Here is a 72089-nt window from a genome sequence, read left to right on the forward strand (position 1 = left end):
AGTGTTGTAGAAGCACCATACATAACTCTAGGTGAGAGCTGGTTTACAAAGTTCTCTTTTGATAGATCACTTATAATATAACTGGTGCATGTACGTATTAACTCTAACAGCCTTGTCACTCTGGTTAGGAGTGATCCTTTACCTAAACAGAAGCCAGGAGCACAAGTTTCCCTAATGAGGGCTAAAAAAGCCAGATGTGTGTTTACTTTTCCATCAAGTGAAAAGGAAATTAGTATCAGTTCTCCAGAATTCCAAAATGTAATAAAAAGAAACTGCAGTAACAAAGAATGCCACAATAATCTGGTAATACAGTAGTGTTCAGTCCAAAGGATGTGGGGGAGAATGAGAGCTTAGTTCAACAGCTACTTGGGAGCTACAGTATTGACAAGTCATAGCTTTGAAAATGGCCATCTATGTAAATGCGGAATTAGAAGTCCACCTACCCTATGCCTTTCCCCAAGAAGGCCACAGAAGCTGCGGGATCTGCTGTGCACTCACTTTATATTCTGAAGCACCTTTGTCCTTTTCTTATGCACTGCCCACCACTGCCTTTCACGGAAGATTGAAGATACAGGGCATATATTTTCTATTTGTAGATGGCCAGTGGGTACAAACAGGGGCAATATATGTACAGGTATTGGATTCGATTATCTGGATTGTATGGGACCTGAAGTTTTCCGGGTAAGGGAACTTTCCTTAATTTGGATAGCCATACCTTAAGTCTGCTAAAAAACGTTGAAACATTAAATAAACCCAGTTGGACTATTTTGCCACCAGTATTGATATATGCAGATTAATTACCATCAAGTACAAGGTACTGTTTTATTTTTACAGAGAAAAGGGAAATAATTAAAATAATTTAGAATTATTTGCTTAATGGGAGATGGCATTCTTGTAATCCGGAGATTTCTGGATAAGTAATGCATCTCATACTTGTATCTGTAGTTCTTCACAGTGAGGACAGGGAGGTTGTGGAATGCACTGCTGGGTGATGTTGTGATCACTTATTCAGTTGTAAATGATGCTTGATGCCAATGTTATTAATTGGAAAAAACAGCAAGAATATAGGAAGGCCAGTATTTTTTTCCAGAAAAGGTGGCAACCCATCATACCTGTACTCCCTGTACCTGTGCTCTATTAATGGAACCTCGGAAAAGCCACCAAATGACATCTGTGCAATACATTGCATTGGTTTTTATGCTGAACTAAACTAATTATGAACCATCACTACAAAATGTGCACTTACTGTATAAAAATCTGAAAAGATTAAATGCCACCCTGAGAAACGTCATTTTGTTAAATGAGAAGGTTGCACCACCTCAATATAGAAATGTCAGTTTTTTACTACTTTTTAGAAGACTTAAACACCAAGTTGTTTGTCTTCCACCCTCATAACTCCTTATGGGCTAATTTATCCCAGAGCTGCAAATACAATACAGGAGGCTAACATTTAGCACTCTCTCTCCCCCCAAAGCACTGCCCAAGTCTCATTGTAGTTTATTTTACACACTTAATCTTCAGCTTTCTTTAAAAAGAGGAGGGGGTGAGAAAGAGTGAGAGAGAGGGAGAAGGGGGAGGTTAGATCAGTGACATCGGCATTAGCAGGAGTCTGATGACAGGAGCAGGCAGTCTTATGAGTGCAGCAGAGAGAGTGAGAGGCAGTCAGTATTGAGGGGGAGTCCGCTGATTTACAGTCATTTAGAGCACACAGCTCCACTCCTGGAATGTCTCTTGGGTTCTGAGTCTGATAGCTCTTAGCAGACCACCCCTCAGTGCTTTAGGAACTCTGCCTTTTCTTGGATTCCTTCATGGTCTGTATAGTTGTGTGTGGATAGAATGCTGGATGTGAGGTCTTCTCCTGCCCAAGTAACCAGCTTCAGCTGAGATCCTCTACCCCGGCTGCCCATACCCCGTGCCACTCTGTACTGCTTTATGCACTTAGCAGGTCTACATACATATATGGAGATTGAAGAATCTGGATCTCAGATGGATGTCTCCTCCACCTTGTAATTTAAAGAAAGAAGGTGTGCTTTGGCTTGCCTGTGACTGATGATCTCGGGATCTCCAGTGCCACATGTGTACTGCAACTGGACTGCCCGTGGCTTTCCTGGTCAGTTCTTACTTTTACAGGATCCTTCCAGCACTAACATCTCCATCAATGTAACATGCTACCTGCATCCCATCCAAACTTTAATGGGACCCTGCTTGCTAACTGTGCCACATATCTTACAAGGTCCCCTGTTTACCTGAAAATGCAGTAATACCCCTTCTGTTATTTGGATCCACAGTTGTTCCTACCAGGTTCTCTCTCTTGAAATCCTTGTGGATTGTGTAACTTTTGGAATCACTGAATTAAAAAAAAAAGACTTTGGAGGACGATATACTCCAGGCTAAAGGACATAGGGGGGAAGCATCACAAGGTTACTATGCAATTGCGACTGCTTTCTCTGTGTTTTATCATTTTGAACTTCTTGGAATACATTGACAGCCAGCAGATCCCCAGAGGGAGGCGACACCGGAGAAGTAAGTGTCACTGCCAGTTGTAGTCACCTGCAAGGCACTGTCTAGTCTGTAGCAGCCCTACAAACCTACTTAGAATTGTTAGTTGATTAGCATTATTTATAAATTAGTAAGAGTAAACTTTTTATACATTTTATTTATCTGTTTGTAACTTTTTGTGTAACTTGACCCACTATGTTCTAATCTATAGCATAGGGCATAACAATACATCCTAGTCAAACCTTTAAGTAATGGAACATAAATACTAGATAATTTTTCTAACCTAATACCATTGTATACTTTTACATTCCTTTACCAGATATAGAGCACTAAACTTATTTTGACTTAACCACGTGGTTCTGAATGTGACACATGCTAATCCTTTATACGTCTGCCTATGGTCTGTTATCTAGCTACCTAGTAACAGTGTGTGTATTTCTATTTATTTTATGAATTGTCCAGAAGTCTCCACTAAATGTATGTGCATATATAATATATATTACAGTTGCACTTTATAAGCTTACAGTTTCAGTTTTAACAATAAGTATTCTTGCTGCTTTTATTCTTAAATAACTGTTATTAGTAAATAGATTGTATAAAAGCACATTACCAATATACTACCTGGAGGTTTTATTCCAATCACAAAGGAAAGCCAAAATGAAATGTTATTGTGGTGTTAATAAATGTTGGCTACATGTCCTGTAGATCTAGGTATTCCACCATTCAGGAGTATTTAGTCAGATGTTTGGGAACACAGGCGAGCAGATAGTGGTACCATAGTTCAGAGGTTTGGGCTGTCTGTGAGAAGTCTGTTTGATTAGAAACCCTGCACTTCTCTCATCAGATACAGATGGGATTTTTCTTTGTCTTGTTTTGACTGGACTAGTTAATACGGGAAACATATACAGTTTCACCTTCTGACCGATGGATCTACGCAATTTAAACTCAGATTAAGTATAGACCACACCAGTAGCAGACAGAGCCAGGGAAAGGCTGGGTGTTATTTAGACACCTAGATAGTTGCTGCTTTCTAGAGCAAGCCTGTGATGGCTCTGCATCCCACCCAGTAATCCTACAAATACATTAATTACCACCCCAAAAACAGCAGGGGAAAACCTATTTAATTAAGACTCATTCATCACGTTGGTGCTTTCTAGACATGCCTAAGGCTCAGATTAAGCATGCTAATGTCCGAAATCCTGATTCCCATTAAAACCCTTATTGTAATGTTCCTGCCTTGGTTAATAGATCTGTTTGTGTCTATACAGCACTAAATTCCATTTTCGAACCCTTTACGGTGGCCATAGATGTAGACACTGAAGTGGGGGATTTTTTTAACCTGCCCAATCGAGATCTGCCCGACTTTCGGCCACATAGGGAGGCCCACCAGATGGCCAATAAGCTGTCGACTCGGTCTGTCTGCAGCTTTCATTGACCCATGTATGGTGGCCTTTAAAGAGAAAACTAAATAGATTTACAAAAATACAATGCTGAGTCTTGGCACTCTACCGTTTATTGTTTATTTGCTCTGCACACCTTGGTGATCACTTGTAATTACTTAGTAATTGTAATGTCTCTCTCCTGCTTGCAAATCCTATTACAAACTAAATCATTGCATGAACGCTTCTGAAGTTCTCCTGACTGTAAGCAGAATCCTATACATACAAGATGTTTGCACTTATCCCACCACATATTCAGTTTCTAGATATCTGATTTAGTTCTTGAGTACATTGTGACACACCCCTTGCCTGTTGCAGGAGATCTGGAGATTATTACTTGTCCAGGAGATTAGTTTCCTGCTCTGGGATCTTTTAAAATCCTAATTATAAAGTCTTACATCACAGATACCATTCAGAACGATACCTGGTTTCAATGCAGGAATGTCCACCCTGTTGTTTAATTATTGTACAAACTTGGGCAAATTCTGTTCAGGAATTCTGGGAACTGTAGTTCAAAGGCAACTGGAAGATCACAGGGTGGACACACTAGTAAACCCCCCAGCTGTAGATTTTGGATGTTAGAAGATGCTGGGAGTATTACAGGTAATCAGATCCAGTCCAGAGCAATACTGGCAAATTCCAGAAAACTACAAGCTGTGGCAATGGCTATTGTCAAGGTAAATGTCATGTTGCCCAGATGGAAATAAAATGTACCAAGTTGCATGGCTCTGAGATACCTTCAATGGGGGTGGGGGGGTAAATGGAGGTTATAGTAAAAAAACAACCGGAGGAACACATTTTAGACATTCATAATCGCTAAACTCCCCAAAACATAGTTAGCTGATGCTGGTAGATGTAGCTCAATGACAAAAGTGTTTCTTTTCTTCAGTGTATGCTGGAGGAAGATGGGTTGATGCAGTTGGCATCCCTGTTGAAGAGCTTGCAGTCAGTGTTCTGTCTATCTAAGAAGGTCACTGTTCTGTCTGTCCCCCATTCTGGGATATCATGTCCCCATTCTGTTAGCTGCTATTTAGGCTCATATTTTATTTAAAAAAAATCCTGTTGTCCCAAATGGTAAATCAATGTACCCAATTTAGATTTACGTCTCTGTGAAGTGTTTGGCAATTGCAGCATCCTGGGAATTGTAGTTCAACAACAAGGTCATCGACTGGACAACCAAGATGGTTTTAGTACTCATATCATTCATACATATGTTCCATTTCTTGTCACTCCTCAAAATGTCTGCACATTAGCCTTTGTACATATTCCCCCTTTGTAGTGACATGTAACTGCAAATTATCTGCATGGTTTACCATGTGTGCATTTGTGTGGAGGACCATGTGTTATTCCGACTTTGTTTCCAAACTACCAGCAGCAGCAGCTCAGCAAGAGACCTCAGCATGTTCCACTAAAACTACTTACAGATGGTACATGGAGGGTGGAGAGTGTCTGCATGAAGAAAGGCGTGCCCTCCAGCAGGCAAAACCAACGTGTTGCTTTAGCTAGCTCCATCTCATCAACTGAGTTCTATTTATTAGATATCTGTTCTGGCTGCAGTGTCTTGTAAATGATACAAATGGGTGTGTTAAGGAGATAAGTGTGCCCAGACTGTATACCCTGTTCTGCAAATCAGTGTTAATCCTGGATGTATGGCTATGATATAATGATGTAACAAAATGCAGTTGTCTTCTAACACAATAAGCATGATATAACTCAGCATCGTCTACACTGTTTGAAAAATTGGGCTGGTTCCTGATATATTTATAAGAGTGCCTGTACCAGAGGATGAGAAACTAGGCTATAACTGTAACCTACAGAGGCACCTCTGTGCAACAGTGCAACAAATAATGGCAGGCCAGACCATTATACTTCCATTATTCTTACTGAAATGGCTTAATACAAGCTAACCATTTGTGATGAGAAATAGATTCTTGGAAATCAGGATTCATAATAAATTATGTTGATTTGGCCTTTTATATTTGTTGCAAATGATTCATATGTTGTAACATTTTAGCATATATCAGTCATTAGCTTTGAAATAAAGCAGATGTTCTGCCAATATGCCAAGGGAAATCACAGGTCACTTTGTTTGGCAATTCAACTTCTGAGCTGCTATTAAATCTTAAATGTATATGTGTGAGGGGGATGTCTCTGTATCTGTTTATCTTGAACACTTTGGACTCCCAAACCTTGCAAAACCTGCAAGTTCACTTTATTCCCCTGTAACCCATTCACAGCCAAATCTACTGTGGGCTTGCCGACATACTAAAAAGGGTTAAGACTAATCTTTTGTCTATGGGATATAAACATCTGAGAGTGGGTGAGGAAAGTTCCACTCTTCCACCAGAGATACAATAAACAATTTTATGATCTATCAAGATTAGTGGAAAAGAAAGTTATGTTGCGAGGTGTCATGTTACCAAGGAAAATGTTTTTAAAATTCTGAGTTTTGGTTTGAGAGGCACCAAGTAAAGAGCTACCTGGGGTGGTAAGGTTCTTTGTGCAGAAACAATTCTTTGCATGAATAGGTTTATTAGTGTAAATGCAGAAAGGTTGTGGGAATTCACAGATGCCTTATCTGTTTAAGTGTGGGAAAGAACCCTTACATTCAAATGTATAAAGTTTGTATACAAAAATAAATATATTGCAGAATACTAAGGCGAAAATGTAAATTTAAATTTACCAAATGCTTCAGCATGTAGAATAAGGGCTTTCTGTGATCAGACAGGTTTCACTAAGACGGAGCGCAATATGCAAAAGTTAGTATCACACTAGTTAGTGAACAGAATGTTAACCCCTCAATAGTCCTGAGTTCAAAAGCTACTTTCTAATTATTAGTAGTAGTAGTAAGCGTGAAAGCTGCTTATTGCTTGTTCCTCATAGGCTCTATAGGCAACATTAACTTAGACACCGTCTTTATGACCACCAGAGGTGCTGCTGATTTTGTGGATTGTACAGTCTAATAAAATGTAAGGAAAGTCTTCAGTATTCGTTCCCATTTACAGAAATAAAGATATGCAGCTAAAGAATATCTTACCATAACATTTTATCTGCTTGAAAGAGGGAACCCAACTTGGAAGAATTGTCTTTTCAAAAATATGTTTCATTCCACAACAGGGTCATAAATGATGAACTAGGTCTGCTCGCTTTTGGATGCTGTAACACAAGGATTTTTTTTTATTCAATTTTTAACACAAGAGAATAAAACATCTGATACAATCTGAAATTAAAGATAAAAAAATACTTAGAGACCCCTTCACCTTTTGAAATTTGTACTTGCCTTAATACTTGTCAATCAAAATAATACACAGCAGCGTGAGATTCCTGAGATTCATAGGAGTGAGAAAACTGTAATGCTAAACAGCAACCAAAGTGTGTTAAAAATAACTAAAGTGTACAACAGCCCTCTGTCATAATAGTTTGGCTTTTATATACCGGTAAGTGTATTCAAACATATATCCATTAACATTTGTATTTTGTAGTGTAGTTCAATCTCTAACTAGTCTGCTACCTCTAATTAAAGAACTTCCTGCCCCATGAAGGATGTACTGTCTGCTTAATAAAAATTCTATAAAGTGTTTGTGGAAGTCAATGCAGGCAAAGGTTAATATTGTAAAATGTGGTACAGCATTACTTGTCACTTTCCTTAGGCATTAGAAAACCACAAAGGTTGTGCAAACATGCTTTATTTTGTGGGTTTGACTACCCTCTAGTGGCAGTTCCTGGAGCAGACAATGGAGTTATTTGAAGAGTACCAAGGAATCCTTATTGAAATGTGGCAGATGTGTTTTGAGAATCTTCCACTGAAACATATAAACCATTATTAATTCATAATTACTAATAAAAAATAATTTTCTCTTCTTAGTAAAACACAGTATCACTAACATTATGTTCTCAAATAGAAATTTTATAGCCATATTTTGCAATAAAAGTGGTGTGTATCCATTGTTTTATAATTTAGCTTCAGGACACTTTGATGGGACTCACTAAAAATTCTTTGTAAATAAATATTTAAGAGCAATTACTTTTTCTAAGAAGCATTCCAGTTTTTGGTGAGAGCAACTTTTACGGTGACACGTTGGGTCAATGTAATGCTTGATAGTCAGGCTTTTACAAAGTGTTATACTCATCTTTCTCCTACATAACATAGTTGTGGTTAATTTTACAGTAAATAAGACAATGGTCAACTTAATCCTTGACAGTCATGTTTTGTATGATCTGTTAGTCTGATGCATTCTGTTGTGGGATAACCATGGTTGCTTTCACAGTAAGAGGATAGGGCAACAATCAGCATAATTCTTGACAGTCAAGGTTTTACAATGTGCTCTGCTCATCTTTACCTCTTGCTTGATGACTGTGGTTCGTTTTTGATTAAGACAAGACATCGGTCAACATGGTCATTGACATTCAGGCTAACATGCTGGGTAACATGCTGGGTTTTGTAAAAGACAGGACAATATCATTGGAATCCACCTCAGAGGGTCCAACGTAGTATGGGAATAGCCTTGGTAAATGTTTTATATTGTGTAATAAATTTCATAGTCACTTATATGCTACATTTCCTCAATTGATAAAGAACTAATAAAATAAGGTTAGCAGGAATCTGTAATTTTTCCTGATACATAACACTTTACAGTCTTTTACATGAGTTTGAGTTTTTTTCTATTATTTCCCATTAGCAGAAATAGCTAGTAACGGATAGTAATTAAATCCTGCACTGAACTTTAGCTCATCATTTTTATCTTCATAATTACATTCCATCCATACAGTACTCTGGTCAGTCTACTCTGGTGTTTATTGTGGAGCTGATGCTGCAGCTAACGTACTGTAGCAGTTAGGAAAGCAATTGCCATTGTTCATTTCTCAATCTGTTTAATAATGTACATAAGTGTGTGTGTTCAGATAAAATAGCTTTCTCAGTGCTGCCTAAAAACAAAGCAGCTAAGATCTTGCTTCTAAACTATACTTCAACTACAAGGGTATCATTCCATTGTTCTATTCACATGTGCACTGTACTTAAGTGCAAAAGAAGCTAAGTAAATGTTACACTAAAATAAAATTCAAGTGGGCAGTTTTGCTTTAATCACATTCCCATAAACTATTGTAGCTTTTTGTGAACTCCTAATGCCATGACCTGTTTAAAAAACTTGTCACCGAATCAGTCAACAAAATATTGCTGCTCTTGTTAGGAGTGTCATTTCAGAAAGTGTTCCGTCAGCAAAGTCTGCATCCATTAAAACCCCACCGGAGGACATACTTCAGATTGCTATGACTCTGTGGAATAGAAGCAGTGTGTAAATTATAATGCTGTTATATACAGAGGTATTCTTTGAGTGTACTCAGTACAACCTTGTGAGCTGCTCTATATACATATGATACATTGAATTGTAGAAATAGTTACCAAGTACTTGGCAAACTGCACAGTGAAGCTTTACAGTACTACAGAAAAGGCCCGTGCCAAAAGAAAAATAAAATGTAATTCATGTAAAATGTAATTAACTACATTTTACCCATAAGACTAAGCGGCCACTGGATAAAGGCAACGTCACATCGTTAAAGTTGCTACAAACTGTAAGAGCTTTGACATTACATGATGAATTTTGAGAGACCAGACTTGTGTTTTAGGCAATTTGGCAATTTTCATCTAAATTATAAGGAAGAAAATGGAGAAGAAAATGTTAATCCTCACAGACAATAATTTCAAGTTAACTTTGTCCACAAATTTTTGCATTTATTATAAATAAATGCAAATATTCAGAGAAAAAACATACACATAGGGGGTTATTTGTCAAAGTCGGAGTTTATTTCAATATTTTCTGCTACAAACTTCAATCAAATCCGCTCGGGTTTTTTATGCTTATTTATTATTACATTTTCACGAAAATATGCTTTATGGGAAAAAATCCAATTTTCAAGATTTTTTCACCCCGAAAACTTTGGGGTATTGCACGAAACCCAGAGCACATCAAAAAATCATTGGGACTTCTCCCATTAACTTATATGCAACCTCGACAGGTCTGAGATGCCGGATTTTCAGATTCCGACTTTTCCATCCTCGGGTTTAATACATTTTTAAAGTCTGATTTTATAAAATAACATTTTTTTGTGATATTTTGCATTTGGAGTTTAGTAAATAACCCCCATAGTCTTAGTTCTGTCCTTAGGCTTTAATGATGTGTTATGGAGTATTACCTACAATGTATTCTAATAAATGGTCTGTATTTTCCATTTAAAAGCCAAGACAGTTTTTAGTTTTGTTCCTTTATTTCTAGCTAACAACCAAGCTTTTTCTTGTTTTATTAGCCCAGTGTAAACATTAAACCAACCCAGTGGGAAATAGCTGTTACTCCATTTCATAGGGTCCCAAGAAAAAAAGGTTAAATTGTCTCAGGGTCCAATATTTAAGTATCATTATGCAATATACCAGAACTACTTTAATTTTGGACGGTCGTAAAAATTCCATTCTATCTCCATGACCATCTGAGACATTCAGTTTATCTTTATGAGCTCAACCACAGTGGGTATAGTGCTGAAATACATTCCACAATTAGTATATCAGTTCCACACAGACCTTTTTTATTTACAAAGCACAAATCACGTAATCCCTTAACACACATTAGTGGCAGTACTAACATTTCATTCATGTATTAAGATCAGATTATGCTACTGCTTCTAGATTTACTTTATAACAAAAATGTTACTCAATGGCTTCTTGCTTATTGTTTACATCATTTTGCACATGTAATTATATGGCATAGAACCAACGGGGACTCAAACAATAAACTTAAACCTATGATTAATAATGTAAAAAGGAAATGATACACTGGCATTTTATGTTTTTGATTTTCATGTAGTTCCACAAAATATATTTCAGACTACCAATTAAAAACAAATAAGGCTCAGATTATTTTTATACTGGGCTTAATGCACCAGTATCAACAACTCTATAACAGTAATGATCCAGGCTTTTAAAGTTGAAACAGGAGCTCACCATATTGTTTTTTTAAGGAGTGTCAGTAACACACACATGCTCAGTGTGCTCTGGATACCTGTTAAGAAGCTAAGCTTAGGGGTCGTCACAAATAGTCAAGCAGAAAATAAGGTTTGTCTGGCATAATAATAAATTAAAAAACTGATGACATAACATTGATATTATACAACAAGCCAGCACTTTACTTGCTTAAACACAGCAACCTTTCAGAAAATCTTCAAGCCATCCATACATGCTAAAATAAACCTAGACATAATTGACAAAAGTTAAAGCAGCAGTATACACCTCTTTGTCAACATGAGCCCAATAAATAGGGCGTGTGTTGAACATATTTTATGTATATTGTTTTACTTAATAAACATGTTATTTTTTTAAACTACTTTTAATTTCAGACTTTCCAACATCCTGGCTAATGAGTCAGTTGAGAATGAGTAGGTAGGAGTAGTAGGTCTACAGGTAAGCTTTCAGTACAATAAATGTGATCCCAAAAACATCAACTTAGAAAAGGGAAGGGTTTGTTTATACAGAGCAAAAATAAACACCATTTGGATTTTTCAACACATGTATTGCTTACTGTGAACATGTTGAGCATATTGATGTATATTGATCCTTTAACCACAGAGGAACTTAATTTTATCATTTCTATCAAGACACTGGTAGCTGTCAATCAAATCAGCATTCATAATCAACCATTTTGAACACATATACTGGAAAATACATACAGAAACAAGATTAAAATCTTATATACTGTATTATGACACTCTGCACACCAATACTAGATAGATAAGTGGTCCATGCAATGTCCAAGCATTGTGCATCTATATGGAAGATCCTTTGTGCACAACCTCTATGCTTAAATTGGACTCTATTAAATATTTTATATTTTCCCACATTGTGTGTAGATTATAACAATATCTACTCCTTGGTTCATTTAATTGCACATATCAGGTTGAAATATACATTTAAGGCATATTTATTGTTCCAGAATATCTCCTTTTATATTCTGAATAGTGCCTTTTAATGACTTGAGTGCTAATGTCCAGAAAATGTGGCTTCTTCTTGGCAACCTGATGCCTTAAAATACCATAACCTCTTCAACACAGATTATTTTAGTAGACACATTCTATCTTACTTCATATCATATCTGAGAAAATGGTAAATGTTCAGATGAAAGTGCAGAAGAAAGTGTAGTAGATTCGCATATTTTAGCTGCAAGTCCTGGAAACGTGCAATAAGTTTTCGTGCTTTCTAACAAACTTCTCTTCAACACTTAAATCTAATCCATGTGACTAGATCCTTTAATACGACTGGATTTTCAAATCCTACAATTAAAAATAATAAATACATCAGCCAAATTTACTGCTCTAACAAAGGGATAACAAACAGTACAAATTTCAGTAAAACATAAGTATGTTTATGCAGGAACATTCAATGCTAAACATGATGATTTACAAATGTGTGCCTCACACTTTGGACATAAGTGACTAATTTATAATACACGATTTATAATAAAGTGTCAACACCAATGTCCTTAAATGGTTATACTGCCTGCAAGTGGTCTATTGCTCGCTTAACCTCTTCTCTGCTCTCTATCGAGAAATACACATCTTCCAACTCACTAAACTTTTGCCTTGATTAAGATTCACCAACTTATTTCAGTGTTACAAGAGTTCCTACAGATTTTTGCAGCAGATTACTATGAACCTTTCCTGCCAAGCCACAATATGCGAGTGTTATATTTTTTTACATATATTATTGCTTATATGTTTTATATGTTGCAAGTTTACACAATAGAGGTTTGGGATCCATTATCTGATGACCCATTATCCAGAAAGCTCCAAATTACAGATAGACTCCATTTTATCCAAATTTTTAAAAATGTTTTCCCTTTAATAATAAAACAGTACTTTGTATTTGATCCAAACTAACAAACATATAGGTAATCCTTACTAAGCAAAACCAGCCTTTTGGGTTTATTTAATGTTTACATGATTTTCTAGTAGACTTAAGGTATGAAGATACATTATTCGGAAAACCCCAATCCCGAGCATTCTGGATAACAGGTCCCATACCTGTATATAATTGTCAAATACTCTCTTAATTAATTTTTGAGTAATCATCTTTCCACTGCCTACGTAGGTATCTCCATCTGCAAAGTTATAACTTGCACCCAGTTGTACATTATAGATCTTCCAAATATGGCTAGTATGCCATTTTTTCAAATAATATTAGGTCCTGGGTTCAGTTCTGACCAGTTTGTTCCCTGTATTTCCTCCTGGTAAGCTGCCCTGTAAAAATAACAACTAAATAAAACATATAATTAGAACACTTCAACAAAAGAAAAACCGTCTTTCTTTGCATTTTTAATTGCTCCTTTTCTTCCTTCTGTCATTGGAGCACATTGTATGTATTTATGGTTTTAACAGCAGCAGGCAGCAGTTTCATATACAGTATGTCTACAATAAAAAAGGGCTATTCATTTGCATATTTTTTTTTAATATTTTAAAGACATATATAAACATAACTAAAATGACTGAAATTAAAAAAAAGGGATAACACCACAAAAACTACATTCTAAATAGTTGTATTATATTCTGTTAATCTAAAAAAGCCTACAGTTTTTAAAAGTGCAGAATAAAAGCACCTTGTGTTGAAACTTATGTGAATTTTTTTTTTTTTATGTGATGTTATTAGCCCTTTAATGTGTAAGAACTAGAAGACATTGCAGTACAGCAGGGCAATTGTTTGTTTATATAAACTCAAGTGTTTAAGAAGAGATACTGTAATATCAGTACAGATAAGGATAAAACACTTCCTGCGTCTGGTAGATAGAAAAAAGGAAAGTCAGTCATGTTAACAATTATCAGTATTTGAAATTGCCACTCATAAGCAGCTTAAGTAAACAGAAGGAACAGGGACATGCTTGTCTACACTGTCATCAGAATTGTTTGGCTTGTAGAAACGATTGCTGTGGCTGGAAGTTACTTTTACCAATACTAACTAAAGTGACCTCACATTAAAAGCACATGAAATATCAGTTGAATCATGAATTTTATAGTCAGTTTCAAGTTGAGTAGACAGTCTTGCCATTTGGAAAGAGCGTGGAGTGGTTATTCTAGTGCAATATCACTGGTAGGAATAATTTTATAATGAAAGCACCCCATTGATTCCTATGGTTCTGCTCCGGCTTTCTACATCCTGTAGAACTCAGGCCCATTTATAAACATTGAGAAAATTATTATGTGTTCATTAACTCACTGCAAGTAATCAGTTTGTAGCTGCATTATTTGCAGATTTAACAAGACTTTATTTATTGCACTGTGTATTTCAACCCATTTCAATCTATCCCCTCTAATGGCATCACAGATGATAGGAATGGGCTTTCCTTAGTTTGACCAACAACTTGTCCCTGTAGTTAGAACCGCACACAGACCTACTCCCTTCTGTCACAGAAAAACACCCTGTCTATATTATATACAAACATCTATCTAAACTGTGCTTGCCTTAATATTTATGCATTTCCATTTATTACAATTCTACCTTTAACAGAGCAGGCATGAAAATTCCTTTAGACATGAAGCCCCTGTTTTTCCTCAGTTACTTCAGGCCCTATCACTATAAAAATTTAAGTATGACAGTTTCCTGCAGCTGACAGCAGGGGAACAGCAGCTTTAAACTCATCCATTGTTTATATAACAAGCCCAACATTTCCTTTCCAGGGTAACAGAGACATAAAATGGATTGGCATAAAGATGGGCCATGCTTTTCCTTGCACAACTGGATACATTTGTGTACACAAAAAGTGTACACAAAGAATTCCCTGTTTTACTCATCCATGTTATGACAAATATTACTGGGACAAAATATGTATTGTACTATTTTTGGTTGTCATTTTTATGTGTTTAGGGTATGTTTAAATAATGCCATTCACAGAGCACTTGCATCTCTTTGAGAACATATACTAAGCCTAGAGCCTTTTACCCAGCACATCCCTCGACCATGCAGTAAGGGGTTTAATTATTATTATTATTATAAATAGGCCACCCCATATCTATGTGTGTGTTGCACTCACAGGAACTTGATGTTATACTGGAATAGTAACTAGATGAACTGCAAGTAATTGAAGGGTGTTAAAGTGCACATCCATGTTTTGCCTTCGTGGCTACCCTTACCTTGCAGGATAATTCTCATTTACATTCAATAACTAATTCAATTCGTCATGCCTCCTGTGTCTGCTGCCAAATGCTGTGCCTAATTATAGCATATGAAATTACATCTGAATTCTCGGAATGAAGCACATGTTTAGTATGGGGGTCCTTATATAGAGTTTCACTCTAAATATACTGTAAATATAAATCCCCTAAACATAATGGGACACATATATGAGCACTGGGCTTCCTATTTAGCTTAGAGCAGAACTCTGCTTCTGCCAGTGACAATGAGGGGGTTATTTACTAAAACTCAATTTTTTCTGGTCAGGCTTTTTGGGGCATAAATTCAAATTTTTCATAAACAAAAAACCTCAAATCCGAATACGAAAATCACTAGATTTCATCAAATTTTTTTGCAATTTGATTTGAGTTGTTTTAATGATTAATAAGGCAAAATCATGAATGGAAGTTTGATCGGCTTTGTATAATAAAAAAAATGAGAAAACAACGGATATTAGTAAATAACCACCTGAGTATATATTGCTGAGCTGAGATATTTGAGATAAGTTGGGAAATTCTTAACACCTTTTAGATGCTTGTAATCACTCACTGTCCACTGCCCAGAAACTTTCTATTCTACTTTTACTGCTTTAATACAAATTCATGATATATTCAGGGGGTTATTCACTAAACTCTGAATGCAAAAATCACGATAAATTTGTGATCTTTTTTATAAAATCGGACTTTTAAAAAAATCAGGAATTTTTTTGAATTCATTAAACGCAGAGGATGGAAAAGTCCAAATCAGATGATCCGGCATCTCAGACCTATCGAGGTTGCATATAAGTCAATGGGAGAAGTCCCAATGATTTTTTGATGTACGATGGGTTTCATGCAATACCCTGAAGTTTTCGGCAAAAAGAATAAGAATTCAGAGTTTTTGGGTAAAAAAATCATGAAAAAAATCCAAAAAATCATGAAAATCGGGTGAAACATATAAAAGAATCATGAAAATCTGATTTTTTCCTGCAAAGCAAATTATCAGGAAAATGTAATAAATAAGCATAAAAAAACAAGAGCGGATTTGATCGGAGTTTGTAGCAGAAAATATTGAGATAAATTTAGGACTTCAATAACACCCTTAAAGTTTGGGCCTAAGACCCTGGTGCACTAGAGAACATGGAAGCCATTATGACTAACACATCAGAGATCACTATGAGGGCTTCACACATGAACAGATGGTCTGCCCGTTTGGTTGAACATGACAGAATCAGACAGCCTGTTCTTTCTGTATGTAGCCATCTTTACAGACCTTACACCTGGCACCCTGTCCAATGCTATTACAAGTGAATGGGGCAAATTCCTAAAATGAAATCAAAGCAATAAATGTTGCAGTATGTAGACTCCACAGACTCTTGATTTTACAAATAAAAAAAAATCATTTTAAAAGCTTTAAAAACTATAGAGCTAGTGTTATTCTAAACACCATGAGTTGTAGCATAAGTGAACCCAGGTGAGGGTGCATTACTAAGCAACCACCTGCACCCTACCATAATAACATTTGTAAATACTTTTGCATGGATGCTTGCAAGCTTGGGAATGTGACAGAATAAATATGAAGGAGTGCAAAGCTTTAAAGTATTCTTTTTCAAGGGATACTTGCAGTCTTACAAGTATCCCAAATAGTGATGTGTGAAACTTCCCATTTCCCTTTGTTGGAAAATTAGCAAAACGGCAAAAATTCACTAAACACAGACTTTTTTTTTTGTGGTAAAATATAATGGAATTATGGGTGTTTTTTGCGGCAAAACTAATCGCAAATTATGTTTTGCTATTATTAGAATTGATCAATATAAGATTTGCTTAGGGTCAATTTAAGCTATTGTATAGATTTCCAAACAGAAACAATGGTAACTTTGGGCATAACAAATCCAGGGGATTGTTGATCTTGTTTTAGGTATTCACAGTCTGTATAACTGTATACAAGATCATTACAGAAACAACAATACATAATTTAGCCCTAAAGGTACAATATAATTGATATTTTTGGCACTAATTAGGCTATTTTATATATTAAACAGGTAACCCTGTGCAAAGCTGTAAGCAGCTTGTAATTACCTGTGACCAATACTTCTTTTTACTTAGCGTTATCATACTATGTGGCAAATGGGATTTTGCTCATAAGATGCTATTTGTTAAGACTTGGATAAGACTTCAGCAACTAATTATGTTGTATAAGCCCTATTGGTATTATAAACAATGTAATCTCTTAAAATCTCTAAAATTCTAATTTATCTAATATTTTATTAAAAATAACACCATAAAACTCCCATACCTGATTTTAAAATACATAGTGATGGCACTCACAGGATTTGTACGTAAAAAACAAAAAAGGTTAAATATTTTTTCAGCAGTGACTGAAAAATATGTCTACAAAAACCAAACAGAATTTAATAGAGAGTGTGGGAATTTCACTCTGGTAAATTTTATATGCCCCACAGAGTTCAGTTTAAGCAAGTCATTCAAATTTCAAGTGATTTTATTTATATATATATATATATATATATATATATATATATATATATATATATATATATATATATATATATATATATATATATATATATAATTAAAGTTCTCTGTAATAGGCTGCACTGGTGATACTGTGAAATCAAGAGCAAATGAAGACAGTACACTGTACTGTAATGTGAGCTCTGCAGTGTTATCATTAGAAACAATAATTGCAGATGCCGCAGACTGTTATTCTAGCCTTGCAATGCTTCACGGTCTGTATGAGAAACGTGTTGGTAAATCACAGGGAAAGAATGTGGACATTACCCTTTGAATCAGCTTTGTTTTTTTAATCAGAGGCTTTGACTAAAATCTCCCAAAAATACTTTAGGGGAAACTGTTATAATTTTCTATAAGAGGTGTAAGAAAAGCAAGCTACAAATCCATTTCAACAGTTTACCAAAAAAGTTTGGAATGCTGGATAAAAAAATAGAGCTTGCATGCTCTGGAATATATCAGATTCACTCCATTATTTGTGCGTGGCTGTGAAGTGTTTAATGTTCAGAGGGACCTCGCAGATGATAAAATGATCTGATCATGGACTGCAGAAGCAAATTATGCTTCTGCCGTTCAGTCTAATTCACCGAGAACATCAGGATACTTTTCTTCATTTACTTAAATAGCTACTTGTAATGGAATTCTAAAATTAAAATGAAAGTAGATTTATATTTCTCTTTTTTTCCCTTTATTGGACTGCGAGTCAGAGAGTTTATTCTTTGTCAAATGTATTAAAATTTACTAATGTAAAAATAAAGTTTTTTCCTCTGTTCCCTTCCCTTAAATATAGCAGACTAGTCTACCCTACAACAGTGGCATAATATTTCTATAATACTTATGCCAGCAGAAGCAATCTCCATAACTGTAGTGGAACAGTATGATATACTCTGTGCTCTCTCAGTGATCACCTGACCAACTTTAACTGTAACAGATGAAGTGTGGGAGTAAATGACAGAATTCTGTCCATTTGTTCATGTATGTGTGCCCTTGGTTTGCTTGTTTGCACGATGAATTGTGCGATCCCAGAGGGTGGCCCTTAGTACTTAAAATGCCAATTTTCTATTCATAATACGCCACATATTACTAAAAAATATATTTTTATGAAAATGGTTTATTTAGTTTTACATATGAGCTGTTTTATACAATATATTTTTACCAAGACCTACGGTACATTGTTTTGGGTTATAGTTTTCTTTTAAAATGTTATTTGGGCCAGTCAGTCAGCTTGATGTGGGGATGTGGCCTGTGTAAATTCAAGCGGAACAATGACCAACTATATGTGTTGTGTTTTTCAAATATTCTTTAAAACACCTACAGAAATTTCAAATTTTTACAGAATGGCCATAAAAATGGGAACCTGTATTTTTCATTCCTTTTGCAAGTAAAAATGACTTGAAATTACTTTGTCCCTCGGCTATTCCCAAGGCACCACGTGTTATGAATACCCTATTAACAATGGAAGAGTATTGTTCGCTCCTGATATATTTCAGATATTTAAAAGGAAAACCTTCACACTAAGCTAAATAACTTCCTTTGGATCCAAGGTTCAAACTTGTTTCAGATGCAAGTTCCAATGTTTTCCATGTATATGCTAAATACCGTGAGTTCCCATGGTGACAGTTATTCTGTTGTAAACTTAAACTGCAAGGTTCCTGTGTTTCATTCCCGTATCTAGATGAACACAGAACTATAGGTGTTAAAAATGATAAATGAGATCTATGGCAGTGAAAGGCCTGTGGGAAATGAAAGACAGAAGTATTCTATTATTAAACAAATATGGATTTGGTTGCCTATCATAGCGATCATCACTTTATTCTAAGCAGTAACACTGTGATCAATTTTTTACAGATGTGCAAAACTAAGTGCAGCTATTTTACACTTATGCCATATTGACTCAAATGTATGATAAACCTCCCCAAGGTTTTTTTCTTTTTTATTCTTACTGCACAAAAAAAACATATCCAGTTTTACAGATACAGGTTGGACAACTGAATGTATTTTTCCTGTTCTTATTAGAGTTGGCATTTTGCTCTGTTAATGTTTGCTCTGACCCAGGCCACCTAAAAGCTCGATGAAAACGTTATAATAAGTTCTCACATTCTTTGACAGCATAAAATCTAAATGCATCTCTTTATTACTTTATACAGCTAATACAGGGGGAAACCTGTGGTTTTCTGGATAAAGGATAATTCTGTTATTTGGATCTCCATACATTAGGGGGCATATTTACTAAAGGTCGAATATCGAGGGTTAATAAACCCTCGAATTCGACCCTCAAAGTAAAATCCTTCGAATTCGAATATCAAATTCGAAGGATTTAGCACAAATGCTATGATCGAACGATCAAGTAAAAATCTTTTGATGGAACGATAAAATCCTTAGAATCGAACGATTCGAAGGATTTTAATCAATCGATTGAAGGATTTTTCTTCGATCAAAAAAACCTTAGAAAAGTGCTGGGGAAGGTCCCCATAGGCTAACATTGTACCTCGGTAGGTTTAAACTGTAGTCAAATTTTTTTTAAGAGACAGTACTTCGACTATCGAATGGTCAAATAGTCGAACGATTTTTAGTTTGAATCGTTTGAATCTAAGTTGAAGTCGAAGTCGAAGGTCGTGGTAGCCTATTCGATGGTCGAAGTACCCAAAATTCTAAAATTCTAAGTTTTTTTCATTCGAATCCTTCACTCGAGCTTAGTAAATGTGCCCCTAAGTCTACTTAAAATGATTTAAACATTAATTAAATCCAATAGGCTTGTTTTGTCTCCAATAAGGGTTAATTATATCTTAGTTGGGATCAAGTGCAATGTACTGTTTTATTATTACAGAGGAAAGGGTAATCATTTTCAACCATTCAAATTTTTTGATTAAAATAGAGTCTATGGGATATGGCCTTCCCATAACTAGAGCTTTCTGTATAGGTTTTCCAGATGATGAATCCTGTACTAATAATGTTTATAGTACAGTAGTTTGTACTTTTGAGCAGTTTGAATACACCATAATTTCATAGCTTATAATAAAAGTATATGCATTGTTGGATTCTACATGTCCTCTTACTTTAAAGGAAAACTATACCCCCAAAATGAATACTTAAGCAACAGATAGTTTATATAAAATTGAATGACATATTAAAGAATCTTACATAACTGGAATATATATTTACATAAATATTGCCCTTTTACATCTCTTGCCTTGAACCACCATTTCGTGACTCTTATCTGTGCTGCTTCAGAGATCACCTGACCAGAAATACTCCAACACTAACTGAAACAGGAAGAAGTGAGGAAGCAAAAGGCAGAACTCTGTCTGTTAATTGGCTCATGTGACCTTACATGTGGTTTGTATGTGAGTACAGTGAATCGTACGATCTCAGGGGGCGGCCCTTATTTTTTAAAATGGCAATTTTCTATTTATGATTACCCAATGGCACATACTGCTAAAAAAGTATATTATTATGATAATGGTTCATTTACATGAAGCAGGGTTTTACACATGAGCTGTTTTACTCAGTATCTTTTAATAGAGACCTACATTGTTTGGGGGGTATAGTTTTCCTTTAAAGCATTTGTATTTATACTCATCTGTATACATCGAAGATACTGTATTTTTACCTGGACTGAAAGATTTTCCACAGTCTTCAGTATAACAATACCCCCCTGTGATCAGAAGAAACGTTTCGGGGGTTATATACTAAAATCGATTTTATCTAATTTTTTTTAATATAGAAAGCTTGAACAAACTCCCATCCACGATTTTAACCTGAAAACCCGAATTGCTGTTTTTCGGACTTTATTCCTGAATTGCTTGATTTTTTTCAGGGTTATTGTCTGAAAACCCAAATTCAAATTGGGATATGGACATCTGCCACTGACTTATACATGACCTCTACAGGTTTTTGGATTCGGGTTTTCAGATTCTGGCTTTTTGCTGCATCAGGGTATAATAATTCATAATAAATTCAAGTTTTCTTCTTTCTACGAGAAATTCGAGTGTTTACCCCAAAAAGCCCGACCAGAAAAAATTTGGTTTAGTAAATAACCCCCTTCTACATTTGATTGCCCTTTATCCTTTACCTTTTTGGTTACCACTTTCTGTCAAATGACTCTCAAATATTGTTTTCAAAGAAGTGTTTTATGTTATAATAAATATGTTATAATTTTGTTATATCTTTCCTCATAATTTTCCACTCCATCACTCTTGGGAGGTTGCTTACAAAAAATACTTTTTGTTTATGGCATAGTAAATTGAGAATTACCAGATGTTGTTGGTTGGCAGGTAGACTGATTAACATAAATAAAATGAAAGCAAGAATGCAAGTTCCCATGTACCACAAAGGCATATAGGAATGTATATTCAGGTTTATCAGGCTCAGGTTGTTCAGACTTGTACCTGCTATCCCCTTCTCTCCCATGAATTCAAAATCCAACCCTTGATAAATCTGGCCCTATGGGTTCACAAACAACTCTTTCCCTACACTATGTAATTTTCATTCTCATACAGTAAAGTCTTTTCTTTAAAAATGTGCAGAAGCAAAGTCATAGCGACGTCAATAAAAGAATGTTACAGAATCTGTTAGGCTGAAAATAAGCACTGTGTATAACAATCAGAAAGAAGGTTTCGTCCCATCTCTCAGTAATAGATTTCCTCCAAGTTACAGCCTACAAAATTCCTAACAGCTTCAGCTGTATAATTAGATTTGACAAAGTTTCTGGTATTATACCATAAAATAAATGAAAATGTCAGTACAAAATAAATGATACTTTATTTAACAAAACTGCAAAAAAGATGTAATCGACAATGGAAGCAACTGAGGCTAATTTGCTAAGCAAAGGCAAAATTTAGGAAGCTTTGAACAAGATGTTTTACTCTACCCTGGTTATTTAGGCAGTGCTCCTAAAGTACAGCACTTGGTGCATCTAAATGATACAAGGGCAAGTGCCATAAGAACAAAAAAACCCACTTCATGCTGCAGTAGCTTATCTAGTTCCAGTACCACCCTAAAAACGAATGATGATACCAAAAGAGTATTGAATGACGTAGCTGTGAGCTGATCTGCCTTTACCCCCAGAAGATAGAGCAGTTATCAATCAATTCATACATAAGCACAAAGGGGCCTGTTTGTAAGACTGCAATATAACAGAATGGAGAATTTATAAATGAAATCGAATTGCTGAAGGAGAAGGAAAGGTTAAAACTAAGTAAGCTTTATCAGAAAGATCTATATAAAAACACCAGTAAACCCTCTTAGTAGTGCTGCTCGGAGTTTTCTCTTCTTTGTCAAAAGAAACACCACACTTCTTTCCTTCTGTATGGGCTTCTGTGTCAGACTTCCTTCGTTCAGCTTAAACCTCCAGGGCACGGCTTGAGCATGCTCAGTTTGCTCCTCTTGCCCTCTCCCCCTGCCTTCTCCCTCCTTCCCTCCTTGCTGTAATCTGAACCCAGAGCTATGAGCTAGTAGGGAAATTCTTTAAAGAGATTTTAGAGGCTGATGGTCATATAGTTAAAATGATGTTGTAATTCATTACTTCGTGCCTGTATATATTCTGAAGTCCTTAATTCTAAAGGGCAAATATTCTGGTAGAATATACATAACTGTAAAAATCAAGGGAGACCAGACATGACATAAGGCATGTTTTCCCGAAAGTCACTTACATAGGACATTGAGTAAATACCATTGAAGTCTATTTAATATCAAATACTATTTCTTTTCCTTTAATGAATTCTCAAATTTGTTTGCATTCTACTGTTTCTATATAGAACTTACTGTATGTGTACTAATACTGAGGTCATGCATGATATTCTATAAATTGCAAACATTTGAAAGCCATTGTAACTAGACTTTAAAGTATTCCTGGATGTAGTTGCTATTAAATTGGTGTCTGCCTCAGTGGGGAATGGTCATATCAGAAGAGAGTCCTTGCTGGCACGCAGAAGTAAAACTGGCAGCAAGCCAGACTTAAACACAAAGAGAACCAAGCAGATCCCTGAATTATCTTTAGCTCTCTCCTGTAGTACAGCACCTGTTTTTTATGAGGCTGTGTTGTACAGTATGACAGGCACCACACTTGCTCATAAACAATGGCCAGCTCCTCATAAATGTGTACACAGCTGCTAAACCATTTTAGGATCATTTTAGGAGTTTATTATAAATTTAAAAAAAATAATCTTGCATTAGAAGGATGGGTTGCATCACTGGCAATAATCAAAACTGCCCCAAACACTACATATGAATTGTGTCTAGAAATATGATTTTTAGTAAAATAGATGCCTATGCTAATATTTATAAAAGACTACCCCCTGCAGTTCCACTTCCATGGTTTCAGACCTTTTTACTTTGGGCAAGTAAATCTTTCTCAGTGGGAACAGGATGGAGTTTGACAGCTCTGCAGTTTAAAAACCATTTAAGTGTCACATGCGTGGGATACTATTCAAGCACTTACCTATTCTGTTGTACAGAGCTTCAGAGGTACCAGAGAAAGATCAGTGTAAAGATAAAATGCTTATTTCCCTTCTGTGGGATCTAAGCATTCTTTTACATGCACAGCATTACCACAAACTAATACCTTATGTTTTATTTGTTTCCCCAAGTTCCTCTAAATGTTAATCTCCCATCAGCAGGATCTTCTAAATGCCTGGTTGTCAGTTTGTGTAGCCTGTATTGCGTATTTCACTTAAGAATATCAACCCAAAAAAGAAAGTTTTGCTTAATAAAATAAAACATAATTCTAAGGAACTTTGTAATTTACATTCATTAAATTTTTTAATGTGTTTTTAAGTTATTGTTATATGTTATGCTATTAAAAGCAATGTTTGTCTGCCCCTCTCTATTCTTTGCCCTGTTGGCTCAGACCGTTAATACAAATGTAAGACACAAGCCAGCTGATTAAAGGGGTGGTTCACCTTTAAGTTAACTTTTAGTATGTTATAGAATGGCCAATTCTAATCAGCTTTTCAATTGGTCTTTGCCATTTATTTTTTATAGTTATAGTAATTAGTTGCCTTCATCTTCTGACTTTTTCCAGCTTTCAAATGACCCCATCTAAAAAACAAATGCTCTGTAAGACTACACATATATAGTTGTTGCTGCTTTTTATTACTCATCTTTCTATGCAGGCCTGTCCTATTCATATCGCAGTCTCTTAATCAAATCAATGCATGGTTACTAGGGTAATTTGGGCCCTAGCAACCAGATTGCAGAAATTTCAAACTGGAGAGCTGCTGAATAAACTCAAGATAACAACTCAAAAACCACAAAACAATTAATGAAAACTAATTGCAAATTGTCTCTGAATATCCCTATCTACATCAAACTAAGGGGGTTATTTACTAAAACTCAAATTGCTCTGGTCAGTCTTTTTGGGGCAAAAAAAAAAATCTAATTTTTCATTGATAAAAAAACCTAGAATTTTTCAAGATGTATTATACCTTGATGCTGGAGAAAGCCCAAATCCAAAATCCGTCATCTCAGACCTGTTGAAGTCATGTATAAATCAATGGGAGATGTCCCTATCCCAGTTTGAAGATATTGTGGTTTGTGCTGGGTTTAGCCCAATAATCCAATAAAAATAATTAAGCAATTTGGGAAAAATATAATAAGAGGTTTTGATTGATTATTTTATTATTCTGTTTTCTTTCTTTTATTAGGCAATTTTTTGGGGGGGTCGAATTGCCCTTTAATGTACAGTGATGCAAATATATCAAGAGTATGTTTTAAACGTATATATACTAAAGATCAGGGGTCCCCATTTACATGTAAAAAGAGTTGGAGAGCAACACAAGCATGAGAAAGTCCATGGAGATGGCAAATAAGGGCTGTGATTGGCTGTTTGTTAGCCCCTATGTGGACTGGTAGCCTACAGGAGGCTCTGTTTGGCAGTACATCTGGTTTTTATACAACCGAAACTTGCCTCTAATCCAGGAATTCAGAAATAAGCTCCTGCTTCTAGGCCACTGGGAGCAACATCCAAGGGGTTGGTGAGCAACATGTTGCTCGCGAGCCACTGGTTGGGGACCACTGCTATAGATGAAAGTACAGCTAGGCCATAATCTGTGCAGAACAGTGCAGGTTAAAGGGAACACAGAAAATGAATATGCAGTATAGTCAGTCAGAAATGTTTAATTTAAAAAAGGAAAAGTATATTGTGTTACAGTAATTAACTAGACCTGATGTAGTAGACAAGTATGGTGGTACCATAAATTCTGATGTGTTCAAAAAAAAGTGCATTGCATCGTTCTGGAGAATTATACAGCAACATGATCGAAGCCCATGAGCTCGGAGCATAAACTTTTTAGCTCATAAACATAAGCTCATTATTGTGGAAATTTAATAGAAATGTTCTCATAGTAAAGCAGAATTACTGCAGACCCTTTTGCCTTAATAATCAGTATTAGTTGCCCATAGGCATTGGACATGAAAATAGCCACCACTTAAAAACACAATACTCCTAGGCAGTCCTTACTGATTATTTATAAGCATCCTGGAAAACATTTGATGCCTCTTGTTTTTTCAATGTAACAGGCTCCTAATCTGGTGACTACACACAGGGCACTACCCCCATTAACGCTTATCATTGGGCTCTAATCTGCCTAGCAATCTAGACCTCTCTCATTTGTGCCGTAAAGCACATTCACCTGCTATTACATGTACTATTTGTTACTCATATATCCCCTTCTCAACTTGCTCTGGGATCCTAATGACCCTATACTCTACAAAAACTCTCTCACTACTTTGTAGGAAGAACAGAGTCAAATCTTAACTCTTACCCAGCCTTATACATAATCTATAGCAACCAAGATGTTGTTTTTAAAACAGGTGATCAGTAAATGCTACCTGCTGATTGACTGTTGTGGGTTACAGCACCTGGGGTTATTTATGGGGTTAAATTATTACTTAACCCCAAAAAGGCACAAGATGGTGGAAGAAATAGTTTAGTACACAATTCAGTGGGTTATGACCCCATCTTTATACACTTTACATTTTTTTTAGATACATGTAAAATTCTTGGGTACATGCCCCCCTTAAGTTTATTTAAGTATTTTCAGTGTAAAGGTGGCGAGAGTTTAATTTCTGCACAAATGCAGCCTTAAAAGCTTTGAAGGACTATATCAATACTGCTGAAAAATTATATGTTTAACTACATAAACATAGCAACATATACATATGCCTTTAGCTTGCCCTTTTTGCATGAGTGCACAGCTTAGGCAGAGATTAAATGGAACAATAGGTAGATACGAGATAAATATGATAATTAGAATTAACTAGATTGCACATTCTATCATCACCAGTTTTGCTGAGCATCATTAAAGTTATGATTTGACGTAAATTAGACAGCTACTCCCCAGATCAATCCTGACACAATCACAGCAAAGTATGTAATGTTATTTTTAAACTCAGAGGAGATAGTGTAGGAGTTTATTTCTTTGAAAAATCTACATTTTTCTCTATTTTAAGCTGTAAATGTAGCTGCAGTGTTTCACTCAATTTAAATCTGTGATTTTGCAAAATTCTCAGGCAGTCCTTTTGCAAACTGTTATCTTTCCACTGTCATCAATCAATTACGCCTGGAATATGTTGAGAATTTGCATGATGCATGGCCACATATTATCAGAGTTTTCTTTTTTACTCTAATGAGCCATAAACAAACATTTTTGGAAATACCCCAGTATAATTTGCTTGGAACCACAAGCTTTCTTCAGCACATGTGAAGTCATTAGCTGTTGACATTCTTTGGCATGGGACATTCTTTTATCAAGGTGTAGCTGAATACACCATTGAATGGGAAGGTCAACGTGCAATGCAGTTGCAGAATGATAAATAAAAGTCTAGGGACTTGATGTAATAAAGAGCGGTAAATGTTACATTTTTTAAAATGATCAAACTGCTGGGAATCCTTCTGCATTTCCTAGGTCAGTCGTTTCCCTAATATCATCCATACAGGCAGTATGCAAAGTAAATAAGACCAAAAAGAAGTAGGCCAACTGCACGGCTTCTTTTGCTTCATGTACCTGCAACAGAGAAAGAAAATCTACTGGGCTAGAATTTATAGGCTGTAGCTGTAGCTGGAATACCAGGAGTGGTCATTGATCAGCAACATATGGAGACATCCTAGATGTCACAAATTCCAACAGAACAGGGAAATGAAAAATTAAAACAAACTTTCTGTGTAATGGAGCTTAATGAAACAACAACCTCAGCATACTACATTGCTTGACCAGGTTTCTTGAGAGGCCAAACCAGGTGGATACCTGTATTAAACCCTTGAGCTGTAGATCACCCTGGGAAGTGAAAAAATACATGCAAATTTGGAGCCTACCCTTGTGTATAACGCATGGAGGCCCTAGTACTTCTAATACAATAGGTAACCTGGCGCAGTCAGTTGATTATATGTATGCACTGGCCAAAATAAGATATTGGGGGTCATTTATAAAGTTGGCACAGTGCATATCTATTTGCAAATGTTGTATTGCCCATGCTTTTTTCCTGAACACTAATATATTGCACTGCTCTAACCGTATTTCTGGTTTTTGCAAATTCGCATTGTGAATACATTTTCGCAAATGGCTTGCAAATGAGACAGGTGTTTGCGTGAGTGCGAGGTGTGTGAAAATAGCGTTGACAGAAACTTTAGTTCCCAATTTGCAAAACTGTTTTGCAAATATTTTCTCCCCCACCAAAGTTGTGGCGTAATTCTAATGTAGAGTGTGCACATAAATGTTCGCAATTTAGATGCTTTATTTCAAACAGTGCACCAATAGCTGCTACTTGCTGATTGGTTGCAATGCTCTTCTAGTACCATGGAAAAACTTGTTTTTTTATTATTATAATAAACATGTTTTCAAAAAAAAGGATATGAGCTTTGTATTTATATAATACTGATATTATTTTATATGATGTAAAACAAAAGTGACTTGAACAGGGATTCTTAAATGCGTTGAAGACTCTCATAGCTCAATGCTTTTGGTCACATAAGACAACACTATTTCTAAAATATGCTATGGCTAAATAAAATGCGTATTATACAATACTTTCATGTCTATAAGTAACACAGCCATTTTCATTTTACATTTTTAAGATCAGATCAATGAAACTGTTAATCAACTGCTCACAGTTACAATACCATATTTAACCCATCTGAGCCACAAAAAGCCAAATATCCCTGAACTAACAATGTGGAATGAATTTAAATGAAGGACGTTTATTTTATTTTGGGGTTTGCCTTTACTACAACAGCCAAGAAACTGAGCATAACTTGAAAAACAACAGTGTTTCATATATTGCTGCCCTGTGTTTTATATCAAAACGTACAGAATGCCGGAGACCAGTGGGTAGTCCATTTACACATTGCTTGATGCACTGACTTCCTAATCAGCACATTTTACCACATAATCTAAAACATAAGATGTTCTATCTGAAAATGTAAATCATTAACACCCTACATATTTACTTTATTTAGCTTTCTGTATTTGGTTTTTGGTAGCAGAAATCACGCTGATTTTTCATAATATTTCTTGTGATGCATTTATAAGGTCTAACATAGTGCTATCCTAGTATAGCGCTTACAAACTGTTCAGTAATAGGGAAACACAGCTAAACCAAGGGGGTGGTGCTATCCCAACAATCACCATCAGAGTGTGATCCTCCAAACTTTTGCTGAACTGCATCTTCATAAACAATCTTTGGCCAAGAAAGACCATAGCTATAGTTACAAAGCAGCTAGGGCTTGCTACAGTTTGTTCCTCTCACTATATCTTCTCCCCCGGCTTCCCCTCACAATATAAAAAGCTTAAAATGTAAGTATTACTTGCTATATATCTTGTAGAGCTTGTCTGACTGTGGGAACTACAATCAAAAATGCAGTGTACCATGTTTAGTACTAGGGAATTTATTTGACAGGCATGGATTTATGGCAAAAGATTTGCAGCAAATAAAAAATTTGACGCTCACATAAAAATTGTCTTTAATTGCCTTTATTTGACCATTGACTTTAATGCATTTGGACAAAATAGTTACGCGTATAAAAATTTCCACTCAAGTCAAAATTGGCAAATTGGCAATTATTTTCGCCATTTTGTGAATTCTTTCACCGTTTCACGAAAAAACTGGACAGATTTTGCCCATCACTACTTAGTACACAAGTTTTTTTACATTAAGATGACCATCTCTGTAAACTTCTTGCCTGCTGCCATGAAGATTGTAGGTTTGAATATTGTATATGAAGGATTTTACATAAATTGTGGACCACTTTCTTCAAGCTATCTATGATGCTTTCAATAAACTCCCCCAGCACTATTCAACAGTATGCATTTCCCTCCATCATATACAGTATACACATATAACTCTAACATTATGTACTGTATGTTCCACCAATGTATGTAAAACCAACAGGTTTTGCACCCGCAATATTCATATATCATGATTCTCCAGTAGTATTTATGTTCTTTATGTCCCTTAGTGGATGCAAACATTTGGGGGCCGATTTATGAAAATTCAAGTTTGCTTTTTTCTCGATTAGAAAAACACTAACATGAATATATTTGAGGATATTTTAAACTTTGAGTAGAGGCAATTTATTTATTTTTCATTTTAAGCCTCAAAATGAAAGGAACAAATTGATTCTTGCTTGTGTGCAAGTTTTTTTCCATAAATCTGTTCATTCCTGTGGGATTTTTAGAAGCGTATTTATCAAATGGTGAACTCTGACCCATTGACAAATACAGCTCAAAAATTCCCATAGGAATTAATAGAAAAACTTTTTTCACTTTGATAAATCTGCCCCTTACTTCTCTCAATTGGACTGCTTGAAATTCAATTGGAGATTTGCATCTACCTAGTTGTTTGCTAAAATAGTGATATAGACAGCATAAATCAGACCTTAAACAGCACCATGATTACCTCTACTTCTCCTTAACTCCCTTACAGCTCACTGTATTTTTTTGTATTTTCATGTATTATATATTATCTATATAATACCAGTATAATTGTTACTGTTACTTTATTGTCAATATCATATTGCCAAAGATGGTGTTAAATGTATATACAATGAATGTTTCCCAGTTTAACTATGCATTATAGTTAACTTTTGAAACCTGTAAAAAAAAAAATTTATGTTCCCTTCTTTCTCCAGTGCATCCTAATGTCAGCCAGGGTTGCCAAGGAGGATGTGCCACATGTTCTGATTATAATGGCTGTTTAACGTGCAAGCCTCAGCTGTTTTTTGCTCTGGTAAGGAATGGAATGAAACAAATTGGCGTCTGTCGTCCCTCCTGTCCAAATGGATACTTTGGGATTCGATCTCCAGAAATAAATAAATGTACAAGTAAGTGACAGATATGAATTGTGGTATATGATCTCATTTTAATTAATTAGGTTTAGAAATATGAATGAATGATGTATCCAAAATAAGTAGGCTTAGAAATATGAACAAATGCTGTATCCAAAAGTTTACTGAAATATTGCCTATGAACTGTGATACTTCATTTTAGCTTAAAAAAATATCCCTCTTGCTGGTAGTAATCTCAATTTCTGTCTGCTGAATGCCCCCTGCTAATATTGTGTTCATTTACTCATGTTGATGACAGATAGTTGCTTTGCCTCTAAAGACCTCTGTATTAATAATCAGCCAGGATGCTGCAATCATTGTGTGGTATGTCTTCTCATTTTGTCTGGGCGGATTTCCTCCAGGTAATCGATTTTCCTCCCAAATAGACTAACTGTGAGCTGATTGTCTCTTGACCAAATTTCAACCTGAACCCACACAACCGGTGTTCAACCCATGGGTCACCGTGGGTTTTGGGTCAACCTGCAAATCCCTAATAGACATACAAAACATAGTGCTTCACAGAGATGCTGATCCTGTTTCTTATCACATTCACACAACACATACTATCTCAGAAACCAGTTAGGGTAAGGCCACACTGGGCGTTTTGGGGAGATTTGGTCGCCTGGCGACTAATCGACTCGTCTTCACGGCAACCAATTTCCCCAAACACCTTCCCTGACTCTGCGCCAGCTAAAATGAAAAAATGCCGGCACTAATCACTTGCGGCGATTCGTTTTCTGAAGTCGCCAGAAGTTGCCTCATAGTTGCCTCGAAGATGCCATATGCAATATGCCGTTATATGTTTATTAAATATATTTGACAGTATACAATGTACTTGATATTAGTATTTGGTTTGTCTTTTACTTTCTAGAATGTAAAGCTGACTGTGAAACATGTTTCAACAAAAATTTCTGCACAAAGTGTAAAAGTGGGTTTTACAAACACAATGGAAAATGCTTAGACACATGTCCTGAAGGGTTTGAGAACAATCACAATATGGAGTGCGTCAGTGTGGGTAAGTATTCTTCACACATATGAATGATATTGAGGTAGGCATTGTAAGTACTGTCTCTGGCCTGTCTCTGATAACTGGTCAGGAAACAGGATGTTTAACATTTTTAATTGCAAAGTTATACACTAAGGGGGTTATTATTAAAGGTTGAGTTGTATTTTCCCAAACAATTCAAGTTTTTGGAGAGTAGTTTAAGTACAAACTCAAATTTTTTGGGTTAAAAATAAAACTCACATTTTTCATGATTTATTATGCCCGAAGCTGCAAAAAGCCCAAATACTAAAATGCGCCAGCTAAAACCAGTTGAGGTCACATAGAAGTCAATGGCAGAGGTCCCTTGAACTATTTGAAGATATTTTTAGCCTTCATGATTTTCGGGTTTTTTTTCCTGTGGTTTGCACTAGAAAACTTGATCAATTCGAGGTATTCAAGATTTTTTTCACCGATAACTCGATCAATTTGAGTATTTTGACTTTTTCCCCCCGATTGCATTCAATGGAGTTTTTTACATTTGAAAGCAAATGTTCAATTTGTGAGTTTATTCAAGGTAGAAAAAACTTCACAAACTCAACCTTTGATAAACAACTAGTGATGGGCGAATTTGCGCTGTTTCGCCGAAAAATTAGCGAATTTCGCGAAACGGTGAAAAATTTGCGAAACGACGCTGTTTTTTCGAAAAAAAAATGTTGACGCCGGCAAATTTTTTTCGCAAATTTTCGTGGGCGTTTTGCGAATTTATTCGCTGGCGGCGAATCGTGCAAATTTGCCGCGAATTCGCGCCTGGCGAATAAATTCGCCCATCACTATAACTAACCCCTAATTGGTAACTTCACATCAATAACTTTTACAGAAGTACACTGAGTATTATATATAAAAAAAATAATCCAATAGTGATTACAGACAAGAGAAGATAGAATCTGATTTTAATCATTTGTTTGATATAGTATGGAGATCTGCCCAGTGCTGGAACCATTTGCTAAACTAATGTGTAAATTTTATTTCCACAGTGCATTGTGTAGTTGGAGAGTGGAGCGCTTGGGGTCCATGCACAAAGAGGGGGAAAACCTGTGACTTCAAGCGAGGAAATGAAACAAGGGTTCGGGAAATATTACAATATCCTTCACCTAGGGGAACACCTTGTCCGCCAACTTCTGAGACAAGAAAATGTGTAGTACAGAGAAAGAAATGTCAAGACAGAAAAAGGTAATAATGATTCTTCAGCAGTTATAACCTACCTCAAAAATACTTAAAAGAATACATAAAGAAAAATTTGTGCAGCGAGTTGTTTTCAAAGCACAGAGACATAAGCTGCCCCATGAATACAGTGCTTTGTGCATTTGGCAGCTATGTATTCATAAGGAGCACTACTTGGAAGGCCTAATAATGAGTATAATGAGGGTACAGGAACTGCATATGACACATGGTAATGAAATATTTAAGACTGGATGAATATGTGATAAAGCAGGTTCGTTTAAAGATTTGCTTATTTTTGGGGTTATGGGTCATTGCCAGTGGGATACAAATTGAAAAGCAGTTTCATGAAAAATATTTTTCTACAAAATTTACAAATGCAAAAGATTAACTTGATGTTAGGCCTAGTAAATTCTATTTGCAGCATTGGCTTTGTTTCTGATTCTTAAATGAATTGTTCAGTGAAAAATATAAAAACTGGTTAAATAGGCTGTGCAAAATAGAAAATGTATTCAATATAGCTAGTTAGCCAACAATGTAATGTATAAAGGCTGGAGTGACCAGATGTCTAACATAACTGTCCGAACCCAACTTCCTGCTATGCAGCCAGGGGCGTAACTACCGGGGGAGCAGGGGGTGCAAATGGGCCAGGGCCCGCACCCCCGCAGGGCCCCCCCCGGAAGATCTTGTGCGCTGCAGCCGGCTGGAGTCGGCTGCAGGAGCAGAGAAAAATCGTGCAGACGAGGGTGGGGGCGGGCCCGTCTGCACGGCCCACGCCGGGGCCCGTCCCCACCAAGTTACGTTACTGTATGCAGCTCTCTAATTGGTTACCAGTCAAGGACCAATCAATGACTTGAGGGGGGACCATATGGGTCATAACTATGTTTTTTAATCCGATCTGCATGCTAAGGATCAAAACCAAACTAACTGAAAAGTTATGTCCCATGTGGCCCCCCTTAAAGTCGCTGACTAACTCAGAGAGATAGAAAAGCAGGAAGTATTGTTCTGGCCATTATGTTAGACATCCATTCACTCCAGCCTTTATACATTACATTTTTGGCTAAGTAACTATATTAAAACCATGTTTTATTTAGCACAGACTATCTATTTACCCAGTTTTTATTTTTACACTGAACTTTTCCTTTAAACGTTGGTTTACATAAAAAATACACATTTAATTTCCAGTCTGAATATTGAAATAGTTCAGTAAATTAATGTAGTGGTTTCTAAGAAACAGTTAGTTATATATTTTCCTAGTTTTTATTTTTACACTAAACAATTCGTTTAAGGAATGAAGTAGTGCATATCTGAGTCAAGGTAATCGACATGACTATAATAGAGACAGTTTAGACCCCCCCCCGACAATAGTTGCCCATTCCTAATTGACTCCTCTGTCATAAAAACAGATTGTTATATTAGCACATTTGTGTGGTTCTGCTGGGTGGGAGAGTACCATTTACATGCAATGTTTGGAAAATTTCTGGGCAGGAGGATTTGACAAGTATGCAGTTGGCTTGTACTCACTGCATTATATCATAATATGATTGGAGTTCAAAAATCTGCTGAGGAAAAATTCCCAAAACCATGTATCAAGATTAAAGTAAATGTTACTTTAGCTGAAGAGGGTTAAAATATATAAGTGTTAAATTCCCATCTCATCCGATCAGATGTAGCGCAGAAGAGCAGCAAGCTCACTATCAGATTTAATGATATGCTCAATGAGTCTATTGAACTAATCCACTCTATCCAACAATCATTCAATCTGCCTCTCAAGAAATGTATTTTTTTTTTGTTGAGACTTGCATAAAAGAAACTGACTAAATTAGGAAATACTTAGGCTGAAGCCAGTAGGCAGAACTGCTTGCATTGTTTATAGATTAACACAGAGACTCCAAACGCAACCTAGAGTGTCACAAGTCTAAAATTAACAGTATACAGCCACGCCCTACCCCCTTTGTCAGGACTGTTTTCTTAGCAGGATTTTTTTTTGTTATTAAAACAATAGGCGAAAAGTATGTTCGGCACAAGCTCTATTCATTGAACTCATGTTGAACAAGGGGATATAACAGTTGGTTAAGTAACAAGTAAAGTGAATATGGATCATGAGTTGCCACACTGAATTTACTGAACAGAAAACATATATAGGCAGTATAGATCCATTACATACAAGTAATCACAAAGCCCATACACAAGATTTTATAAGATGCACTCTTTTTGTTCGAGTTCCAGTGTAAGGAATGAAGATATTAATTGCATTTGTCTACCTTCCTCTAAAAAATTCTCTCTCTCTCTCTCTCTCTCTCTCTCTATATATATATCTGGTAGGGTTATACCTGTAAATGTTTGAATTAATTTCTGACTTAACATACCAAAAATTATTAAAAGAAACAAATGTATTTGTCAACTGCAAATGCATGTTGGAAACTAGCGATTTGCAATATAATTAGAAGCTGTTAGTCTATACGTGCTTTGTTGCGACTTTTGACTTCCAATTGTTCTTTAAATAACATATTGTCATCATCTTCCATGTTCTGTCTGCACTGAAAACAGAAAATACAAACATCGCTTTGCCTTAAAATCAAAATGTTTATTTTACGACATCAACAGGAAAATTAGCTGCTAATCTTATAGTTTATTCCTGAAGAAAATAAATGAGCTCTGGTATATTTCCGGTTACTTTATCAAAAATGACAGAGTAAACAATCTGTGACAGTGTCAAATACTCAGAAGTGTAGGGAGAATTTAAAGGTAACAATTCTTTTTCAGATGCTATCATACTCCTATACAATTTGAAAAGGATATACAAACAAATCAGAAAAGCACTGGTTCGTGTGCACATGATGTACATGGTTCAGAGAGAAGGACAAGTTAATCAGTGAAATAAATAAACAGATAATCCCATGTGGTGTAACAAACACTACTGAGAATCAAAACAGTATAGCACAGCAGACAGAAAATCTTAGCAGTGCAGCTGAGTGGAGTGTGTTTTTTGTAAAGACACTAGTGTGGTTAATGACCTTACTGTGTGATTGTTCTCCAGGCTTCTTGGACTCCAAAATTAACTTGAAACTAATTACCGTTTCTCTTATGTTTATATTTTACATACACATAAAGTTCAGCATTGGTCATTTAAGAGGCCTTTTTATGTCTACTAGGATCTTTTCTTTTTTCTATTTGTTCTTACTTCTCTTCATTCTGATTTTTTATAACATTTTAAAGCTCTTAAGCTTTAAAAGTTCTTTCATTATTTATCAGTGAAGACGTCATCAGATTTATAATTTGTATTACCATGCCAGTAATGACAGACTAAAATCTGGAAGTACACGTTTTCCTAAATAGGCAATGCATGGCCCTTCCAAAATAAATTCCACTTGGGATATTTTTGCCCATGCTACCTCTCCCAATCTGCCCAGACCATACCCAGTTATGATATAAACCTACATACATTTGACTTAGTTCTAAAAACTTTCTGGGCAGACTGGCACTTTACGAAACTGGGACTGCCAAAGAAAAGAGGAAGTTAACATGGGTTGAACAACCACTTGTTGGATGTTAAAAATACAAAGTAACACATTTCAAGGGTAAACTAAGTTTCAAACTAGTTGAATGGGAGGCAAGGATAGGATTACAGCCTTAAAACTTATAATAATCATACTGCCTTGGGGCAGCCAGTACTAATGGAACAGGGAATGATGTAAAGCCATTACAATGATGTTGGCAGGTGAGTTGTTGAGCAGATTTTGGACAGACTGAGGCAAAAGAAGGCATATCATGCTGAAAATGGGAAAAGGGGTGCATCAAGACTGGATGGGCCAAGGGCATAAATTGCAAATTAATCAGCAAGTACATTGCCAGAAAAATCTGTAATACCAGCCTGGCTTTGGCTAGTGTTTAAATAGGTTGGTTGTAAAATACCAGTACAGTGGCAATTACATGCTGTTAACATTCAGCACTGAAAACAAAGGAATTATATTTTAACAAGTGGCAGAAACAAGACAGAGGGACTGGTATGTGCTTCCTGTTACACATAATCAAGGCACTGTCAAATAAGACATTTTGCTAAGGATAAGAATCCAATTTTCCCACCTTGGGTCACTCCAGAAGGCAGTTAACTAGGGATGAACAACTTTTTCACCTGGAAGTTTTGAGGCAAAACCTATTGTTTTGGCAATGGCAAACTATTTTGCAAATCCAACAAACCGTGGTGTGGCGATGTCGTTGCCTCGTGATTGCTGCTCTCGCAAGAACCGAGTCACTTCTCTCCAGCTTTAGCAACACATTGTATAAATCACTTCTGATTGCTGATCAACACAGAGGAGTTGTGCTAATATCTAAATAACGTGTTTTGTGCCTATATACTCTGAGGAAGTGCCAAGAATATAGGCATGAAACGCACTCGTTTTCACCCACTGCTGCACTTTTAACATTAATACAGCTAATTAGATATTAGCACGACTCCTTGTACTAATATCTAATTGATCAGCACTCCGAATTGAGCAATACAATGTATTTTGCAAATCCACCCTATGAGATATCGAACACATTTGGAAGATATTGGAAACATGGGAACTTTTTTATCTATGAAGAACAATAATAGCGTAGTAAAATTGTGCTTCTATAACAATGCATATATACCTGCACCATTTTATTTTTGAAAGATTTTATAAGATGCACTTATTTTGTTAAGTGTAAGGAATGAAGATATTAAGTGCATTTGTCTACCCTCCTCTAAAAATATATAGACAAAAAAAAAAAAATATATATATATATATATATATATATATATATATTGAGGTCTGTCAGGGTTTTACCCGTGAATGTGTGAATTATTTTCTGATGTAACATATCAAAAATGCTACTGCAATATTTTTAACCAATCACAAGTTAGTATTTAAAAATGTAGACTTTCTTTTCTGTCTGTTACAAATCCACATACTGAAAGGAAATCTTTTCATTTCTTTTGTTCTTTCACTTCATTGTTGATCTCTTTGAAGAAGTACAATTGAAAAAAAAAAAACTGTAGGGCAATAAAAAAAAAGTTGCCATCTGCATTTAGTTTGCTGGAATGATGCACAGCAAAAGGAGCTTCGGGCAAAATTGCTGACGTGCTTTCAAAAGATGAAGGCTTTCGTTAACCATCTGGCAATTTCACAAATTCAAGGAAAAGAATATCAAGCATTCACAGGGAACAGTAGCTCAGATACTACAATTTATGGCAGTGGATTGCAGCTATTTAGATTCTATCTGCCTAACCAGCTTGCCCCCTGATATACTCTTTCCTCATTAGTCATCAACTTTTTGTTTAGGAAAAAGAAGGTTTCAAGCACGATAACTGAGGAATGCTGATGTCTTTTATCTGTATGGACCACTGCAGAGCCCCTAAGTCAGGCACATTTCATGCTTTTATGAATGCATCTGATGATACACACTAATTTTTTCCCTTTGATGCTGGATGAATCCTATTTAAAGGAAAACTGTTAACCCTTGTTAAGAAGGGGACTGAAAATAAAATACACTTTGTCTAATAAGTATTTAGCATAAAGTTTTCTGTTGATAAATGTTCTCTGAATCTTGAATGATAGCATTTAAGATTCAGTAAATCATTTCAGAATGCATTTTTTATAAATGTAGCTGCAGTTCTTATTACAAATTGATATAAAGGTATAGGAACTTTTATGCAGAATGCTTGAGGTTTTCCGGATAATGCATCTTTCCGTAATTTAGATCTTCCTATCATAAGTCTACAAGAAAATCATGAAAACATGAAATAAATCCAATAGGCTGGTTTTGCATCCAATAAGGATTAATTATATCTTAGTTATTATCAAGAACAAGGTACTGTTTTATTATTACAGAGAAAAAGGAAATCATTAAAAATGTGGATTATTTGGATAAAATGGAGTCTATGGGAGACTCCATTCCTTAATTCGGAGCTTTCTGGATAACGGGTTCCCAGAAAACGGATCCAATACCTTTAGTAGAAAATACAGTAACCAAAACCAAGACTTGCTTTACAAATAATAGAAACAAAAATGCTTATAATAATAAATATAGTCAACCCCAATAGAATATAATAAATAAATATGCAACCCATACAATGAAGTTGGCTTGTCATGAGATAAAAGCAATACATACTGTATAGTGGCTTTGTTCTTATCAAACTGTGCCTGGTCCCTGTTTCACCATAAAAGCAGGGCTAAATACAATTAACAGAAGAATGTTTGAGGGTGGAGCTGTATGTGTCTCAATGAACCCCCATTTTAACAATGGCCTCATAGACTACTTTGTATCACCTAGGGATGGTGCATATCCAGGTATTGTTTCATAATTTAGAACTATTTAGCTTAATCAAATTCTTAGGGGGTTATGTAATAAAAAGCACAAAGTTTGCCCAGGAGCAGTAACCTATAGCAACCAATAAACGGGTAGCATTTACTGGGCACCTGTTTAAAAGCAAACATCTTAATGATTGCTATGGTTTACTCTCCTGGGCAAAATTAGGGGGTTATTTAATAAAGTCTGAATGCCAAAAACCCCAAAAATTCAAATTTTTCGTGATTTATTAAACCCAGAGGATGGAAAAAGTTAGAATCCGAAAATACTGCACCTCAGACCTGCCGAGGTTGTATATAAGTCAATAGGAGAGGTCCCTATCCTATTTGGAAGTTTCCGTGGTCTGCCCTGGAATTAGCCCAAAATCCAACTATTTTGAACTTTAAGGTCCAATTGTGTATTCTAGTTGGAGTGGAGTAAACCTGGGTATAGTCACATGGAGCGGATTTCAGCATGAAAATGCATTCGTTAGCGTTTCAGTGCTGAAATCTGCTCTAGGCCAACACCATGCATGCAGATGTAGACACGTCATGAAGTGAGCAGTAAGACCTTGTCTGTCCATAGCCTTATCATTCTTGTACTTGTGGTAGGGACAGTTGCAAATGATCCCTTTTATAATTCTACAGAAAAGCAAATATAAAGTAACTACTTGCATATACATATATAAAGGTAAAGTCTGAATATTTTCTGCTTTGTGAAAACATACATCTTATATTAATTTACAGCAATACATTGCAATTTATTGACACAATATTTATATAGTCTGGGGGGTGGAGAAATGTTTGTAGTGTCAGTCCAGTTTCAACAATGAAACATCTGTCTTTAATATGTATGAAGCTGCATTAAAGGTCATATTAAGAAACAGCACAAGTTTCTTCATCTCTCATTTTCTCATATGTAAAAATGTAGTAATAATATACCCCTCATATAAAATGTTAGGATATTAGAAGAGTTCCATTACTGTATAAACGCATAAGGCTGAAGGTCAAGTGGTTTTATGCAGGTCATGGAATTGCAAATTACATTGTAAACACCATATAAGGTTATAATTTATCAGCTCACACCCATGTCTCCCCTATAAACAGGGTACTTTAGATAAGCGCTCTAAAATCACACCCCTCTATAGCCTAAGCTGCAGCCTTTGTAATATGGAGCAGTCCATTATACAGAGGACTTATATTTGGACAGAAAATTTGTTTTAGAACATTATTTGGTGTAAACAGTGACTCAGCAGAGTAGTTTCATCTTCTTGGTTAGTACAAGAAATAAAAAACAAAGGCAATTCTTAATATCTTTTGGTGACTTGTTAGATGAGCATAACAAAATAGGAGGGCTGTGGGATGTCAGAAGGAGTATTTTGGTCAAAAAGTCAGAGACACTGTTTAGGCAAAAGAAAAACGGCAAAATAGGGCAAACTTTAATCCTATGCCTTTGCCACATACTATACTCTTATGAAAACCATACACAGATCTAAAGTGATTTAATATACCATAACATTATCATGTTAAGTGTTACTTCATAACAGCAACATTTTTACAAAAGTTTTCTTTAGGCAAAAATAAATAAATAAAACAAACTTCTATCTCTTAGTTATAATGATGTATTTGGATGGTGCTAAGCATAAAGATACCAAATTGTTCATGAGAATGTTTCAGTTTGATACTGCACATATTGGCTCTAAGCTGAGACATCCATAGCCCTATTTTGAACAGTTTGAGAAGAGGTCAGATCTGGAAAGATCCCAGCTGCTACACTTGGAATTCACCGCCCAGTGGTCATTTATAATTAATATTAATGAATGGCAGATGACAGATGTTTATGTCCTAACCTTTGCCAAGCATTGCTAAACAAGTAACAAAGCTTCCCCACTCCCTTCTCTTTTAATTGAATTTTAACTCATAACCCTGTTTTTTTCTTCGAAAACATTATTGTTTTGATAAAGGCACAAACCAAGATAAAATATTCTCTGGGCCACTACTGTCCTGAAAGCTTGAAGTGATCACCAATTCAGTCGGCCGATAACTGTGAAATATTTTAGGTTACCATAAAATACTGTATAAACTGATTGAATATGAATATGCACATTGTTACCCTCACCTTTACAGATGTTTTCACATTGTTATCTGCTTGAGTTTTTGCACTCAGCTATTTTTTGTTCGTATATCACAAGAATGCTTGAAAACAGAACAAAAAATGACGGTACTAATTTGTGCATTTATTTTATTCTTCGGCATGGTCTTTTCTTTAAATACATATTCACACTGGTGCCTGTGAGGTTTAATTAAATATATAAGATCTGAGGTCCTCCTGGGAAGAGCAACAATTTTAATTGCATACTCCATGTGTCTTCTGGCTTTTCAGTGCATTGCTAAACTGTTTTCAGGTCTTGGTCTCTGGCAGTGGATTTACGTTTTTAGTTATTTTCCTGTAACATGTGTTTGCATTCCAGCAACGCCATCCTAGCTTTCTGTCAACTTAAAGCAGATAAAATGAGGAACAGTTGTAAGGGCTAAATGTTCTGTGTTACCTATTTTGTAACAACAATGGACTTTGAGGATTTAGTTTCACTGCATATGTGTTGAATGGGTGTTTTATATGATTCCCTTTTAGGTATGAATTACGTATATAAAGTGCAACTAACCATAAAATAACTTGTACAGAAAAATATGTATGGAATGGACAATACACACACAATAAATACATTTGGCATTATTTATTTTCCTTCCTCAAAAAAACACATCAGCATTGCATCTTGCTTGCATTTACTGGTCATGGCACCAATAATGGTAAAATGATATAGTGAAAGGGATTATTTCCCAAGTGAGTTCATACATTGCTCCAAACTATTTATTGTAATTGTTTACTAATTTAGCCAATCCTAAAGACACATTGGCCCAGATTCAAGTCAGTGAGAAAAAGGTTTATCCCATGAAAACTCAGGGACAAGATTCAATTTGAGTTGCAATTCAATTCAGAAAAATGTATCTCACTTTTCATTATGTGAAAACTCTATTGAAGTCTGTGGGAAAAAAACTGGAACTGAATTTGGAGAAAAGTTTTTTCTCCACAAATTGAATCTCCTCTATAAGTTGTCACGTAATAAACCGTGAGATAACTGAATTGAATCTGGCCCATTGTTTGCTAGGTAATACAACAGATACGTATAGATACTCCTTTCTAAGGGGGCCAGAACAAAACGTAGCTCAGCCAAGGACATAACTAAATTGATGCCAATAAAATAACCTATATACATATATAGGCATTGACATTTCGGCTATCCTGAGCTAGCAAGGGCTGCTTTGATTAGTATCTTGGAAACCGCTAAATCCTCTTAAAATGCTGCAGAAGTATGAACTGTTTTCAATTTTCTGTTGATCTGATTTTCTGCTTTAAGGATATGCACTGAAGGATAACATTTCCTATTTAGCAGTTTTGCACAGATTCTTTTTTTTATTGTCAATGGGTGACATTTAAATTTTTTGCAGAGGGATCCAATTAACCTGCCGTCATCTCTGATATTTTGTTTTTATTTTTTGAACTGTAGACCATTGTTTTTTGTTCATAAGTGCTTACTGTGCTTGACTATTTTCATGTTTCTGGAATATCAATAACACAAGAGCCTAAAACATCATAGTTGTCAACATTTGCAAATAATTTACAGGGACATTTTGCTGCTCGGCTTTCATGCCATTTGAGAATTGTGCCAAAAGAGGGCAGAATATTCCACATATGGAATCATTAATGATTGTAATTGTAACACAACAACTGTACCAGTTTTCAATAACTATTTGTAAATAAAAATACACTGAGACACACACATTAATTTAAACCCATGTAATCACAGTTAGCAGGTATGGAATACCGTATGTTTTTATTTTAACACCTTACCATTTTAGTACTACAGGCACTGGGCAACAATTGAAAAAACAAAAATTTGTGAGGTTTAACAAAATACAGGTATGGGATCCTGATCCAGAAACCTATTATCCAGAAAGCTCCAAAACAAAAATATTGGGTTTATTTAATGTTTAAGGGGGGTCATTTATCAAAGGTCGAATGTTAGCGTTTTTTATACCTGGAAAGAATTTGAATGACCTCGAATGAACTCACAACTCGAATGGTTTCTTATTTAACAAAAAACTCAAATGGAAAAAACTTGATTCAGAGAGTTTGAGTTCTGAAACCCAAAAACTCAAATTAATCGAGTTTTACAATAAAAAAAATGGAATTTCTCGAACTGATCGAGAAAAAAACTTGGAATATCATGAAGGCAATTAACATCTTCAAATGATTTAAGGGATCTCTGCCATTGACTCCTACATGACCTTGACAGGTTTTAGATGGTGTATTTTTGGATTTTTGTCTAGCCCAAAAATGTGATTTTTGACCAAAAAAACCCCTTGAAAACTCACATTTCATGGAAAAGACAACTCGAACCTTAATAAATAACCATAATAACCATACCTTGTGTCTGTTTTTTAGCAGACATAGGGTCACATTTACTTAGGGTCGAATATCGAGGGTTAATTAACCCTCAATATTCGACTGTCGAAGTTAAATCCTTCGACTTCGAATATCGAAGTCGAAGGATTTACAGCAATTCGTTCGATTAAATCCTTCGAAACAAATGATTCGAAGGATTTTAATCCATCGATCGAAGGATTTTCCTTTGACCAAAAATTTGTTAGAAAGCCTATGGGGACCTTCCCCATAGGCTAACACGGAGGTTTTGTAAGTTTTACTTGGCGAAGTAGGGGGTCGAAGTTTTTTTTAAAGAGACAGTACTTCGAATAGTCGAACGATTTTTAGTAAAAATCGTTCACTTCGAAGTCGTATTCGAAGGTCGAAGTAGCCAATTCGATGGTCGAAGTAGCCAATTCGATGGTCGAAGTAGCCAATTCGATGGTCGAAGTAGCCAAAAAAATCATTCGAAATTCGAAGTTTTTTTTATTCTATTCCTTCACTCGAGCTAAGTAAATGTGCCCCATAAGGTATGGTGATCCAAATTACAGAAAGATCCCTTATCTACTGTATATAACCCCTGGTCTCAAGCATTCGTGATAATAGAACCTATACATGTAAAATATGTTCAAGCACGTTTTATTAATATATATCTGACTGATAAAATGAAAGGGGCATTTTCCTTTAATGTAAAATTAACCGGTAGAAAACAAGATATTTGTTACAATGTCCATGTAAACTGAGGACACATCCTTATTAGGTTCCTATACAAAAATCTATTCTTTATTTTAAAAAATATCAAACTTTATTTTTTGTGAGAAGGACTAGACAACATATTGCTTATCAGATATAAACAGCAGATATAATAACATTTAAACTGGTAAATTCTGAAGGATGCTCAGCCGTTGGAATGTTATTGCATTTATTAACAGTTTCCTGACTGTCAACAAATTGACACATTTATCAAAGCAGATAAACTAATCTGACATCTATCACAGTTCCAGTCAATGCTAAGCATCAACACCCTGTATTCTCACACAACTGAAATATATGTAATTGAAAAGTGGAATGCCTACAGATAAGAGGTAAATGGGTATCAACAAAGCAGTTTTGTGTTTGATAGGATTATTTATCCTGTTTATCGAAAATTTCCTACATTCTAATATGTATGAGTAGCAGTTGAGGAGCATTAATCTAGTTATAATTTCCATCATCATCATCCTCCAGTAGCATGTACCTAGGTTTGTTGACCTTTGTAAAGAGTGTGGAATGTGTACCAGTTGAGATTCATAATAAGCAAATAGGCTATACCTGACTCACTGGGGTCATTTATCAACACTGGGCAAATTTGCCCATGGGCAGTAACCCATGGCAACCAATCAGATTGCAACATTCATTGCTCTACTTGCAGCTGGCTTTAAAAAGCTAATCACTGATTGGTTACTATAGGTTACTGCCCGTGGGCAAATTTGCCTAGTGTTGACAAATGAGCCCCACGTAGTATTCCAAAACTACCCGAGGCTAGTAAATCTGTGATATTAGTGCTACATTAGAGCATACAGTAAGTCAATTGATCTAAATACTTACTTATTTGAGCAAACAAAGCTTAACTGCAAATACTCAAATCCAAATTTCTGCATTCAAAAATGAACTGGTATGGGTGTTAACAGGGGGTGCTTAACCTGACCTAATTTTGCTTGCTTATTAGAGCTCTATATATGTTTACTTCTGCATTTGTTTCTTGGTCTAATTGTAAACAGAAAAATACTCAGCTGATCCCTGTCCTAGCAATACAGCAAGGCAAGATTAAGCAGGGCTGGCCATCACTTACCTGTGACTGTCTACTCTTCTGCTTCTTCCACTTCTATTCTTCTGCTACTTCCATCTTTGACTGCACAAATATGCAGCAACATCATCAGGGTTTATGTAATAAACAGCTTGCCAAAAATGCTGGCTTTTGGTTTAACACATCATACAAATGAGCGTACGTGTTTTTTTTGCATGGGGAGAAGCAGAAGAACACTTTTTACAGCTGCTGTTTATACTGCTTGAAAACCAAATTTGACATGCAGACTGCAGAGCAGGAAGCTCCTAGCCATAAAACGACTAAAAACTTTAATTTAATTTTCCATGTAATGTTGTGGGTAAGAGAACACTTACCGAGAAGAACAATACTCACCTTATATAATAGGACAGGCATAAAGTGGCATATTAACGTATCAAGCTTCAAGCAGAACTCTGTATTTTAAAGGGATACTGCGATGGGAAAACGTTTTTTTTTTTAAATGCATCAATTAATAGTGCTGCTCCAGCAGAATTCTGCACTGAAATTAATTTTTCAAAAGAGCAAACAGATTTTGTTATATTCAGTTTTGAAATCTGACATGGGGCTAGACATATTGTCAATTTCCCAGCTGCATCCAGTCATGTGACTTGTGCTCTGATAAACTTCAATCACTCTTTACTGCTGTACTGCAAATTTTGAGTGATATCACCCCCTCCGTCCCCCCCCCCCCAGCAGCCTAACAACAGAACAATGGGAAGGTCACAAGATAACAGCTCTCTGGAAGATCTAAGAAGAGCACTTAATAGTAAAAGCCAAGTCCCACTGAGACTGATTCAGTTACATTAAGTAGGAGAAATAACAGCCTGCCAGAAAGTAATTCCATCCACATGACTGGGGCAGCTGAGAAACTGACAAAATGTCTAGCCCCATGTCAGATTTCAAAACTCTTTTGAGAAATGGATTTCAGTGCAGAATTCTGCTGGAGCAGCACTATTAACACTATTGATGTGTTTTGGAAAAAAACATGTTTTCCATGACAGTGTCCCTTTAAGATTAACTACAGTAGTCAGATAGATGTTACTGAGTGTGTGTGTCTGTCTATCTGTCTATTTATCTTTAATGGTGACTGCACCAGCATCAGAGACAAAGGCAAAATATTTTTACTACTGCAGCTCGGAGATTCAACCTATCCAGCATAATAGGGGGTTTGTGAATTTTATGGGTTTCTGGAACCAAGAGTTATATGCTACAACTAAAGTTTGAATTTAAAGTGAATTTAACTCTTTCATATGGCTCTTTCCATATAGTTTTGCCCCATTTATGTAGGTAAAAGATTTCTCCACAGAAGAGGAGATTAACAGTAAAGGATGGGGAAAAGATATTACAGGTATAGGATACCTTATTTGGAAACCCGTTATCCAGAAAGCTCTAAATCACACCATCCATTTTAGTCAAATCATTATAAAAAATCATTCCCTTTTTGTCTGTAATATTAAAACTGTACCTTGTATTCAATCCTAAGTAAACTGCATGAATCCATATTGGTGGCAAAAATATCATATTGGGTCCATTTGATGTTTAAATGATTTTTAGCAGACTTTAGTTATGGAGATCCAAATGATAGAAACACTGAATAAAGCCATTTGAAGCTCCAATAAAATACCATGACACACTGATATGTAATAACACACTGATATTGTAATAATAGCAGAAAACATACTGGCTCTGAATATACCTGATTGTCTTAATTAAAATTTGAGAGGTTCATTTGATTAAGGTTCATAATATATTAAACTTAAGAGACATGACCCAAGAGCTTCTATTCTCTTTATTGATCTGATTTGAATTAAACTTTATAGCCATTCATTTTAGAAAATAAATCAATCTGAGATAACAACATTTTAAAGGGTTACTTGACTGGCTTGGTTTAATGTTTGTATCAACTGCAAAATGATTTTTAAGAGGAGGCTGACATTTTTTAAGGCACTGCTCCCTCCTTCTGGTGATTTTGTGAATTACACTCTTTAACCTAAAAATGCATATTATAAAGTTGCCTATTTAATTGACACCAAAATCTAGCATTGTACATAACATTATAACAGATCCCATACCCATACCGGCATATACCCTATCATCTTGTCAGCTGAAAGCATCTTTATTTCAGTTGTAATATATTGTTATCAGCATTTGAAAATATGTGTATATTTTTACATGTGGCTGATTGGTTGCAATACCACATGTTTCATTCCAAAATGGTTAATAATTCACCGTGCCCACCTAAAAGGCATGATTTTTAGATTATTAGAGCTTCAAGAAACCTATTTTTTAAGTTTAGATTAAAGGGTCACATTTTCAACATTTACCATGATCACATTTACCCCACCAAGTGCCACCATGCCATTAATAAGATACCCTGTGCAATTACATGTTGTGGCCTGCCTCCCCACAGCCCCTGTCACTTACTGCCTCATTTCCTCTCCCCTATGTGTCCAAACTTGACAACAGACCTAGCAGTAGAGTTAAGTCCTGATAAACTGAGCATAAATGTAAACAGTAACCCAAGCATATCTGGATTTTGACCTGTCTCCTATACCTAATACTGTGTATTTTTTATTTACTATAATCTCACTACCACATAAGTAAATTCATCAAGTCATATTTGTGTCAGAGCATTACATAAAGATTGCCAAGCCACAATCTTAAAGGTATACGATTTATTTACTTTAACAAGTGTCAAATTAGCAATATTACATAGGGTCAAATATAAAATGTGTAATGTCTTGCCATTCTCAGCTGGCAACGGACTAAGCATAAATAAACCTAGGATTGTAGAAATGTTGAATTTTTATGATGTACAAATTTAGCAGTTTTTGGTGAGAGCAGTTAACAGCTGTAAGAAATTAGGATAACATTAGGAGAACAATGTCAAACACCCAATATCTGGATAGGTTCCATGAAGAAAAGAAAAACATATCATGTGGAAATTTTGAATGTGTTTCTGTTTAGCGGCAATTTTGAATGTGTTTCTGCTTAGCCGTTATAACACTTTTGTTTACTGGAAGGCTTATTCTGAAAACCTTTAAAGAAAAAAACTTTCAATTGGCTAATTAAAGAACAACCCAGTACCAAAAATGTTGCTTGAATCATGTATGTGGCACTTGATTACTATACATTAAGGGGGTTATTTATCAAAGGTCGACTTTGTGAGGTTTGTGAGTTTTTTTCTACCTCGAAACAACTCACAACTCGGATGTTTTCTTATTTATGAAACAACCTGAATGTGAAAAGCTTGAATCAATGCTATCGTTGGGTAAAGCTTGAATAATCGAATTGACAATCAACAAAAAAAAAAGCTTGAATAAGTGAAAGTGAAGTGAAGGAGAAACCTGGAATACTTGGAATCTGTGGTTTTCCAGAGAAGGGAATTACTTGTTATTTGTTTGTGACTTTTTTTGGTGACAAAACGCAGCTGGAACTATTCTTTATAGTCTCAGTCTTTTTGCTTGTATTCTCGTTTATCATCAAAGCTCTACTATTACTATTTTTTCTATTGTTCGTACTAGGACTACATACCTTTGGAAAAGGTAAGGGGAGAGATAAACCTGGAATACATGTAACCTGTGGTTTTCCAGAAAAGGATCTTTATTTGGATTACCATACATTAATGCTATTAAAACATGTACAGAATTAATACTTATTTATGCTTTATTACCATGCTTAATTATAACTTAATTATAACTATATGGCTAATGGCTTGTTATATGTACTACCATTTAATGAATGTGTTGCTATTACTGGTGTATCCCTAGTATTATTAAGATTTGGTAAATACAGCCTATTCAGGTGAGACTTTACAGCTCTAAAACTATATCAGTAAATCAGATTCATAAGATGCAGTTTCATTTGATGATAAAGAATACACTTGATTCTTCATAATCCCTTCACCATTGTTCAATTTAAGACTTAACCTAACTAGCTTCTTATTTTCACTCCTAGACCAAAAGGCAACAGAGATGAAATAAAAAAGAACAAACAAAGGCGAAAGGAAGGTGATGCTCCCAGAAAACAAAGACAGAGAAAGCAAGAGAGAAATCAGAGAGAAGGAAAGAGAGGAGAAGGCAAAGCCTAAGAGTCGGAAAGCACAAGAGCTAAATCTTTGTGTGGTGTTAATGAACATTGAGAGCCTCATACATGTGACTGGCTTCGGATGCTGCTACCTTGATCATATACGCAGATGACTGAACCTATTTCTTTTTGGAATGGAGAACTCATGCACAGTTAAGGCTAAAACAAGGCTCCAAAAACTTTCCTTTCTGTGGAAAAAAGGGTGGGCAACAAGAAAAAAATTTATCTAAAAAAGCTTTCTCTGGATGCTTTAGCCTTGTACACTTCTGTGCATTTAGAAAAAAAGGACTGTTGAGATTTTTTTAAGTAATTATTAATAGTATATAGAAGATATATCATTATTATAAATGAGACTTGGATAAACAACTATTCCTCATTTTTCTATAGCATTGTTAATGCTGTATTTCAGATTTAGGCTGGTGAAATAAACAGCAAGTTCCTCTGACACATTTTGTTACAGTGATTACATTAAGACAAAAATACAAGAAGCACACATTGTTGAGAACACAGGCTTGCCACATGCCCACTTAAATAGTGAATATCGCACTCCATGCCAGAGTTCAAACATCTTCTCTATTTCAATGTAAGTTACTTTCTGTCATCAGTTTTCACTAATAAGGTAAAATGAAAACAATGGTCTGAACCATGTAATGCACATACATAACATCCAATAAAATGTATTAACACTAACTTCAGCAATCTTCTTTGTGTACAGGGGAATACAAATGTAACATAGTTTTGTATGTTCTTGCTATACAAGTTATGATAAGTTCATGAACTTAGTGTGTGAATATTGCTGTTAATATTCGTTATTATTCTTCCCTTCCCAAAGCTGGTTTATGGGCAAAGCATTAAGAGAAAGACTATAGCTAAAAGAATTATAGGAGAAATACAAAGCATTTGCTCTATACAGCAAATCTAGTAACAGCTTCACAGTAACTAAGATATGCCCTTTAACAGGAATATTGTTATAACTGCTCCTCTTAAAGGGAAGCTATACTTGAACATTACAGGCCTATATATCACACCAAGCAGCCTAAACATTAAACACTGTTTCTTTAAAAAAACAAAATAATGAAAATGCATAAAAAGCAATCTACTTATTGGTTGCTATGGGTTACAAGACAAGAAGCAAATTTAAGACAATCTATAACATTACACCCTTTTCCAAACCTCTTGTGCTGTGCTCTAACATTAACCAAGGACATGCATGCATTCTGGGGTAAAGCTGCCAAAGAATAGACAAAAGTGTGTCTTTTACGCCATACTTCTTCCCGTTACAGTTAGAAAAAGCATTTCCTGCCAGGTAATGACTGAGGGAGTCCACAGAACATCATAAAATGGTGACTCAAGGTAAAAGATGTAAAAAGGGCAATATTTACTGAAATACAATTGCCAGTTTGGTAAGATGATTTAATAGGCCACTTCTTAGGATATAAATTATGCTTATACTTGTTCAGTATATTCAGTTCAGTTTATTTTCTAACTCTTAGATAAGCGTAAGCTTTTGTTCATAAAAGAGCCGGCTGACAGTAAGGTTATGTAAACATTAGTAAACTGCTTTTAGTAAAGAGGCAGAATCAAAGATAAACTATAATAAACCAGTTGCAGGAACATAGCATTTAAGGTCATGTATGTACTGATAAAGTAATAACTCAATACATGTTATTAAATTATAGTGGAATATCTGAATATATCACCAGAAGTGGGCTTTTCATTACCTTATACACTGAGCAACTAAAAACATCTTTAAACAGTTATTGTGGCAACAGAGTTATAAAGATCTCATGTTAAGAAATATAAATATATATATGTACAGTATAATATACTTTTGAAAGAGCAGTTGTCAACAATAAATAAATGTAAATGTTCTTCTGTGCAACCTTGCTCAGTAAAAAATATGGTACCAAGCATCACAAAGATTTTCAGACATGATGTACTAGGCGTAATCATACTTTATCCAGCCCATCATGTTCTAAACCGTTGCTTTCATTTATACTACCATATCTATCATGCATGTGTCTACATGAAAAAAAATAAAACAGAAAAATAAAGCCTTCCACAGACACAACCTTTAATCCTTTTGCTGCTGGAGAGGCCGTTAATTCATTGTTGTGCATTTTATTTAAGGGCTTTCCAAAAGCAAAAGTGAATATTTGCTATATGACAGGAGGACAGATACAAAATGCAAAGGAGGGAAAGATCTTGGAAGCATTGTGTTTTTTTTCCAGTCATGTTACCTTCTGGAAAATCTGATTTTGTTATGTAACCTGTTTATTGATTATCATGGAGGAAAAGGGAATACAGCTTCAGTAACATGTAACTATTGAAAAATATGCCACTGCAATAAATATACTTCTGAACAAATTCAACAAAATTGTCTCTAAAATGTACACTAACTTCTTACATTTCTTTCAATATGGTGATTTCATGGGCAGCTAAAGCTCACTAACAGTGATAAACTTCATGTAATGTAGCCAGTAATAAACTAGTAACTGATTATGATTACTAGTTATCAAGCATTTGTATTTTATAGTAATTCTAATGTTAACTTATCATATCAAGGACACTTATTAAAATTGCATTCTGGAAGGTAAAACGATGGACCGACTGAATTTGTGAAGAACATATTTTAAATACACAACAGCAAAAAGCTGATAATCAGGCAAAGTTAAATTTGAGAAATGTATTCTATCTGCAGCTTATGGGATAAGTAAACCTGAGAAACGTATTCTAACTGCAGCTTATGTGATAAGTAAACCTTAAAAATGTAATGTAAAATTGCTTGGGGTTCTTTTTAAAGGACGCCGGGGTCCATTTTTTTTGGATGGATGCTGGCCCCGTTTTGCGGATTTCGCCGCAAATTTGCGAATTATTTGGCGAAGCAAAACGCCACAGATTCGCCAATCACTACCAGTTAATAAAAACTTTAATAGCTCTGAAAAGGGACCAGTTTTATGGTGGACCCTGGACAAATCTTTTTTTTGATAATAGAAAGCTACTTAATAGTTCAGACAGATGCACTAAGCCAGTGCTGCCCAACATTAAAGTCTGGCTGCTTTGATTGCTTTCCTTTGTGTAAGCTTCAAAATGTATCAGAACTGAGATCATTGGGTCCCTGCACTGTTCATGCCTCAGATTCAGGCTGTAAAAGGCCTGCATTGGTCACACTTGTAATCCAATTTATTCTTCACACCAGTAAAACCCTGTATTGTTCACCCTCGTAAGGACCTGCATTGTTCACACCTGTAAAACAGCATTGATCACACCTCAGACTAACAGTGTCCAAATTGTTCACACCTAATACAGTCTTTAGCATCACTGGTATTGTGTTGCTGTACATTGTACAGTACTTACTGGTCCTGATAGGTTTCCCCTGTCTCCTGCCCTGCTTGCTTTTATGGTTTAGCATAAAACCATATAATACACAAAAGCCATGAATATCGCGACGGTGTCCGTTATGGACGCGCAGCGCCAAATTCGGACACGCAGCATCAAATTTGAACGTGCTGCGTCAAATTCGGCGGCCTGGGGCCCCTGTTATAAACGGTTCGTTCTGACATCAGAATGCGCCGTTTATAAGGATATAATTTGCAGTCTGGTCCCATAGGGAAATGACCAGACTGTAGATTATATCCTTATAAACGGTGAGTACCAGTGTCACCAGTTATAAACGGTGAGAAGTGATGTCATTTCTGTCACATAACTCACTGAAACTTGTGTATTATAATAAACAAAGTACCCCCTGTTGCAAAATATGAGGATATTAGAAGTTACCGCAGAGTTCCATGACCTGCATAAAAACATGAGGCCTTCAGCCTCATGTGTTTATATGGTCATGAAACTCCTCAGTAATTTATAATATCCTCATAATTTACAAGAGGGGGGACTTTATTCACAATATAATACACAAGAACCATGAATTTGCTCCACAGATGATGCAATTTCAACTGCCCTTCATCTCACCCTCTCTCACCTTGACAGAAAAGGACACATATGTCAGAATGCTATTTATTGACTTCAGCTCAGAATTCAACACTGTTATACCACAGCAATTGGTAAGGAAGCTGGAACTGCTAGGCATAAACACTACCCTCTGTAACTGGATCCTAGATTTTCTGACTGATAGACCCCAATATGTCTCAATAGGGGAACACACCTCTGGGGTTCTAAAACTGAGCATAGGCTCATCCCAAGGATGTGTGCTTAGCCCACTTCATTTACACATGCTTGTACTGCCCAGAACAGTGAAAATCACATGATCAAGTTTGCGGATGATACAACAGTAGTAGGTCTTGTCAGGAAAAATGATGAGTCTGCATACAGAGAAGAAGTAAGACATTTGACAGACTGATGCCAAAACAGCAACCTGACTCTAAGGGGCAGATTTATCAAAGGTCGAAGTTAAAAAAACTTCGGACTTCTAATTCAAAAAGACCACCCGAATGGAGGTCGAAGTTTTTTGGGGTTGAAGTGGGCCAAATTCGGCCTACTTCAAATTGTACGATCGTACTTCTGGATTGGACGCGATGATGTCCGTTACGGGCGCGCGGCGTCAAATTTGAATGCGCTACATCAAATTCGGCGGCCTGGGGCCACTGTTTTAAACAGCGCGTTCTGACATCAGAACGTGCTGTTTATAAGGATATAATTTACAGTCTGGTCCCATAGGGAAATGACCAGACTGTAGATTATATCCTTATAAACGGTGAGTACCAATGTCACCAGTTATAAACGGTGAGTAGTGATGTCATTTCTGTCAGATAACTCACTGAAACTTGTGTATTATAATAAACAAAGTACCCCCTGTTGCAAAATATGAGGATATTAGAAGTTACCGCAGAGTTCCATGACCAAAACATGAGGCCTTCAGCCTTGTGTGTTTATATGGTCATGAAACTCCTCAGTAACTTATAATATCCTTATAATTTACAAGAGGGGTCATTTATTCACGATATAATACACAAGAATCATGAATTTGCTTCACAGATGATGCGATTTCAACTGCCCTTCATCTCACCCTCTCTCACCTTGACAGAAAAGGACACATTTGCAGGGCAGCCATCAGGGGGGGACAGGGGGGAGAGTTGTAGGGGGCCCGAGGGTAAGGGGGGCCCCGGCCATGCCACACTTACTTAATAAGCCGGGCCCCTCCATCTTTCTGAGAGCTGCTGATTTCGGGAAGGCATGGACGTTTAAGGGGCCCCGGCCACCAATTTTCTTATAATGTGTGGGGGGGGCTGGCCACCAATTTTTTTTTTCTCATGTGGGGTCCTAGCCACCAATATTTTTTAATGGGGGGGCCCCAGCTACAAATGTTTTTTTATGGGGACCCTGACCACCAGTATCTTTTTATTTTTATTATTTTTTATTAACATGAACCCTAGCCACCAATATTTTGTTTGTTTTTTTACTGTGTGGTGGGGAGGGCACACCTGTAGGTGGGGCTTGCGGTTTCTGATGGCGGTCCTGCACATATGTCATCCCTGTGGAAAACCTACCTTCCTCCTATCTGGTCCTGCATGTCTGGTCCTGCTTGACCTCGCTCCTCCTTGCTGGGTCCCACCACTTGCCTGCACCTAACTTGCAAGTCTTAAGTTGCTATGCGAAATGTCAATTTTCTGCAGTGATCTTATTTGCATGTCTAGGGTTAATGTGTTCATAATCCATTTCTGCAGTGATATTACAAATATGTCTGGAATTAACATGCATATAGTCAATTTCTGCAGTGATCTTTATGGCATGTCTACAGTTAATATACTGATAGTTCTTTTCTTTACCAATTTTATTGGCGGATCTAGGGTTACAAATTCAACATTGGCACAACTTTTTTTTTTACAAAAAAAACCTTTAGAATAGTTTTAGTGGAGTGCCGAAATGGTCATTTTCGCCAGGGTTAGCCACTTCGCCCTTTAGTAAATGTGCCCCATTGTCTTCTCCTAAATTATTCCTTTATGACCCCTAAATTGTGAAAAATGTGGCCCAAGTTTGCACATAGCATTTATACTAGAGTAAAAAATAACCTAAAATGTGAAGATCAAAATTAGAAAAAAATTCTAATTTTTCGAGTTGTATTAAGCCCAAATTCGAAAATAATCTAGCTAAAACCTGTTGAATTCATGTAAAATTCAATAGTCAATAGCAGAAGTCCCTTTAACCATTTGAAGATGTTTTTTATTCCTTGGCACAAATATGAGTTCTAGTGGGCAAGGAAAGGAAACCATTGTATTATTAAGCGATGTTAATAAATCTAGGGGAAGCAAGCAGAAAACAAACTCGTAAGCGGACGCCCTCAGTCTACCTTTGTCCACCATAGACTTCGTGCGTTATTAGCGCCTTACAATGACGCAACACGGAAGCAGCGCATACATGCTAACCACTCCCCTAAGGCGCGTCGCTGCGCTTTTAGATTTGTAGTGTGACGCCATAGCCTCGCGAGATGAGACGTGTGACGTCAGGATTCGCTGTTCGACAAGAGCTAGGGAGCTGAACAGTAGCGGCGTTGTGGGGCGTTTAAGCACCGATCCGGGTCTGCGTTGGGAGAATCAGGACCGTCCCGCTTTTCGGGACTGTTGGGCGGTATGTAAATAATTAGTAACAGATTGCGCTTTGGTTTATGAGCCATCATTTATTGTTCCGCGGTTCTCATTCCCGTTGAATTTAGGCCGTGTATATTTTGGATGCTTAGAATCTTGTGTTTCATCACCATAGGATATCTGCCAGAAATACCTAATACGTTTTCATATAAAACCTTTCCTAAAAGGATGAATCTCAACCGTATTTGTTATTTTATAGGACAGATACTGTATTCAGCCTTGGCTTAATGTCATGCAAACAAGAAACATTCTCAGTAGAATCTGCTAACAATTCTCTACCAAATAATCGTGTGACTCCGCCATCTCTCTTTTCATGCACGACGAGTTGGAATCATCATTGGATTGACAGGTCACATACATTGGCCTGTGCTCCTGCTGTTGGCTTACCTGTTGCTTTATCACCACAATTTTCAGTTAATACTTTTGGAATTGAAATGCATTCAGTAAATGCCCACGTTAGTAGTCATGTTTAGTGAATAAAGTACCCCCTCTTGTAAAATATAAGGCTATTAAATTACCGAGGAGTGCCATGACCATATAAAAACACAAGGCCCAGTGTTATACAGATCGTGGCACTCCTCAGTGACTACTAAAATTCTGATATTTTGCAACAGGTGTTACTTTATTTATTGTAATACACACGTTTCGGTGAGTCATGTGACAGAAATGACATCACTAAGCTCCGATTATAACCGATGACATTACTAAGCACCGTTTATTTAGTGAATAAAGTACCCCCTCTTGTAAAATATAAGGTTGTTATAAGTTACTGAGGAGTTTCATGACCATATAAAAACACGAGGTCGATGGCTGAGTTTTTTTTATACAGGTCATGAAACTTCGAGGTAACTTTTAATATCCTCATATTTTGCAACTGGGGGTACTTTATTTATTATTATACACAAGTTTCCGTGAGTCATGTGACAGCAATGACATCAGAACTCACTGTTTATAAGGATATAATACACAAAAGCCATGAATATCTTGTAAATTATATCCTTATAAACGGTGAGTTCTGATGTCATCAGTTATAAACAGTGAGTTCTGATGTCATTTCTGTCATGACTCACTGAAACGTGTGTGTTATAATAAATAAAGTACCCCCAGTTGCAAAATATGAGGATATTAGAAGTTACCTCGGAGTTCCATGACCTGTATAAAAACACTCGGCTTTCGGCCTCGTGTTTTTATATGGTCATGAAACTCCTCGGTAACTTATAATATCCTTATATTTTACAAGACGGGGTACTTTATTCACTATATAATTTACAAGATATTCATGGTTTTTGTGTATTATATAGTGAATAAAGTACCCCCTCTTGTAAAATATAAGGATATTATAAGTTACCGCGGAGTTTCATGGCCATATAAAATCACAAGGCCGAAGGCCGAGTGTTTTTATACAGGTCATGGAACACCGAGGTAACTTCTAATATATCCTCATATTTTGCAACAGGGGGTACTTTATTTATTATAATACACATGTTTCAGTGAGTCATGTGACAGAAATGATATCACTACTCACCGTTTATAACTGATGACATCAGAACTCACCGTTTATAAGGATATCATTTACAGGATATTCATGGCTTTTATGTGTTATAAGGATATCATTTACAGGATATTCATGACTTGTGTATTATAAGTATTTTAGCACTTAAAGGACATTTTTGTCTCAGTTACTAAGGGTTTATTAGCGAATCTAAATATAATTTAAAAATTCCTGTTATCAAAGCCAATTGTGATTGATTAGCAATACGTGTTAAAGAAAATGTAATACAGGTATGGGATCCTTTATCTGGAAACCCATTATCCAGAAAGTTACAAATTAAGTAAAGGCCGTCTCCCATAGACTCCATTATAATCAAATAATCCAAATTTTTTAAAATAATTCCCATTTTCGATATAATGATAAAACAGTAGTTGGTACTTGATCCCATCTAAGATATAATTAATCCTTATTGGTAGGAAACCAACTAACTGAAACTGTTCCTTGGGATAAACCAAATTATGCACCATTATGGGATGATGATCTCTCTATATCACCAGAAAAATGGATGAGAATATGGAATGGTCTTCAACACATCTCTCCCAATATTAGTATTAAAGAGACAGCGTGCAAAGAATGAAATGGTATACCACCCCAATGCAAAAATGAAAATATCTACCGAACTTTTCAACCTGCTTTAGGAATTGTTTAGAAAAGGGGACGTACTATCATTCATTGTGGAAATGTCCAATAGTAGCCAAAATATGGGCAGATAAATTCCTAATAGCATCTCAGATTTTTAGCACGCAGCTACCTGCGGATCCCGAAAATGCTTTGCTTTGCCTTCCTTCCCTAGAATTACTAAACTACAAAACAAATTATCACAGCTTTTAGCAGCAGCTAGATCTCCCTCTTTAGCAGTATCACAAGTGATATCCAGAGTGGATCATGTACATTCATTGTCATATCTTTCTGCTCTCATATCTAACTCCCTCGAATCACATAAACAAATATGGGAACCTTGGGAAGATTTCAAAAGAAACCAATAATTCTAGGTCGGCCAACACAGTTAGTACATATAATTCATCTGGTCACTACTCTGGAGAAATCCAAATGATACTGTAAGATGGAAACTATCAGAAAGTTTAGTTTGTATCCTACCCTATCAGCAAAATAATTATAGCCTTATTTCATGCATTGGTTGGTTGACACAAATCTATTTTCCCAATACATTGGCTGACTCAAGAAATGCAGTCTGAAAGCTTTTGGTGTTTAATATTATTTGGGTTTTTTCTTTTATTTTTTTATTAATTTGATATATCACAAGCAGAAACTCGCAAATATTACAGTATGACTTGATAAATATGCAAACAAATGCTGTATTGTTAAATTTGAAATGTTTTTTTATTTGAGAAATTGAAAATAAAGAGAAATTAAAAAAAAACTTTATCATAGATTATTTTTCCTTTAATCAACCTTATGAAACATTTTCTTTTTTGTACCAACAGGATGGCTGGTTGTGGTGAAGTTAGCCACTCTGCTAACATGCTGCCCACTAACAAAAAACTGGGTGAGCCTTGTTCCAACAGTGCTCCTTCCTCGTCGGTTCCAGAGTGTGCTATATGCTTGCAGATCTGTGTGCATCCAGTGAGTCTTCCTTGCAAACACATATTCTGCTACTTGTGTGTGAAGGGAGCCTCTTGGCTTGGAAGGCGTTGTGCTTTGTGCAGACAAGAGATTCCTGAGGATTTTCTGGACAAGCCTACCTTGCTGTCACCTGAGGAGCTGAAATCTGCAAGTAGGGGAAATGGAGAGTATGCCTGGTATTATGAGGGAAGAAATGGGTGGTGGCAGTATGATGAGCGGACAAGCAGAGAGCTTGAAGATGCCTTCACTAAAGGCAAAAAGAGCACAGAGATGCTGATAGCTGGCTTCCTTTATGTGGCAGACTTGGAGAACATGGTTCAATACAGGCGTAATGAGCACGGACGGCGTCGAAAAATCAAAAGAGATATTGTAGATATACCAAAAAAAGGAGTTGCTGGGCTAAGGCTAGAATGCGATCCAGCAAATTTAAATCTAGCACGAGAGAGCTCAGCAGATGGTGCTGACAACATGGCAGCACTTGGAGCTTCTTCAAGTCAACCGGCACCTGTGTTACCAGCAAGGCTGCACACATCCCTCAGTACAACTGCAAGTCAAGTCCTTTCACATTCTGATGTGACTAATTCATTGGAGAACTCCTTCGCTGAGCTTCAGATTGGAGATCCTGTGATAGGCAGGAATAATATTGGTGAAGGTGAAGAGGGACAGCCTCTAATTAATCCTAGAATGCCACCTCCCAATGCTGTATTGGAAGAACCAGAGCCAAGTGACAGTAATGACCATGGAAGTCCTGCATTACAACATCATTCTTTTCTTGGCAATCCCTGATTTTACCCACCTGCATAGGCACAAAGTACCAGTGTAAGTTCTAGAAGACCTGACGGACAGTGCACAAGTCAAAAAAGTCTATAGCAGTCAGCCAGAGAAAGAAGAGCAACTTCATCCTTGTAATTACATTAGTAAGATTCTTTTGTTTTAGAGTTGAGCTCAGACTTGGCTATTTGAAAGAACAAAATATTTAACATTAACATGAAGTATCTTGTTCTTGGGTTGAAAGACCTGTTTATTATAATTAAAGAAGAGGCAGAGTTGGCTTAATAGCTGTTTGCTGAATGGGCATGACACATTGAGCTATTTTTACATAGTGGTGCGAAACTAAAAGGTATCCAATGTGTAATGCATAAAAAAATTTTTGGGAATCTCCTGAGAGCAGTATACCATTGCCTGGATATATGTTGGTGTGTTTGATTAACATAGTGCAAGTGTAAAACTTGTTGTGTTCACTCAACATTAACTGCACTTAACTATTCCTTGTAGCCATCATGTTGCTTGCTTTGACTAAGGTATTTTCCTTATGTCAAGAAAATTACAATGTTCTGTCCTGTTTTCCCCATACATGCAACTATGCACAGCTGGGATGTTTTATGCACACAGTATAAGCATATAAGCACTCGTTACTTAAAATTTTAGGGAGAGTAAGGTAAAATCTACTTACAAAATAAGGCATTTTACCAAGAAACAGGTCGATACAAAAGCATGTAAATAATTTTTCCCTTGTTTATAGCATCCTTAAGAAGTATTCCGCAGTGTAGACCTATACTAGCAACACCAGAAAGTGAATTTTTTTTGGCAACTAGTCCGATTTTATGAGACAGGTGTGGATCCTTTGGATGCGCAGTTGTGCATTACATTGCTTACCTTGTTTATCACCACTTAAAATGATAGCAAAACTTTCTATACTTTGATACCATCAGTTTAATAAACTATTATATGTAAAACTTACTTTTGAACTATGCCTCCTGCAGTTTTTTTTCTCTTGTCCTAGCAGTTGACATTAGGAGGGGGATAAAGTGCCAGTTAAATTTGTTCTTGGCCTTTTAGGACTCTGGCTGGCCCTCCAAGTGCAAATGTCAACTACTGAGATTTGGGAAAAGTCTACAGTGGGGTAGACAGGGAGCATGGTGGTAGTCTGCTGATAAGGAATTGGATAATTTATTAAAGGTATAGTGACACATTCCTAATTCCAAAAGTCTATGTCCCTTCAAGTACTTTTTAATAGCTAATCTGTTGTTTGCTATGCATAATGTTCATCTATGGCTACATTATTACATATTTCTCTAAACTAAAATGAAGCCTCTGGAGCAAACACTTTTTTTTAAAAAAAAGTACAATGTAAAGAACAGATTGTATTTAAATGTATAAAATAAAACTTTGTTGTTACTAGCCTTTATAGGTCTACTTTAATTTAATTTTGTGATTGTATTTTCTTATTGGAAAATACAAATAGCTGTCTGAATGTATTTTTGCTTCCTCCCCCCATAATTGCCTCTGAAGGTATTGCTTGCTCACCATGTAAGTTAGCCTATTCTAACTCATTGTCTTATTATAAAGCTGGACAGGAGCTTCTTGGCACCTCCTTTTGCCATTTGATCCGTTATAAGAAGCCAAGGAAATATGATGTCACTGTGGAATGGCTACTAGATAAATGGGGCTCTTGAAGCAGGGCTCTTGGTGTTCTCATGCTGTATAGAGAGATCTACCACGTCTGCTTACTAATTGTGAATTCCTACACTGACAAGCATAACATTTTAGTGTATAGTGGCCCTTCAAACACTTCATTGAATGTAACTAGGGATGGGCGAATTTTTTCGCCGCAAAAATGACGCCAATAGACTTGTATGGCATTGTGCGTCAAAAAAAAAGATGCACGTCAAAAAAATTTAATGGGCATCGGCGACATTTTGTGGGAGGCAAATTTTTAACGAAACGGGTCAAATTCGCCCATCCCTAAATGTAACATCTGTCTTGGTTAAGCACTGCTTGGTAAACATGATCCAGAACATCAAGAAAGGGATATCAGTTTAAATCATTTTTTTCCCAGATATTAAGGATTTCCCCCACCAATCTTCTTACTTGCACTATTTATTACATTTGCACATTTTCATGTTAAAAAAAACTCACTAGTGCATTTCTCCTCTTTCCACTACATGCAGTCTGCTCTATGTCAAGTATAGTGCATTTAAGAGCTGTTAGACATGAACAACACTCCAACTTCCACACTGTATCTAAATGATTTGTCACATATCTACATATGCTCTATTACTGCTTCTGACTCCTTACGAAGGCTTCATTTTGTAACACTGATATTGTCCTACACATTTAACCAAATCATTTTGGCTTATACTTTTTTAAATGTTTCATTTACTGTAAGTAGCCACTTGGTTTATACCGATATGTCATTTTTCTACAACTCGGTTCTAGGTATACAATTTTAAATTCACTATAGCTTTGCATGTATTTCGAAAAGCTACCCTGTAATTTGCTGAACTTTATTCACAGTGCTGGATATCTGGTAATAAGATGGGTTAGAATATCTATGGTGGGTGGAGTTAACCACAATTGTATTCCATTAAGTGACGTAGAAAAAAAAAACCATCTGATAAAAATACAGCTTTCCCCACAACAATGTGATATCTTCTTATGTTATCTGGTGAATTACATTACTTTTTTCCAGCCAATTTTCTCCTTAATAATAAAAATCAATGTGTATATTTCCCTCCAATTTATCATTGAAGCATGCTGCCAAATTAGGATTATGTTCTCACTTTATAACAATAAAGCAAATTAATTCTTCTTTGACATTGGTGGTTTGGGTATGTCTTTTCTTTATCCGCGGGACATCTTGTGCATTTTAACTTTATTCTGGGTAGGTTTGATTGCAAGAAGAATTTAAAAAGCCAAAGTTATGAGTAAAGGAGCTGGAAAATACATATGTAGTTTTCATTTGAAATGTAGTTGCACGTTTGAGGTACAGTGTGGTTTAATAGGAGAATATCTGTCATTTAAGCAAACCTTCCAGAAGCTGATGTATAAAAAGAGCTAATATTGTTTTGTTGAAAAAAAAAAATCCCCTTGAACTTTGCTGTCTAGTCTATATTTAGAACATTTTCCCTTAATGCTGTCTTTTTTTGTTACAAGATTTGTAATTTAATAAAAACTACATTTTTTTCATCAACAATGATGATTCTATTTATTTATGTATTGAAATATTTGATCCCTTCAAGGTGCTGCTGTGTGTAACATCTTCACAGATTTGTACTCTTGGTAACACTATGCTTACAATGAGCCAATTGGCAATTTTGAGACGTTCATCTTGCAGAATTCCGTGTTTCTCTGCGTTTACAGGTATTAAAGATAAAAATATAATAGCCCTGGTTATAAGTCCCAGGGTGGTTTGTATAACAGGTACAGCTATGCTTTGTTGTGTTGTGGAGACAACTCTATAAAGTAGTAATTAAGACACCAAATGTAGTGTAAGGGAATTTCTGCAATACATTAATAGGAAAGACCTTTGACAGTGTTAAACAAAGAAGGAATATAGAAACAGAATGCCATTAAAAAGTTGCTTAATAAATATACATACCAGTATGTTTCCCATGTAAGGAAGGAAAGGTGTATCAAGGCAAAAAACCCTTTATAGTGTGATAGAACTGTTAGGGGCAGATTTATTAAGGAACGAATAGGAAATTCAAATTTTGAAAAATATTTGAATTGTGCATTATCCAAACTCGATTCGAATTTTAATTTTGAGATTTATCAAACCTATACCCTGGGAATAATTCGAATTTGACTATTCGCCACCTTAAACCTGCCGAGTTCATGTATAACTCAATGGGAGAGGTCCAGTGACCAAGTTGAAGATGTTATTCGCCTTCCTGACAGTCGTTTTTTTCAGAATTCGATTCAAATTTTCGAGTCTGTAACATTTGTTCGAGTTTTAGATATTCAATTTTTTTCTTAACCTCCCAGTCGAATTTCGAGTATATTCAAAATTATTAGAGTTGAAAAAAACTCGACCTTTGATAAATGGGCCTCCCTGTGTTGAAGTTGGTAGGAAATAAATTCACATTTAATTCCTACCAACTTCAACACAGGGAGGCCCATTTATCAAAGGTAGAGTTTTCTCAAAATTATTAGAGTTGAAAAAAACTCGACCTTTGATAAATGGGCCTCCCTGTGTTGAAGTTGGTAGGAATTAAATGTGCATTTAAAGAGACACCAGAAATTAAATATTTTTTACATCTATCATAACATTCTTTTTGCATGCTTTTTTTTTTTTGCATTTATAATTTTGTCAAAATTGTATTTGCCTGATGATTTTACATTACCTGTCTGATCCCCTATATTTCCCTATTTGTCCAACAGTGGTCTGTGAGCATTGGAAACTGACTGGTTGAGAAGGGACAGTCAGGTTGGCATAACAGTCAGGATTAGGAACTCCAAGTAACAATTATTTACAAAAGCAGCCCTATCCCCATGATTTTAATTAATATTTTGAAGAGTAGTTTTTAAGTGTCTGTGGCACTTGAAGGCATTCAAGTTAGCTGAAACCTTTAAAAGGCACAAAGAAAATAGACAATAAAAAGAGAATTGCAGTAAAGCATAAATAATTTACGCCTTATTCTTTTAAATATGTACTAAAAACAAGTAAGAAGGGATGAGACCCTAAGGGGTTGATTTTAAAGGGTTGTTCAATTTCCAAAGATTTTTTTCAATTGCTTTCCATCTTTTATTTTTTACCATTTTTCCAAAATGAAAGTTTAATGTCTGGTATTTCAGTCTGGCGGCTCAGTAATTCATGTGCAGATTCTGAATTGTTACAATTTGCTACATTAGTTTGATATATTTCTCAGCAGTATCTGTGGAATATTAGCAACTATTGCATCAGTTATAACAGCTGCCTTTAATCAGGGATTCTGATTAGCGGGCTAAAGATAAGGAATGTATCAATTTAGAACAGTTACAGAGCTGGCGACCCCCCCCTCTGGCTGCTTTAGAAAGACATAAGAAGGTAAAAAAATTACCGTATATACTCGCGTATAAGCCGAGTTTTTCAGCACCCAAAATGTGCTGAAAAACTCTACCTCGGCTTATACGCGGGTCATACGCAAAACAGGCTGCGCTTCATGAGCTCCTCCGTGTCCCCTGCAAGACTGCCCTAATCCAGCGCGTCCTACCTCGGAGCTTTTCTTCTCTGCAGCAGATTTTTCTTTTCAGAGCTTCCCTTGCTGCCGCTCCTCCTCCCTTGTCACAGTCTCTGCTGCCAGATCAAATTACCGTACTTCGGCTGTGACAGGGAGAAGGCGAGCGGAGCGCGCTCACTGTAAAAGAGGCTGCGCTTCATGAGCTCCTCCGTGTCCCCTGCAAGACTGCCCTAATCCAGCGCGTCCTACCGTAAGTAGTGTCTCCTGCTCCCTCGGAGCTTTTCTTCTCTGCAGCAGATTTTTCTTTTCAGAGCTTCCCTTGCTGCCGCCGCTCCTCCCTTGTCACAGTCTCTGCTGCCGGATCAAATTACTTCGGCTGTGACAGGGAGAAGGCGAGCGGAGCGCGCTGACTGTAAAAGTTTTAAACATCACTCCCATTGACCCAGCAAAGTTTAAAATCTTTGGGCCCTAAACACACTAGATTCCTTTACATCAGGAGGAAGAAAACCAGCGCAGCCTGAGGTACTACGTCGGCCATCAGTTATTCTATTTAAATCCACTTATATTAATATCCCTGACTTGTGTGGAGTTGTTGTGTCCCATGTTCAAAGTTATTTTCTTCAGTCCCTTAATTATTATTATTATTAATTAGTACAGCAATAAAATGGAGCCAATATTATACAAGTGACTAGAACTTTCTTTGTTCTATTTTTCCGTATTGCTTTTATTTTATTATGTTCTCCTGCTCTTCTCTCCCTCTTCTATTCCCTCTCAGTTCTTTGTCCTGCCATTGCTTTCCTTTCATCCTCCTCCCTCTCTCCCACCCTTCCCCTCTCCCCTCACCCTTTTTGTGAGCTCTGGGGGTATTTATTAATAGAGTGCCAAGTCTCCCAGTCCATCATTTTTCAGCCTAGGCTTATACGCGAGTCAATAAGTTTACCCAATTTTTCTAGTTAAAATTAGGTACCTCGGCTTATACGCGGGTCGGCTTATACACGAGTATATACGGTACTTTCCACTTCATTATTAGAAAAACAGTCACAAAGAGTAATTGGGAAAAAGTCTATTTCTGGTGAACAATTTGAAAACAACTGAACTGAAGTGTTTGGAAGGTGAACAACCCCTTTAATCAAACATCGAGAAGGAGAAAAAAACAACCAATATTATTCAGAACTTTGAATACCGGTAGTCTGAATTCATTAAAGAAAAGCGTTAAAGTAAATGTTGGCGAGGTTCAATAGAAGTCAATGGGAATAATCTCTTAACTATTTTCAAGTTCATTAAAAAAAAACATTTTTTTTTTTAGCTCCATTATAGTGAATGGAGCAATGTGATTCTTTGGTGTGTGTTTTTTTCCTGGGGAAAAAACGTGCGGAAATATTCTTTCTTAAATAAGCTAGTGTTACAGAAAAAAGTTGCATGCTTTCGTTTTGTTTTTTTTTGCTCTCACATTTTTTTTCCTTTGACCTTGATTAATAGGCCTTAGTATGTGAGGAAAGTGCAGAGATAAAAGTGGAGCATTTGAATTGTTGTTTTGAAGGCTTCCTTTTTTCCAATTCTAATCATTCTAATAATATTGAAGCTTGGGTAAGGATCATTAAACTTAGATCCCCACTGACTTCCCTGTGCTTGAAAAATTGTTGGTTAAACACATTAATAAATGCAATACTGATTACAGATCTCAGTCAGACAAAACACACAGCCTTTCCTTCCCTATCTTGTAAGCGGAGCAGGAGTTTAGAACAGCATTGCGTCTATGGTAACAGAAGCTCTTTCGCTCCGCTTACTAGATACTGTAGCGAACAAGGGAGGAAAGGCTGCGTGTTTTATCTGACTGAGGTCTGTAATCAGTATTGCATTTATTTGTGCATTTAACCAACGATATTACAAGCACAACGTTTTAATAGACTGTTAGAACGGACCAAGCATAGATGCCATTTAGTTGTGATTTCGCTGCACAGGGAAAGCATTCAATTTAATTTTGCATGCCTAGGGCTCGGGGGGGATGCTTGTGCGCATCCGCATGCCATGAGATGGGTATTTTTATTAAGAGACAGATGTGATAGAATAAAAGTATATTTGGCAATAATTTGGAATTCATTTCTGAACAATTTCACAAGGAAAGTTGGAGAAAAGCTTCTGGTAAGCAGTTCTTAACATACTGGCCAATACTTTGAGCTGCATTTGTATTTTAACTTTAGTTCTCCTTTAAGGATTACCTTTCGAAAAAGGATTCAGTTCACAGCCTGAAACAGTGGTATATTGACCTGGATCATATTTGTACATGGTTAGGGAACAAGCTGAAGGATAGACTAAAATCCCAATTCTGTTGTATTTTCTAATAGGACTCATGTTGCTAAGGAGTATTGCAAGGGCTTGTCCTTTTTTTTTTTTTTTATTTACCAATGACCTTGAGGTGGGCATTGTAAGTACTGTTAAAACAATACATTAAAGGCCCCTGATAACCTCCCATTGAGTATGCAGTGCAGTTTTGGCCTTTAATCTTTAGGTTATGGACACATACGTTCTTCTGCTGCGTTTTCTGTGCGCTCCGTGCTGCGGTCTTTAAAAAAGCTGACCGATGCGTCAATACAATTAGTGGTTTGAAGTTTAGGCAATGGCACTTACAATAGCATATTTATGCAGCGGAAATCTTTTTTTAAAAACCATGGTACAGACTGGCGAAAAAAACGTATGTGTGTCCATACCCTTAAGAAGGATATAAATGAGCTGCAGAGACATGCAACTAAACTAGTAAGATGAATGGATTCATTCAAATATGAGGAAAGACTGTCATGGTTGGAGAAAAGGCCCTTGTGAGAGGACATGATTACTCTTATATAGGGGACATTATAGACAGATAGCTGGGGATATTTTCTTGCCTAGAAAAGAACAAGAGGCCACCCATTACACTTGACTTCCTGAACAAGCTAACAAATCCAAATTTATTAAAAAAATGGCGACAAATTGAATGCGAAGGAAATTAGGTAAGTGAATGCAGTCGGCTGAAGTCGCAGCGTTGATCCAACGTGACGTCGGATCAATGCTACGACTTCATCAGACATTTCTATCTCTTACCTTATTTTCGGCGCATGTGATTTGTCAGCTGCATTTCGTCGCAGCGCGCCGGATCACGCCGAATATGTCCATGTAGTCCTACCCTCAAAGTCGAGTGAATAGGAATGAACTGCAAACTCGAATCGAATTTGATTCAAATTTTAAAAACGCGATTACAGTTTCTTCTCCTAAAAAAACCTCGAATGTCAGGAAGGCTGTAAAAAACTCCAAATTGATCCCCGGACGTCTTTGATAGGGTAAAACAGCAATTTGGCAGGTTTAAGGTGGTGAATAGTTGAATTTGAGTTCTTAAAGGGCTAGTGTATGATAAATCTTGAAAATTCGAATTTTAAAAAAAAAACTTGAATCGATTTTTAATAATTCCCTAGTCAAATATGACAGTTTTGGCCATAAAAAAACTCTAAAATTTGAATTCCAAAATTCGAATTTTCATTTTGAACCTTGATAAATCTGCCCCTTCATCTATTTTCAGAGGCATTCTGTAAAAAAAAGTATTACGCTGAACTACTCCAGTTCTGAAATTCAGTTTTATTTGGACTCTTATTTTAAAAATTTACTAGAGAACTATTATTTCAAGTCATCGGACAAGTTTAACCTTGCGACCCAAACAGACATTATTGAAATCAGAGAGAGCAGTTTGTCAGAATAATTATTTGTGTTTTGTTCCTTTTGCCAAAGCTTGTAAATTGGCAAGTCCCCCCCACACAGTTCCAAATATTTCTTTCTCCGTTCTTAATGCATCTTCAAGGTTCTGCTCTCTACCTGAAATTATAACTTTTTTCACTGCTCTGGTTACATCTGATGGCCCTTTGATGTAGGGCATTATCCAATTCTTTGCTTCTGACAAAACTCCAGCTTCGGTACCTGTTAAAATATTGTCAGCTAGCCCCAGTTCTAATGCGTTTTCAGGTTGTACTCTGGGTGCACCACTGAGAAGTTTAAGTGCATGTCTGCTTCCAACAATATGAATTAATCTTGCTGCACCACCCCAGCCTGGAACAAGACCCATCTGCTTATGGACAAATCTTATCTCGCTTCCTTCGGTCATTAACCTGCAGCAGAAATAGAGATAAAATGACTACATAAATAACTCCAAATATAAACATTGTTTTTTAAGCATACTCAAAATATTAAATGATCTTTAAACCATATTAAGACAATCATGTTAAGGCAATACATCCATTTTTTGTCCAGTTATTGTCATTAAAGGGTCATAAAAACAAACATAAAAAGTCACCATTCTGATGTGCTCGATACCTCCAATCCTCAGTCAATGAATAATTTTATTGAAATGGCTTTGCAAGTGTAAGTTCAAAAAAGCCACTCTGCACATGCATTGATGTCAAGTTTCTGAGCAATATATGAACTTGGACTCAGATTAATTGAGAAAGATTTCTGTTGGTAAATTAATTTTACACATTGATGTGTGTAAACTATCCCTAATCCAAATGGACTACATGACTACCCCACACAATTTTTTCAGATGGAATAATGTATAAATCTGCAATTTATGTCCAGGTTTAGACTGTATTTTCTTTCTTTTGAGACGAAAAAAAAGTTGTTTACTGCTATTGAACCTTTGTATTATGTTTATTTTTCTTTTTACCTACTATATATATACACCATAGAGTCAGGTGTCAATATTGACAATATACAGTTGCTTCTAAAATCCACACTGCATAATAGAAACAATGTAATAAATATGACATAGGCCATGGTTGATTCATATGTAAGTTTTAGAAAGGGGAGTCTTATGTATAAGATTTAAAGGGCACCTACCACCTTAAAATTGTTTCCACTGCCAGAATGAGAACTAACAGAGCCCTCACTATGGATGGGGAGCTCCTGGTGCAGGCAGCTAGGGCACACTCATGCACATAATGGTGTCCCATTTGAATAAATTCCTAGTTTTGTTAAGCAGTACCGAGTACTCTGTGACTACAGTCTGCCAAAAACTTTATATTCTATTAAGAGTGGTGAGGTCTCTCCAGAGTGGTACACCCCAGTACTCCTGGGAAATGAAAGACATACCACTGTTATCTTTTTTGTTGAAAGTGGAGTAAATTAATATGCAGGCTGAGAGCGGTTCACAAACTTTTTCTTATACAAATATGACTGTATGTATTAGTATTACTGTGCCTTTACACAATCTTTTTATTTCTAAGGCACATTTTCCCATAGGGGTACCTCACACCACAAGTTCATATTTATTAACTGATTATATCCATGCAATTATGTACTTTTTCACTGAGAAGCATACTCCAAAACAATTTATACTCTTGTTTGCTTGACTGGCTATTTTAATTTAATTGCCCATATAGCTGTTCTGGAAATTATACATAATGATAAAAACTCATTCTGCACAAGGCATGCTAACAGCTGTGCCATAAGATTCACTAGACCTCAATGCCTATTACTGACTACAACAACACAGCCTGCTTTTTCTTTTGATGAATATACCTTAATGTACTGCACTAAACATTGTGTTTTGTAATTACAGTATATTAGTTATGAAATACTCACCCAACACTTACTTATGACACATTTGTCTAATATTTCATAAATACAAGACAAGTTTTAATTTTGACTTGAAGGCATAGTGGAGTCAGACATGAGGTCATATTAAAACATTTGCCAAGAGCATAAACAAAACAAGTATACAAATGTGACTCTCAGACAAAATAGTTTTGTTATGTAGCAGTGAGACACTAATTAAAACCTCAGTACAGGAGCCCCTGAAGTTGCTATCCAATGTTCTGTTGGGAGAGAAATGTACAGAAAGTGCGAATAAAAGCCTCAAAATGTTGTGGTTTTTCATTTTTGGAGGTATTTGTAACAAATATTTTGACTGTCTCCAGGCGAGGGACATATTAAGGTCCGAGAAGAAGAGTAAAACAATACAACCGAAGCTGAACTCCCAAACTTTGAAAATCATGCATTTGATGTTAAAGTTCTTTTATTTCTATTAGCTTTTATGCTTTACAGTAAAAGCAACAACAATAACATTTCTGGACATGGCATCCTTCATTACAAGTTAAGTAGCAATAAAAGAAATGTGCAACATTTTAAATATAACATACCTGAAGTCGCACGCTGTACAAAGTTCTGCACCACCACCAAGTGCTTTTCCCTGGATTAATGCTACGCTAACAAGAGGCAATCTGTAAATAAGAAAAATTTTCATACAAACATTATGTATAGCATAATGTAATCACTGATGTCAAAAGTATAAAATATATGCAATCACAACTTATTGAATTTGGATGCTAGAGTTCCAACTGATCAGCAGTTAGCAGGGGCCATGTGTATGTATGTATGTATAGCTTTATTTATAAAGTACTACATGGATACACAGTGCTGTATGATTTTACAATATAAAAAAATGCACACGGAAAACAAAGGGAGGACACACATTATAATTAATGAACAGTTGTATAACTATACAGAGATTATGTGCCATGTC

At 36.1% G+C, this 72089-nt stretch overlaps 3 protein-coding genes across 3 annotated transcripts in view; 2 read left to right on the top strand and 1 right to left on the bottom strand.

Moving 5' to 3' along the window:
- The first annotated feature begins 1561 nt into the window (after positions 1–1561).
- On the top strand, positions 1562–52246 carry rspo3.L (R-spondin 3 L homeolog). The gene is made up of 5 exons (XM_018263181.2): positions 1562–2523; positions 30772–30963; positions 31838–31981; positions 32986–33181; positions 49746–52246. Exons 1-5 carry the CDS (start codon positions 2427–2429, stop codon positions 49876–49878), a joined length of 762 nt encoding a protein of 253 aa, XP_018118670.1. The 5' UTR covers positions 1562–2426; the 3' UTR covers positions 49879–52246.
- A 4040-nt stretch (positions 52247–56286) lies between these two features.
- On the top strand, positions 56287–63522 carry LOC108716761 (E3 ubiquitin-protein ligase rnf146). Its single transcript, XM_018263180.2, has 2 exons — positions 56287–56453; positions 59468–63522. The coding sequence occupies exon 2, from the start codon at positions 59469–59471 to the stop codon at positions 60390–60392; it is 924 nt and encodes a 307-aa protein (XP_018118669.1). The 5' UTR covers positions 56287–56453; position 59468; the 3' UTR covers positions 60393–63522.
- Positions 63523–69139: 5617 nt separating this feature from the next.
- Positions 69140–72089, bottom strand: part of echdc1.L (ethylmalonyl-CoA decarboxylase 1 L homeolog) — a gene marked incomplete at its 5' end in the record, with an annotated part of 16132 nt that continues 13182 nt past the window's right edge. The window contains 2 exon segments of the mRNA NM_001095484.1: positions 69140–69678; positions 71707–71787. Of these exon segments, the coding sequence (NP_001088953.1) occupies positions 69276–69678; positions 71707–71787 (484 nt within the window). The 3' untranslated portion in view covers positions 69140–69275.

This window comes from Xenopus laevis, chromosome 5L (genome assembly GCF_017654675.1).
Source record: "Xenopus laevis strain J_2021 chromosome 5L, Xenopus_laevis_v10.1, whole genome shotgun sequence".
Taxonomy (NCBI): domain Eukaryota; kingdom Metazoa; phylum Chordata; class Amphibia; order Anura; family Pipidae; genus Xenopus; species Xenopus laevis.

Bases quoted from the DNA above. Each gene is read 5' to 3' on its own strand.
- LOC108716761 (XM_018263180.2), top strand. From the start codon at position 59,469: ATGGCTGGTTGTGGTGAAGTTAGCCACTCTGCTAACATGCTGCCCACT.
- rspo3.L (XM_018263181.2), top strand. From the start codon at position 2,427: ATGCAATTGCGACTGCTTTCTCTGTGTTTTATCATTTTGAACTTCTTG. The intron at 30,964-31,837 runs GTAAGTGACAGA...TTTACTTTCTAG, and splicing joins AGAAATAAATAAATGTACAA to AATGTAAAGCTGACTGTGAA. The intron at 31,982-32,985 runs GTAAGTATTCTT...TTATTTCCACAG, and splicing joins TATGGAGTGCGTCAGTGTGG to TGCATTGTGTAGTTGGAGAG.